General features: G+C 38.5%; 1 protein-coding gene and 3 pseudogenes across 1 annotated transcript; 3 read left to right on the top strand and 1 right to left on the bottom strand.

The window, feature by feature from the left end:
* The first annotated feature begins 2157 nt into the window (after positions 1 to 2157).
* LOC101436336 (olfactory receptor 51B2-like) lies at positions 2158 to 3066 on the top strand (annotated as a pseudogene).
* A 15057-nt stretch (positions 3067 to 18123) lies between these two features.
* LOC105746128 (protein PALS2 pseudogene) lies at positions 18124 to 19048 on the bottom strand (annotated as a pseudogene).
* Positions 19049 to 44027: 24979 nt separating this feature from the next.
* On the top strand, positions 44028 to 44782 carry LOC131280225 (olfactory receptor 51B6-like; annotated as a pseudogene).
* An 11968-nt stretch (positions 44783 to 56750) lies between these two features.
* LOC101435909 (olfactory receptor 51B2-like) lies at positions 56751 to 57689 on the top strand. The gene has a single exon (XM_004447530.1). It carries the CDS (start codon positions 56751 to 56753, stop codon positions 57687 to 57689), a length of 939 nt encoding a protein of 312 aa, XP_004447587.1.
* Positions 57690 to 72089: the final 14400 nt, after the last annotated feature.

Consider the following 72089-nt stretch of genomic DNA (forward strand, 5'->3'; position numbering starts at 1 on the left):
TCATTTAATTTCTTCTGCCATAGTTTGAAAAAACTCTCTGGTTTTAAGGACTTGTGTGATTATATTAGACACACCTGGATAATCTTCATTTTGATTAATTCCAAGTCAACAGACTGATTACATCTGTATAATCACAAGCATGATACTCATAGAACCAAGAATTAGAGCAAAAAATCTTGTGGGGAGGGAGTTTTTGAATTATGCCTACCATTCCTACAAAAAAGTACTGAATGAGAAAAGAGAATTTCTTTTCTAACATATGTGTTAATTTTACTGTATGTGTAACATGTTCACTTTTAACGTGTCCCTTGATGGCCCTAGATACTTAAATGGGCTATAAAAGGAGATGGAGTAAAAACCAAGATTCAAGTTGTCAAAATTGTTAGGAGAAACAAAAGACTGTTTACTGAGATGGAAGAAAAACTTCCATTTAAAAGAAAGATGTAAAAAGACACATTTTGCTCACCAATATTTACTTTGCAAAGACTATGATCTTGGTATTCTATACCTGTTGCCACTTTAATTTTCATGTAAGTCTACTAATGACAATCAAATATTTAATGTGCATCTACCCCATTAGATGGTAAGAATAAGATTTTAGAGACACTGTTTTCTTCATCACTACATTTATTACATTTAGTACAAATTCATGAAATTTTAAGAAGAGATAAAACTGAAAAAGGGACAAATATGGGTCTCCATGTGTCCCTAGGTTCTAAGGGATTCATAATGCATTTATTCATACAAAGTACTATAATATAGGTTTCAGTTTATCTAGAAAAAGTAAAATAGTACAGCATTAAGATAACATTTTTTTCATTATCAAGATTATGAATTTTACAAATTTAATAGTCTAGTTTTTCATTTGAGTAGGTGTTCAGTACAGACATACTGAATCAATAAATTCATGATGTAATGGTGGATCAAAAATGAAAGTATTACTCCTTTCCTTCATTATAAAACATGTTCACAATAGAAAGGAGAAGAAATTGGAGGGCTAGTTTTAAAGACAAATGTGAGAGAAATCAAGACCAGTGAGGATCATGGTCAAAGGGTTTCAAATTTTATGTGAGTTTGAGTGAGACATTTGGGGAAGCTTTAACAAAGGATACTCCCCATGGCAGTGAGAAATTAGAAAATACTGTATTTTGAGGAATTGCTTAAGAAATTCATCTATAATGAAGGGAACAGTAAATTGGGAACAATTCTATACAGTGACTCTGTGATTTCTTCATTTTAAAATGATGTGGCAAAACTAATTTTCACAGTCTAGTGCTGTGCAAGCTAATTCTGTAGACTCGGTAAGTTTAAATTGAGAAGCACTGTAACTGTAAACTACACACTAAATTTTGAAGAACTAACATGACAAAAAATATAAAATATATTGTAGCAGTTTGATATGGTTATAAATTCCAAAAATATAGATATTGGATTATGTTTGAAATCTGGTCTGTACCTGGGTGTGATTAAGTTATGATTAGGGCTTTGATTGGGCCATACCATTAGGGCATTGAGTCCCCACCCCTTGGTGGGGCATGGTAAAGGACAGAGTTCAGGGTTTTTGATGTTGGAGTTTTGATGTTGGTGTTTGATGCTGAAACCTTAAGTTGGAGCCCCGGGAAGTAAGCTCACAGAGTAAAGAGAAGCCAGCACCAGGAAGAGATGATACCCTGAGCCCAGGAAGAAGGAAGCACTGGAAAGAAATGAACTTTGAACCCAGAGAGAAGCAGGACCCAGGGAGGGAGGAACCCAGGAAGCCTGAACCCTCACAGACATCAGCAGCCATCTTGCTCCAACACGTGAAAATAGATTTTGGTGAGGGAAATAACATACTTTATGGCCTGGTATCTGTAATCTCCTACTCCAAATAAATCCCTTTTATAAAAACCAATCAATTTCCGGTATTTTGCACCAGCATCCTTTTGGCTGACTAATACATATATCATTAATAATTTTATACTGATTATTTTTAAAATAATATTTAGGATATGTGAGTTAAAGGAAACATATAATTAAAACTAGTTGCTTCCATTTGTGTTTACTTTTATTAATGTGGAAGCAAGAAAATTTTAAAATTACATATTTGGCAAAAATTATAAATCTACTCAATAGTGGTAATCTAAAGAGAGCTTTTTAATTTCCTCTCAGAAATCTGTCATGTGGTCCAATATCAGTGCTGTCCCATTTCTACTGACAGGCTTCCCAGGTCTGGAGATATTCCTTCCATGGATTTCCATCTCCTTCTTTGTCATTATGTCCCCATACTCTTTGGCAATGGCATCCTCCTCTTATCAGAGAAGACCACACGTTTCATGAACCCATATACTACTTTCTGGCTATATCGGCAGCCACAGACCTTGGAGTAACTTTGACAACAATGCCCACTGTACTTGGTGTCTTGTGGCTGGATCACAGGGCAATCACTTTTAGAGCCTCCTTCTTCCAGGCCTATATGATCCACTTACTCTCTGTTGTGGTATCTGCAGATCTGCTCATCATGGCCTATAACCATTTTATTTCCATCTGTGCTCCCTTAAGATATATTTCCATTCTTACCAATGTTAAGGTCATGGCCTGGGCATTATAAGAGGATTGATACTCATTGTGCCCATAGTCACCAAACTCTCTGCATTCCCTCACTGCAAATCCCATACCTTCTGCTTACACAAGGATCTGATCAAACTGGCTTGTGCTGACATCACCTTCAATAGATTCTATCCTGTAGCCCTGGCCTCTTTAACTGGTTTCTTGGACTCCAAGCTTATCCTTATCTGGTACATCACAATGCTTGAGACTGTTATGAGAATTGCCTCAGGTAAGGAACAGGCCAAGGCCCTAAATACCTGTGTCTCTCCTATTAGCTGTGTTCTGGTTTTTTATGTCACTGCGACTGGGCTGACTCTTATTCATCGATTTGGGAAATAAGTAGTTCATATTTTTATGAGCTATGTCTACTTCCTCTTTCACCTATTTATGAATCCAGTCATCCATAGTGTTAAGACCAAGAAATTCAAAAATGTTATCAACAATTTTCTTTCTTTCATAGAATTTGAGCCTGATCTATGACTCCAGGGTTTTCCCCAGTACAGAAAAAATTTCCTGGAAAGATGGACTTAGCAATTCGACGTGGCTCAAAAACACAAGAAATTACATTCATGCCATTCAAAAGACATAGATTCATTGTTCTTGTTCTCCGTTTCCCTACCCTCCATCCTCAAGCACATTGATCTTAGTTTTGTTGCTCTCTTTCCAGTAAAACATATACTTTATTCTGTCATTTTCTATCCTGGAAGAGTTACTTGTCTTTACATATACCTGAGGCCAATGATACACAAAATGTTTAGAGTTTATAGAAACAGAGGAGAAAGTGGTAGCTTGCCAGAGTTCCCAAGCACTGTTTAGAAAACAATTCAATAATTCCTGTGTGCCTGACAGTGTCTCAGTGCTACATAGCCCTAGAGTTGATGAGATGTAGGTAAGCATAAGATATTCAGACCAGAAGAGGCTTTGCCGCCAAAGCACCAAAGACCAAACCAGAACTAATATTAGAGTAGACACCAGCACACTAAATGCTCAGAAGTTTGTGAGAAGGCTCTGAGTTGATGAGCCCTGATGCCTGTCAAGATGGGGTAAGACATTCAAATTATCTATAATAAAAAAAATTCCATTTCTTGCATACCGAATTCATGTTCTTTGTCCTGTAATTCATCTTCTCAATACATGCTTCATGAAAAATCCTTCTATAATTTGTGTGGATTGGATATGGTGGTAGTAAAATAAACTGTCTTTAGGAAATACTATAATAGTACAATCTTGAAACAAAGAAGATATTTTAAGAATGTTCAGGTAAGGTCACCCATACATATTTTTTCCTTATAAGCACAGCATAACCAGAATATGCACATCAGCTATATAGAAAGACAGCATATATTATACTGTTTATCAAGATATAAGCAGGGTTTGGGTAATGATGCCTATAAAGCAAAATATTGAAAATATGTTGGCAAATGGATTGCCTACGTATTCAACCAAAAATTAGTCCATGATTTTATTGGAGGTGAGGTTGTGTTATCAGGCTCTCTGGAGGAGTTTCTTATAACTAAGAGATTCTCTTGAAAGAGAACTTACTCCTTCATTGAAAGTGATTATTTACAAAAATAATGTGGAAACCATTGATTTAGATACGTCATCATTATTTAGATTCATTCTTAGTTCAGCCAACTTTTTTTTCTCACTTTAATTTGTATTTATTATGTGTTTTGAAAGAGGGAAGAGAATTGAACATTGACATATGTAATCCACTCAATTTAGAAATAAAGCACACACTATAAAAAAGATACATTTAAAAATCAAAAAGCATCATGATGTAAGTCTACCATAAGTATTTCTAATAGAATTATATCTTCAAATTAAATGAAAGAAAAACAATAAATAATACTGTAATTGAAATAATTAAAAATATATAAAGTCAATGTAACAGGTATGGTCTTTCTATCATCAAAATATTAAAAAACAAAAATATAAAATAAAAATATAAAAAATCATAAAATGGGCAATTCTACAGGAAGAAATAACTTTTCTATTTATTTACATACCTAACCTCATTACCTGAAGTTATATGAGGAACACATTAGCAAAGCTGAAGGGAGAAATAAATAGCTCTAAAATAATAGTTGGAGACTTCAATTTACTACTCTCAGTATTGGATGAAAGAACCTAAATACAGAAACAGAGAACTTGAATAACGTGATAATTAAACTAGACCAAAAAGATATTTATGGAGAATTGTACCTCAAAACAGCAGGATATACATTCTTTTCAATTGCACATGGATCCTTCTGCAAGATAGGCCATATGTTCGATCACAAGACAAGTCAGAATAAATTTCAAAAGATTGAAATTATACAAAAACGCTTTCTCTGATCATAACAAAATATACCTGGAAAACAATAATGGATGGAAAAAGGGAAATTCATTAACATATGGGGATTAAACAATGCACTCCTAAGCAATTAGTAGGTCAAAGAAGAAATTGCAAGAGAATTCAGCAAATATACTGAAATGAATGAAAATGAGAACACAGCATAACAAAATCTATGGGACACCAAAAGGGCAGTGCTGAGGGGGAAATTTATAGCTTTCAATGCTTACATTAAAAAAGAAGAAAGAACTAAAATTGATCTATCTGTACACCTGGAAGAATTAGATAAAAAAGAGCAAACTAATTCCAAACCAAGGCAAAGGAAAGAAATAGTAAAAATAAGAGTAGAATTAAATGAAATCAAGAATGAAAAAAAAAATAGAATCAATAAAACCAAAAGTTGTTTGAGAGAATTAATAAAATTGACAAACTCTTAGCAAGAATGACAAAGGAAAAAAGAGAGAACACACACAAAAAAATAAAATCAGAAATGAGAGGGTTATTTCCACTGACCTGGTAGAAATAAGAGAGATCATAAAAGGATACTATGAACACATATATGCCAAACAAGTTTAAAATTAAGGCAAGCTGGGCAAATTCCTTGAAACACATGAACCAACTATACTGACTTTAGAAGAAATAGAAGAGATCAACAAACCAATCACAAGAGAAGAGACGGAGTCATCAAAAACCTCCCAAAAATGAAAAGCCCGGGACCAGATAGCTTCATTGTAAATTCTCCCAATTATTCAAAGATGAACTAATACCAATCTTGCTCAAGCTCTTCCAAAATATTGATAGTCCTTCACAAAATACTGCAAACAGAATACAAAAACACATTAAGATAATTATACACCATGAAAAAGTAGATTTTATCCCATATATGCAAGGGTGGTAGAACACATGAAAATCAATTAGTGCCATAAACCACATTGATAAATTGAAGAAGAAAAATCACATGATTCTCTTGATTGATTCGGAAAAGGCATTTGACAAAATACAGCACCCTTTATTGACAAAAACACTCCAAAAAATAGAAATAGGATTCTTTATCAATATGGTAAAATGCATATATGAAAAACAACAACGTGCATTGTACTCAATGGTAAAGACTGAAAGCTTTCCTGCTGAGATCAGGAGCAAGACAAGAATGCTCATTATCACCATTATTACTCAATATTGTCCTAGAAGTTCTAGATAGAGCAATTGGTCTAGACAAAGAAATAAAAGGTACCCAAATAAGAAAGGAAGAAGTAAAATTCTCACTATTTGCTAATGAAATGATCCTATATCTAGAAAATCCTGAAAAATCCACAACAAAACTACTGGAACTAATAGATGAGTTCAGCAAAGTGGAGGGATATAAGGTTAATATACAAAAATCAATAGCATTTCTATGAATTCCTAATGTGCAATCTGAAGAGGATATCAGAAAAAACTTCCATTTATAAGTGACTAAAAAACCGAATTTTTAGGAATAAACTTAACCAAGGACATAAAGGATCTGTGTTCAGAAAATTACAAAACATTGTTAAAAGAAACCAATAAAGGCTGAAATAAATGGAAGGACATTTCATGTTCATGGATTGGAAGACCAAGTATCATTAAGATGTCAATTCTACCCAAACTGATTTACAAATTCAATATAATCCCAATAAAAATCACACCAGCCTTTTCTGAAGAAATCAAAAAGTCAATGATCAAAATTATTTGGATGGGCAAGGGGCCCTAAATAGCCAAAAATATGTTTAAAAAGGAGCATGAAGTTGGAGGACTCTCACTTCCTGACCTTAAAGCATATTACTTAGCTACAGTGGTAAAAAAAAAAAAAAAAAAGCAGCATGGTATTGGCATTAGGATGGAGAGATTGACTAATGGAACTGAATCAAGAACTCAGAAACTGACCCTCACATCTACAGTCGAGTGGTTTTTGACAAGACTGTTAAGTCCATCCAGCAGGGCCTGACCAGTCTATTCAACAAATGGTACCTGGAAAACTGAATACACATATGAAAAATAAAGAAAGCAGACCTCTATCTCACATCTTACACAAAGGTTAACTCAAAATGGATCAAGAACTTAAATATAAAACATTAACTATAAATCACTTAGAAGAAAATGTAGTAAAACATCTTCAAGGCAATAGTTTCTTAAACCTTATGCTCAAAGCATGAGCAACAACAACAACAACAACAAGAAAAAAAAAGATAAATGGGACCTCCTCAAAATTCACCACTTCTGAACCTCAAAGGACTTTATCAAAGGGGTGAAAAAACAGTTGTCTCAATGGGAGAAAATATTTGGCAATCACATATCTGATAAGAGTTTAATATACATGATATAAGGTCACACAATTTATCAATAAAAAGGTAAAGTATCTGACTTAAAAATGGGCAGAAGACTTGAAAAGACAATTGTCCAAAAAAAGACATAAAAATGGCGAAGGAACATATGCGAAAATGTGCTCAACATCACTAACAATTAGGAAAGTGCAAATCAAAACTACAAAAAGATATCATTTCACACCTATTCGATAGGCCACTATTTAAAAGTCAGAAAGCTGTAAGTGTTAGAGGGGATGTGGAGAGATAGGAATGCTATCTCAGAATGGCAGAGCCCCTGTGCAGGACTGTTGGGCAGTTCTGAAGAAAGTTCAATATAGACTTGTTTTTCATCCCTGCAATACCATTGCTGGGTATATACCCAGCAGTGACACAAATAGATATCTGCACCTGATGTTCATAGCAGCGTTATTCACGATAGCCAAAAGTTGTAAAGAACCCAGGTGTCCATCAACTGATGAATGGATAAACAAATAGTGGAGTATACACATGATGGAATATTATGCAGCAGTGAGAAGAAATGAAGTTGTGAAGCATATGGCAACATGGATGAACCTGGAGGACATTATGTTGAGGGAAGCAAGCCAGATTCAAAAGGACAAATATTGTATGATTGCCCTATTAAGAAGTAAATACATTATGTGTTATATAAATATGTGAAATATGAGTAGAATTATATATATGAACATTTTTCTTTGAAGCTGAACAAATATAAGTTAATATTATAAAATGTTAATATCAGACAAAAAAACCCCACATTATACTAAGTGAAGGAGACCAGACACAGAGTAGTACATATTGTATGATTCCATTTATATGAAATGTAAATATAAATCATTTTATAAAGATAAAATGAGATTAGTGGTTATGTAGATCTGAGGACGGAATGTTAAAGGGCGTTGAGTCTTTTTCGTGTAATGAAATTGTTCTCAAATTTTTGAGATGATGAATGCATAACGTTGTGATTATATGAAAAGCCATTGATTATACACTTTGGATTGTTTCTGGCTATATACAGAGGGGAAGCATACAGAGATTGAGAGGTGAGAAATTTTCTTATTTGTTTGTCTGTTTTTTGTTTATTATTATTATTGAAATAATGAAATGCTCTAATAATGTTTGAAGTGATGAACATATAATTATGTGATTGTACCAACTACCACTGATGGTAAACTGCATGAAATGTATGTTTTATTAATATGTATCAATAAAATTGATTCATTAAAAAATGTATAAGGCAAAACAGTTGATGAATGTAAGGAGATAAAAATAGAAACATAGTTACCAATTAATGGTTATGAGCATATCATCTTATTTTATAAAAAATGACATTCAAACTTTTGCAATATAACCCTTTTTCAAAAACTTTCCTGGATACCATGGATAGATTAGATACTAGGACATAAAGAAGATCCTATTACATTTAGTTAATAAAGTTAGTTACCTTTTAGTTAAAAAGGTAAAGTTAGTTACCTTTTAGTTAAAATGATAATAATTTTCATACTTTTCATACAATAAATTTATTTATGCCAAGTTTTTCTTAGAAAATAAAGAAAATTTATTTTAAAAATAATTGGCATAATATGGTAAAAGGAATGTGAACTTTGAAGAAAGAAGCAGCTCTCCTTCTTCCTTGACCTATAACTTTTGTCATCTTAAAAAATCACTTAATTACTGAAACTCAGTTATATCACTATTAACTAGGAATAACAAAATGCCATTTGTAAGAATCTTGCAAGGATTTGAGAGTGAATGCATTGCTATTTGTACTGGTCTATTCTATTAATTATAATAATATTATCATCGACATAGATGAAGAACTCAATATTTAGACCTAATAACACTCAAAGATTTAAGATGGAAAAGTACTCAACACGTGGGGGATAGATAACTGTCTTATGATTTTTCCATATACTGAAATATACAACTGATAATTTTAAAGTGTTTTAAATAGCCTTTGGAAATTCTCATACTTCTTAGACTTTCTCACCCAGTTACTCCCAATATATCTTTTCCTACAACATTGGGACTTCCAGTCCTCTGACCACTTTATTATTTATTTATTTATTTATTTATTTATTATTGAAGTCTATCATTCATACATGAATACACATAAACAATAAGTGTATAGCAAAGATTGCAAACTTACAAAATAAACATACATAACATCACACAGGAGTCTCATACATCACCCCTTCACCAACTCTTTGCATTGGTATGAAATATTTGTTACTAACTATGCAAGAGCATCATCAAAATATTACTCCCAACTATATTTCTTATTTTACATTTGGTATATTTTTCCCCCAACCCATATTATTTTTAAATGTATTTTTGTTACAGATATTGTGAACTTGCAGAACAATCATACAGATGTGTAGATTTCCCATACAACTCCACACCTGGTGGAACATTTCTTATAGATTATGAGATAATATTATCAGACTATTACCACCAATTATGCTCCATAGCATACGTTTGGCATACTTTTTCTATACACCTCCATTATCGACACAGTATAGCTTGGCATTAATGCAAGAATATTATAGTACTGTTGTTAACCACAGTCTATAGGTCACACTTATTGTAGTTTTCCCATGTTTCTCCATATTCCCATCACCGTGCAATAGTGATGTACATCTGCTCTAGCTCACAGAATGCATTTGCACCCTTAAGGACAATTCTCAACCGCCTCTGGGTTCACTGTGATATTCAATCCCTAGATTATTCTTTAGCTTTCTTTCTATTGACATATACTTCACCAAACTACATTTTTCAGTCACAATCCCATTTATAAACCAGTTGTTACTCACTGTAATGTGTTACTATCAACTCTATCCATCTCCACACATTTACAGTCAAGTTAATTAAAACTTCTATGTACATTAAGCATCCATAGTTCTTCTCAACCCTCCTCAAAACTCCTTATAACATATACTCTGTGTTTTAATTCCATGTGTTTATTATTTGTATTTAATTCTTATTAATGAGACCATGCAATATTTGTCCTTTTGTGTCTAGTTTACTTCACTTAGTATAATGTCTTCAAGACTCATCCATGTTATCACATATGTCCCAATTTCACTTCTTATTGCAGCATAGTAGTTCATTGTACATATATACCACATTTTGTTTATCCATTCATTGGTGAGTGGACACTTGGGTTGTTTCCATCTTTTGGCAATTGTGAAGAATGCCGCTATGAACATTGGTGTGTAGATGTCTGTTTGTGTCATAGTTTTTAGTTCTTCTGGATATATTCCCAGTAGAAGAATTGCTGGATCATATGGCAGTTCTATATTTAGCTTCCTGAGGAACCGCCAAACTGTCATCCACAGAGGCTGCACCATTTTACACTCCCACCAACAGTGAAAGAGTGTTCCTATTTCTCCACATCCTCTCCAGCACTTATTGTCTTTTTTTTTAAATAATAACCATTTTATGTGGTGTTAGGTGATATCTCATTGTTGTTTTAATTTGCATTTCCCTAATAGCTGGTGATATGGAACATTTTTTTTTTTTCATGTACTTTTTGGCCATTTGTATTTTGTCTTTGGAGAAATGTCTATTTAAATCTTTTGCCCATTTTTAAATTGGATTGGTTGCTCTTTAATTGTTGAGTTGTATGACAAACTTAGTTTAATGATGAGCTGCATACCAGAACATGTTATAGGAAGAATTTATACCATGCAAGAATATTAAAGGAAGATACTAACGGAAATGATTGTGGAAGTGTGTATATTATCTTTATTTATCTCAGGGAGAGAAAATTTCTCTTTATCATTAAACCAAAAAGCACATGTCCTAACAGAAATATAAAAATATATAACACATTATTTTACACATATATTATATAGCGCATATATATCTTATATAGTGTATACATAATATGTGTACCTTTATCTAAAACAGCTGACAGTTCTTTCCAAATTTTGTAAATTATTCAGTGGATTTGGTTCTCTGTTGCCGCCTTTCTCCACCCCTCCTCCCCTTCCAGCTCCCGCCGTCCTTCCTGCCAGTCCTGCCCATATTGCCAACCCACAATCTGCCCTCTTCCCCAGTAACTGCTTACCTCAGGTCTATCCATCAGCTTCAGCCTGTCCACAGCCGCCCCTTAGCCAACCCTCCCTTCATCACGCCCCTCCCTCTACCCAACCCTATATAGCTAAGTGTACTTCCGTAATAAAGCAGACCTGTTCTTGCGCTCAAGCGGTCTCCGTGGTTTTTCCCCAACCACGCGTCCCCCACGCCTGGAGAACCGGTGCTCCCTCTTGGGGCACCCCCACCGGCTGCTTGGCAGGAGCAAGCCCCCCCGACTTTTGGGCCTGAGCGAGGACGAGACCCTCACACTCAGCTACAACTGGCGCCCAACTTGGCAGCTCCTCCCCTGGCCCCTCTCTGCTGCTGCTGCTGCTGCTGTGATCGTCCTCCTCTCCAGGTAGGGACCCCTCGCCCGGATGAGCCCCAAGGGACCCCTCACCGTCGTCCCGTCCCTATCCTGTCATGGGCGCCTCTTTGTCATTGTGTCAGGTGCCGCAAGTCAGAGCCCTCGCTGCCCTGCTCGATGCCAATGGAGTCCATGTCTCCTTGCGGCAGCTCCAAAAGTACTGGGATCTCTTGCTCCCTTTTAATCCGTGGCTCGCCACCTGCCAACTCTGGAGCCCGGACACATACTCGCGACTCATAGATCGAGTCACCTCCACCATGGAGCACGAGAAACGCACCTTCCCAGCAGGCCTCTTACCCGTTCTCGTTGCCATTCGCGCTTGTCTCCTCGGCGCTCTGACTGAGGCCGTTTATGAAGCTTCTCCCAAACGGCCTCTAGACTGTGATCCCGATGAGCCCGCCGACACTGACTCTCTGTCTGACCAACTTGCTGCTGCTGTCGAGCGCGAACCTCCCCGCCCGAGCTCCCCGCAGCAGACAGAAACCACTCCTGCCGCTCCCCAAGATGGCGGACTTCCGCCTTCTTCTCCGCCAGCGCCTTTGTCTTCTGCCCAAGATGGCGCCCATCCGGCTTCTTCTCCGCTGGTGTCCTCCTCCTGCCGCCTCTACCCGCCTCTTCCTGCCCACTCAGCATCCGGTTCGGGCACAGAAACTGCATGGTCGCCATCTTCCGCTAAACCGGAAGCGCCCCTCGTGCCATTTTGTCTGCTGCCAGATGTGGCTGCTCCGCCATCTTGGCCGGCGCCCGGAAGGGTCCTGCCGCCATTTTGTTGTCGCCCGGAAGCCGCTAAGCTGCCATTTTCTCACCCGTGTTCCGCTTATCCCTTGCCGCCGCCGTACGGCAATAGCCCTTCACCTGCCTTGGCTGCTCCATCGGCCCCCGGTGCCACGCCTCCTCAAACCCCTCAGCTGTATCCGCTAAATCCGCAGCCCACGCCGCAGCGACCCCAAACTTGGCTACCCTTTACAGCGGAAGAGGTCAGAACCCTCCTCAAAGCTGTAAAGGAAGACGGGATTGGCAGCCCTTATGCGCAGCAACTACTTGAGTAGTTAGGGACCCAACTCGTTCTCCCATATGACTGGATTGCACTAGCCCGTGCCATCCTGACGCCGGGTCAATTTATTGAATGGCGCGCCCATTATCAAGCGGCTGTTGACCGGCAAATCGTGGAGAATGCCCAGGCCGGCGTCCTCGATCCCTCCGATGCATACACGGGCACCAACAATTATGCAAACCCTCGTTCTTATTTCGAAATTGACCCAGGGTTTTGGCACCGGGTAAAGGTCCTCGTCCAGTGGTCATTCTCTCTAGTTTCCACCAAGCAGCCCACCAAGCTCGCGCAGCTGCTTCAAGACTCCAATGAGACCTTCCCAGCATTTGTCGCCCGCGTCCTGGAAGCTTGTCAGTGGAAAATTTCCAGCGAGGATGCCCAATTTGCGTTAGCCAAAGAGTTAGTCATTGACGGGTGCCTTGCGCCGTTCCGGGCCATAATCCTTCCCATACGCGACAAAGCTCTGCACGAATGGGTCCTTGCTTGCCGTGACGTCGACCCACAAGTCAAAACACTCACCGCTGCCTTTGCCTCTGCCATGGCTGTTTCATCCAGCCCCACTTCCGTCTGCTTTCGGTGTGGCCAGCCCGGCCACTTTGTCCGCGAGTGCTCCCAGCCAGGCCCAGCGCCTCGCTCAGACCCGCCAATGCGACAGCCAAGGGGCCCTTCTACGCCGTGTCCGCGTTGTGGGAAAGGTTATCACTGGGCCCGCGACTGCCGTTCCGCCCAAGGTTCCCAGCAGCCTTTAAACTTCCATCGGGGCAGGCCTCAGCCCCACCCCCACGAGGCCCTCAGGAAAATTCCCAAGCCATATTGTGGACAATGCCCATCACACGCCGCCAGAAACCTTCACTGGAGCTCAAAATCAATGGGCAATGGCTCGATGGACTTCTAGATTCTGGCGCTCCCTTCGAAGCCCTGCGTGTTCCCTTCGAAGTCCCTGCGTTCAATCACTGGCCCCTAGAGACCGGCCCTCAAGTCATCGGCGCCACGGGAGCTGCTACCTCCTGGAAAACATCCCAACCTCTGCATTGGAGCGACCGAGAAGGCCACGAAGGCCAAATTCGCCCACTCGTCCTTTCGTCTGTCCAAACCATCTTATGGGGGAGAGATGTCCTCAGCCAGCTAATGGCCTGAATCACCACAGAAGCCTTCTCAGCTGCACTGCCCCCCCCCCCTTCTAGGGGCCACTGCTCCCATCTCAAAACCTGACCCTATCCCTCTGGAATGGGACACAGAGGAGCCCATCTGGGTCGAGCAGTGGCCCTTGCCAGCTCACAAGCTGCAAGCTCTCTCTGCCCTCGTTGAAGAGCAGCTACAAGTAGGGCATATAGAGTCATCCACTAGTCCCTACAATTCACCAGTCTTTGTCATTAGCAAAAAGAACACCGGCAAATACCGCCTTCTCCACGACCTCCGTGAGATCAACAAACATATTAAGCCTATGGGATCACCTCAGCCAGGATGCCCGCATCCCACCGCAGTCCCCCAGCATTTTCACGCGGCAACCATTGACATTAAGGACTGCTTTTTCTCTATTCCTCTTCACCCCTGGGACTGTCCACGATTCGCGTTCACAGTTCCGCGCATCAACAACCAAGGCGCAGCTCAGCGATTTCAGTGGCGAGTATTGCCTCAAGGCATGTGCAACAGCCCGACTATGTGCCAACTGTATGTCAACCATGCTGTTGAGCCGCTGCGCTCCAAGTTCAATCCGGAGCACACATACATCCTCCACTACATGGACGATCTCCTTTTAGCAGCGAGCTCCAGTGCGCTCCTCAATGATCTGCTCTCGGCAATAATAACAAACCTCTCCAGTCTCGGGCTTACTGTGCAGTCTGACAAAATAAACCTCCAGCCTCCTTTCCAATTTTTAGGCTTTCATTTTCATCGGCTTATCCAGCCCACAAGCCCAAAAATCCACCTCTCTCCGAAGATGACATTAACTGAGCTCCAACAGCTCTGCGGGCAAATCAATTGGCTTCGCTCGGCTCTTCCCATCACAACAGCGCAAATGCAGCCTCTCTTCGAGCTTTTGCAGACAAGGGACAGTCCTCCAACGGCGACCACTCGCAGCATCATCATCACTCCAGAGGCTCGAGAAGCCGTCCAACAAGTCAGCGCCGCCCTGCAACAGTGTCGCCTGGAGCGGTTCTCCCCCACCCTTCCAATCTTGGCTTTAGTTCTGCCAACGCCAATCACTCCCACAGGTCTCTTGTGGCAAGATGGCCCTCTCCTTTTTCTGCATACGTCAAAGAGCAAACTCCCAAAAATCTGCCCTTTTATAAGGGCCTGGATCACGTTGGCCACTGACTTAGTACTTCTCTCCATACAAACGTATGGCATCCCGCCACACACTATTGTTTGGCCTTTAGATGCCAAGGAAGTTACCTCCCTCATCATGAACAATGCCCAAATGCAGAGCCTGGTAGAGCTCTTTCGTGGCTCCTTTGACAACCACTATCCTCATCACCGATTGCTGCAGGGAATGTCTCAATTGGCGTTTTCCAACCCGTTCCGTCCATTGCCCGCACGGAACCCGATCCCTTCTGCTATCACTGCCTTCACAGATGCCTCAAAAACGGCGTTTGCTGCCATCATATACACTCCTGAGAATCCTGAGCCACGGCAACTGCTGTTTGCAAATGACTCTTCTGTTCAAGTGGGCGAGCTTCTAGCTGTCGCTGCAGTCCTCAATCTCCACCCAGACCAGCCTCTCAACATCTTTACTGACAGCCTATACACTCTTCAGGTGTGTCGCAGCCTCCCGCTTGCTACTTTCCTACCAGGTGACTCAAACATCAATCGGGCGCTCGCCTTTGTACAGCGACTGCTTGAGGCGAGGCAGCAGCCCTGGTTCATTGCTCATATCAGAAGCCATTCTGGCCTACCAGGACCACTGGCTCAAGGGAATGACCTCGCTGATGCTTCTGTGTCAAGCCGCCAGGTAAACCCGGTCCTCCTACATGAAAACCCTGCCGACGGGCCGCGGCTTGGAGACTTTGTTAATCAAGCCAAGCTCCTGCATTCCCAATTCCACTTCTCCGCGTGGTCCATCCGGAAGCTCTTCCCAGACCTTCCCATTGAAACTTGCAAACACCTTGTGCGCGCGTGCCGGACTTGCGCGCCATTGTTGCCACTTGGGCCTTTGCAGCCTCAGGGTGTTAACCCCCGCGGCCTCCGCCCAAACTCAAGGTGGCAATTAGATGTCACTCATGTCAGCACCTTTGGCCACCTCAAATATCTTCATGTAGCAATTGACACCTTTTCGCATCTGTGCTATGCAGTCCCTCTTGCGGGAGAAAGTGCTAAACACTGCGTCCAGGCGCTTCGCCAAGCTATTTTGTTCATGGGAATTCCATGGGATCTCAAAACAGACAACGGACCAGCGTATCGCAGTGCCACCTTCGCCAGCTTTGTGCAGATGTATCACATCACGCATCGTTTTGGCATTCCATACAATCCACAGGGGCAAGGAATCGTTGAGCGCACTCACCAACAGCTCAAGCTACTTATTCATGCGGCGGCTTGCTCGGTCGGTAGAGGTGGGGTCTGGCTGCGGACGAGGGGTCGGTCCAGCTCTGGATGAGGGGTCGGTCCCGCTTGGGACGAGGGGTCGGTCCCACTTGGGACGAGGGGTCGGTCCGGCAGCAGACGAGGGATCGGTCTCACAAGGGGTTGCGCGGTTCGGCTGACGGGGTCGCCCGGCGAAGCCGGCGACGAAGGGGTCGCCCGGAGAAGCAGGCGACGAAGGGGTCGCCCGGAGAAGCAGGCGACGAACTGGGGACAAGGGAGGCCAGGCCCTTGTCGGGGGCTCTCAGGACTGGAGGGCGCACGGCAGAAGAACCACCGCGGAGACAAGGTAAACACGCAAGTCCACTTTACTGAGGGAGAGGCAACAGTTTTATAGGGGCTGGGGAAGGCTGATTGGTCGAAGCCACACCCTGTTCTGATTGGTTGCCGGCGAAAGGTCAGTGGGCGGTACTGGACGGGGGAGGGGTGGTGGTTAGGGATTGGCTGTCGCTGTTGCTGGGGGAAGGGGCAGGGTTTAGGGATTGGTGGCTGCTGTTGCTGGGGTGGAGGGCAGACTGGATTTTTCCGCCTACGCCTGGCTGTTGCTGCTGTCGGGGGAGGGGAAAAGGGCAGACTGGATTTTTCCGCCCACGCCTGGCTGTTGCTGCTGTCGGGGGAGGGGAAAAGGGCAGACTGGATTTTTCTGCCCACGCCTGGCTGTTGCTGCTGTCGGGGGAGGGGAAAAGGGCAGACTGGAATTTTCCGCCCTGCGCCTGCACAGGGAGAAAGAAGACATCGTGCGGCGCTACCCAGGAGGAGGGGCGGCCGCGGAAGCATGGCTGCCGAGAAGGGGAGACCCGAGGACACTCTGCGCCCATGCCGAGCTCCCTTCGGGGGTGGCGGTGAGTCCGACCAGCCACCCTATTATGGGGGCAGCGGCTTGGCCTGCCTCGGCTGCTCCCCCGCCAGACCAGCAAAGCACACTTCAGCCCGAGGGGTGACCGCATTTCCCCCTTCTTTTCAAATAAAGGCCAGGATGGCAGCAGTAGCAAATAGCCGAGGCCCAAGAGGCAGTAAGCAATGAGGGAAGCGGGGCTGAAGAGGGAGGTGAGTATGCTGGGGATATAAATGTACAATTTGGGGGCGGTATCTTGCCATTGCAAGCAAGGGTGGCCAATGTCCAATTCTTGTTGGTCTCGGCGGCTATAAGGTCTATCTGCTGTTAAAAGTCCAGGATGACAGCGCGTTGCAGGTAGTTGATCTCTTCTTGGTGGCGAAGAGCGGTAGAGGCAGACTGTATGATGGTCTGCAGGATCGCAGCGGTGAGGACAAGTTGCATCAGGGCACCAGTGATGGTGGTGGCAGCAGCGTCGGGAGTGGTGGAGACGTAGGCGAGGACAATAAGAAGGCCAAAGTCTCCACGAGCGCGAGAGAGGCCGATGTTAACGGGGCGGGCCGACATGGGGCGGCCCAATCTGCAATGCAATGGGGGTTCAAGCTATAAAAGGAGGGGGTCGGGGGACGAGAAGGGACGCTTTGGATGGCTGAGAAGACGAGTGAGGTCGAGACAGGAGGAAGCTCCACAGAAGTATGGGGAGGCAAAAGCAGAAACGTTATTAGATGTTAGAAAGCAGGCCGCGGGCTGGGGAAAGCGGGTTGCGGGCCGTTTAGCAGGGCTGGAGCTGCTTGAGAGCGATGGCGGCATGGGGGGCCGTGGTTACAATCTTCTGGGGTGGTAGCGGCTAGACAGATTGCGGAAAATATTATCAAGAAAGCAAAGGTTATGAGGAAGAAAAAGCACAATGATCTTTCACAAAACCCCCCAATTGCAAACTTAGAGGCATCTTTAAACATCACAGGAATCTGCAGAGGAATCATCTATTTTCTTCAGGTCAGAGTCTGTCAAAAGCTTGGTAGTGATTCCAGCATCCACCACAGCTTTGCACATGGCACATAATGTCTTTAGTTTCAGATGGTGATAAATAAAAACAGGGCATGAACTCTGCTGTCCTCATCACTTTCAGTACTTGTGGGTTGACATCCAAAATGCACATTCTTCCAGCTTGAACAACTTCAAGAATGGAATCCATCTTGGTTCCACAGAGATTTCGTTCATATTCCCCAGTTGCAAATACCTTCCAGCTTTAATAGCTGCTTCCATTTCAGATGGTGACAGAAATTTATACATCTGCGCATCTTTGGTTTCCATGAAATAAATGGCACTGTAGTTCCAAGTCTGTGAAATTCAGTGCTCTCAACCTGTTTTTCAAGCCCACACCTTAGGCTCCTATCAATACTAATGTCTTTCCCGGGAAGGAGAGCATTTTGGCTACCTCTTCATATATCTGCATTTCATGATGATCAAATTCTGTACCTCTGGCACTTCTGATGGTGAAATACATCTCTTTCTTTCTTGTTCTTTTTTTCTTTTCTTTCTTTTCTTTTTTTTTTTTTAACTTAGGGTTCCACAGAACTGTTTTGAGTTATCCCAGTCTCTTCTAACAAATGCCTTTCTCTTCTCTTCCAGGAACTGCCTTGGAATGAGTCTAGTGCTTCCTCACTTCCTCCCTCTTTTACTTGGCTAGCCTGCCAACAATTTGAATCTTCTCCTTTTATATTAGAAGAAATTCTCCTTTTGAAAACTTCAATCCTGCTTCTTTGCAGGGTATCTGTTTATCGTTGTATGGATTATAATCAAAATGACATTTTACAAATAGCTGTAATTGAGACTCTGGATACACTAGCCAGTTTTGCCACTTTTTCATCGACATTTATTAGAGGAGTGATACCTTCAAGAATTTCATTGACTAACTGGAAGTTATTGTTACTGGCATCTACTAGTTTTTAATCTTTTAGCTTTGCAAAAGTCTTAACAACTGATTTCACAATAAAATTCTCCATAATCCCCTTGAGGAAAATTAGATTTATTCAGCTCTGGTGGATGAGGGAAGCTCCATAAGGTAATCCACACTTGTTGTATTGAGGCTAACAGTTGTTCTAGTCCTTCAGAGGCAGGCACCTCAAAGCAGCCCCATCTACAAATTCAGGGTTCCTGGTTGGGAATTGGAAATGGTTACCTCTGCCCCCTTCCATGCTTCCTACTGAAGTCCTAGCTGTCCAGCCACTCCCTCAGCCGGCAGTCTCTATTGAATTTTTTGTTTTTATTTATTTTTTAAATATTACATTAAAAAAATATGAGGTCCCCATATACCTCCCACCCCCTTCACCCCACTACTCCCCCCCTAGCAACAATCTCCTCCATCATCATGAGACATTCATTGCATTTGGTGAATAAATCTCTGAGCACCGCTGCACCTCATGGTCAATGGTCCACATCATAGCCCCACTCTCCCACATTTCATCTAGTGGGCCATGGGAGGACATACAATGTCTGGTAACTGTCCCTGCAGCATCACACAGGACAACTCCAATCCCAAAAATGCCTCCACATATCATCTCTTCCTCCCACTCCCCACACTCAGCAGCCACCATGGCCACTTTCTCCACACCAATGCCACATTTTCTTCAATTACTAATCATAATAGTTCATGAATAGAATTCAGTTAGTCCGCTCTAATCCATATCTAATGAATTTTTAATCTAAAATTTTCTTTCCCTGGCCCTAATCTAGGCTTTTTTTGTTTCTCTAGGCTATGTTTTCACTGTTTTTTTCAGCTCTCCAGAGTGCAAGAATCTCATTAGCTGTATTATTCTAATCAGGATCCACGGCATGTTGCCCTTTCATTGACCTTTTCTGAACTTGAGGTCGAAGCACCTAGTTTGGAGCTCTAATGTCACTTTTTACTTGTTAATGTGTGTGTATTCCTGAACCACAATGTCCTTATCTTAGAGATGAGAATAATGGTGGATGCTTCAAATGGAAAAAAAAAAGAAAGAAAAGAAATCTAATAAGAAAACTTAATTAGAAATAGTATAAAAATCTGTAGGAACTCAAAATAATTGATTACACTATAACATAAGAAGAATCCTGCTTCCAAAGAAATCATTCTTACAGTTTCTTTAAGAATCAGCCATTGACCTTCCTTAACTCTCTTCTTTCTCTTACTTTTCTCTCTGGAACCTACCATTGCTCTATGGTCTTGGTTCTGTGCTGGCTCTTCTAGTGATCTGCTTGAGATCTAGTCCTACCCTCATTCTCCATAGAAGGTCGTCTTGCCCAGCCTCCCCTGAGGTACCTCTCCATACCCAGATAGGTCTTTCTGGCCATAGTTGCCAGGCTGAGTCCTTCATTTTCAGCTACTCAGCATCTCCTGACTTCTGGAATCTTCACCAAATTACTGTCAGTTGAGTTGTGTGAATCACTCATCTAGTAACAGTATCCTTGATCATTTCATATTTTTTAGGGCTCTTGAGTAGGTTGCCAGAAGAAATAATAGCCATAGATTCCCCCTACATCTGCAATCATATTCATTTAGGTGAGGGAAGCCTAATACTTCCCATTGCACTTAAGACTCTGATTTATGATCCTTTGTTCCTCAAATGTGAAAAAGTGATGAGTAACCAGCCATATTGTGCCAAGGAAGACTGTTAACAAATGCTGAGAAAAGACTGATTTTATATGCTCAGCTCTTGTGTTTACTTAAGTCATTTAGATTTGAGGTTTCTTGTTCCTTGTCATAGTGACCTCACCTCTGAATCCCCCCCCCTCAAGAATTTTATTCTAGTTTCCATGAAATTAAGTAGGGATTAAGAGATCTCTATTTAATAATAGTTTATATGTGTACAGCATTTACAATGTTCTAGCATAATTTAGAGTCCTGTTTTGAATTTCTTCTCTTTCTTTATGTAACTATAACTATCTGTCAATCAAGAATAAAGCATGTGTCTTGTAACAAGGGGAAGTTAATAGAGAATAAATATATCATGGATTAAAGACTAGAATAGAAGTTATTTTATTTCTCTGCTTGTTTTCTGATATCACATTTCAGGGTCCTGGCTAAAGGCAACCATTGCTATTCCTATAGTCTTGACAGAGCTTATTTATGTAAATAGTGACAGTTCTTAGAATACTGGGCAACTCTCACGAAGTTGTTATATATGTTAGGGCCACTTTCTTCTTTAATTCCTATGTCCTTATGAGGAATGTACCATCCATTATCATTTTATAAGTCTCAGAGCAGATAAGCAAATTAATACCATTGTGTCTCAATCTCACAATGGTAAAAAAATCACAATTAAACTATTAATTTTTATTATGGTTATTGCATTGATTATATTTTGAAATAACAAATGGTAGCAATTCACTTTATTGAATTTTGTGATTCTAATTTCTCTTTAAATCAATTTCTATTGAGTCCTTTGTTTCTCAGTATAGGGTAAATCCTGTTTCTTTTCATGTCATATTTTTTTTTTTGAAAACTGAATATTTTAGATGATATTGTAGCACTTCTGCATCTTGACTTTTTTCTGAAGTGTTGTTGCTATTGCTTTTTTTTAAAAGGTTTATTTTGTTTATTGTTTTTCTTCTAGCCCTGGTTGTTTTACATGTACTGTGTCTGTTCATCCCCCTTATTACTTTAGGAGACACCTGGAGCTGAACCCAGGGCCTCTGAAATGGGATGGAGGTGACTAGACCCTTGAGCCACCTCCACTTGTTTTTTTGAGTCACTCATTCTGTTTTTCCTCACCGGGTCTCTTGTTGCATCATCTTATTGTGTCAGCTCACTGCACCTGGCCGTTGTACCAGCTCACTATTTTATTTAGGAGGCACCAGGATCTGAAGCAGCAACCTCACATGTGATAGGTGGGAGCCCAGCCTCCTGAGCCACATCCACTTCCTGCTGTTGCTTTTTAGTAACTTTCAAGGACCATGGAATTTGTCTCCCTTGTGGTGTGTGGTTGTCAGTGTCACTGCTCTGATTATTCCTTTTTTAAATTTTGTAGCATATGTTCCTAAGGTGTCAGCCCTGTGTCTGCACAGTTTAGAGATCAGCAAATTATGTTAGCCTAGTTTGTGCTCAGTCACTTTGATCCAGTAATATTTCCATGCTCTGCCAGTGGAGCTGTGTGTGAGTTGGGGATTGTATTCAAAGACCAGCCAGTTCTCAAATTTACCATGACTTTTACTTTCCAGTGGACCCTCTTAGATTTCTCTGACACATGCACATAGTTTTCCAGACAGCCACAGATAAGTGGAGAATAGCTCTTTTCTGGCTCTCTCAATGCCAGAATTCCTTTAAGTTTCTGTATGGCTTGCTGCTTGTCCCAACCTGGACCATGAACAATGGCTAGCATGTTGTGGATTTTCTTATTTTTCCTGAGAATACTGCTGCAGATTTTTACCCTCACCCAAACACATATTTGCTCCCTCTTACAGAAAGACTTCTGGTTTTCATGCCCAGTCCCATGCTGGTAACACTACAGTTCTCAAAGACCATTCTGAGGGATGGAGGTATGGAAGCAGCTGCAGACAAGAAAGTCACAGTCTCCCATTCTTTTGAACAATAGTCCTAGCAGGTTTTTCTTGAAAAACACTTTCATTTTGTTGTTTAACTTGGTCAATTTTCAGTCCCCTGAAATGGTTGTTTTTGACAATTTTATCCAGTTTTATTTTTGTATTTTGGAATAGATTTGCTGGCTTCTTTACTCTGCTGTAGCTGGAAGTCTCATGTTTATCTCATATTTTGATGCAATAGTATAAATAATACGGACCATTTAAAATTCATACAAACCATTGCATTTCTAGTATTTTTCATTGATGGTATATATTTTCATTTTGGCCAAGCTTCTATCACTCACAAAATGTCAACAGTAACATTTTGGAAACAGATTTAGAAAAAAAAAACGACCTCATTTCAGACTAACTTCTTAGCCTTTTTCTAACTCTGATGGTAAAATATACAATTCATTCAAAATTCAATTACGACATAGTTAAGGCATTGTTATATATGAAAAGGTTAATGATCACTAAGGAATTAGAAGAACACATAAGATCCAGAACGAAGTATTAAGTTCTGTTTTTTTAAGAATAGTGCCCTTGCTGGGCCTTAGGAAATCCATTAAGTTCTGTTTCAGTGAATAAAAAGTAGGTCAGGAATGAGTAGCTGGAAGATTAAAGTGTATGAATAGATTTAGAGACTGAGATAATTAATCAGATAAGTAACTAGGAAATCAACTTTATTTCATATTTGATTATAGGAATTGAGGGAATGCATAAATCTTAAGGAAAAAGCTTGGACACAAATCAGATAATAGAAAAATCTACAAAATAGAAAACAAAGAAAGAAATAAGAAAACAAAAACCATTTCAGAAGTCCTAGAGACCAAAATCTGAGCCAGGAAGATGTTAAACCAAGAGGTGCTTAATATAGCCTCCCTGAACTACAAGATTCTAAAACTTACCTAATTTCCAAACCTAATTATACAGAATTTAATCTTTTTTGTCCATACTTGAGATTCATTTCATAGCTGAAAAAAGGGAATAAACACTTCGGTAGGAGTAGACAGAAGTCAAAGAGGAGTTATATTTTCAACTTCATAATCCCAGATTTAGTCCCTAAAACCAGAAGAAAGCAACAAAGATCTTCATCTCAGAATCAGGCTGTAACATGTGTGTTAGTCATGATTCATGTGTTTCTTGCCTATTTCTTCCATCAGTATACTAACTTCTCAGTGCTGGGAAAAGGTGTCTTCTCTCTCTCTCTGCCATGATCCCTGTATAGAACCTGGAACAGGGTAAATACTGCTATATTTTTTGTTGTTGAATATCTGAGAACTGGAGACAGAGTACCTAACAGATAAGACATCTGGTGTAAACTATCATTACATCTAAGTAATATATGTCAGGCCTTTTGTTTTCTATACTAAGAAGATTTTAATTTTTGTTATTTTTATTTTTCCTCAATTTTTGTGCTGCCACTTATCACTGCACACCTAAATGTGGAAGGGAAAGAGTCATTCGGTTATCAATGAACTGTTTGCCAAAGGTGATTGTTCCTGATATTTTTAATATATCATTTTTTTGATGATTATAACCAAGATCAAAACAATGAATAAAAGTCACTCTTTACCTCACTGTGATACTTATATTTCTAAAGGTAAAATTAGGCAATCTGCCTTGTGGAGCTCCTATATTGCTGAGCCATCTTGGGATCATTAGCATTAATGCTCACAATCATGTCAAAATGGCAGCTTTATTAGACCACCAGAGATACTTCACCAATGATTCTTAATGGTGAAGTACCCACCTTAGTTAGTTAGAGGAGAATGATCGAGATCATTGGGATGTATTGCACATGAGGAAACAATCCACCATGTTTACTTTTCTTGGAAATGATTTATTATTAACCTCTAGGTAACAATATCATCTTTGGGATTAAGAGGCTAGGGATTCACTTTCTCCAAGTTCATCGTGGACACCTGAGATTGGAAAAGCTGATATCCTAAGCAGGGATAGGTCCTTGACATTTTAGGCTCAGGAATGTTAGTCCAGCTTCATGGACCTACTGTTAATATGGTTTCTTTGGGCTTGCAAGTCAGGGTCATTCAAAGGAAGTGCAACATAGCAAGACTCCCCAGGATCAGTCTTTAATATTTTCTTATTTGTTGGGTGGCTCTCCACCCACTAATATAACACACTATGACAATATGAACACTTTTATATTCCAAAGAGGCATGCCCCAGGTGTGCCCTGTCCCATATACCCCCTACACCCAACACCCTATACAAGTAACCCTCCCCTGCCATATTTGTCAAAAAAAAAAATCCCAAAATTTTAGTCTTAACCACAGACCTGCAAATCCTGAGTTCACCTGTTCTTTCTCCCATCCTTCACCCAGTTCCGTGTATACTCCAATCCAACCCTTGCAGCCTACTCCCCCTCATAGACCAGCTCCACTGAACTCAATCACATCACTGCACCACTCTCATACTCATCTACCACCCAACCACACCCTTCCATTTTATCATACAATTTGCCCATTTGGGAATAAGCTCATTGCCGTCTACACTCTTTCTGTCTCCTGTAAACCTATCTATCAGACTTTATTTCTGCGAGTCTGCTCAATTTACTTGATACCAGAAAAATCATGTAATATTTGTCCTTCAGTGCCTGACTTACTTCATTCAACATAAGGTCTTCAAGATTCATCCATGTTAACCCATGTCATAATACTTCAAATGCACTACTTCCCCCCATTGTGACATGACTCATAGGGATGAGCTTCCCTGGCACTGAGGAGTTATTACCAAGTGTCAACTAGCAATGAATCTGGAAAAAGACCTTGACTAAAAGGGGGAAATGATAAAATATGAATGAGTTTTTATAACTAAGAGATTTCAAAGTGAATTGGGAAGTCATTCCAGAGATTACACTTATGCATGTATCAATAGGATCTCATTGACTGTCACAGTAAACAGTACCTCAAATAGGGAAACTCTTGAAGGCTCTAGAGGCATCCAGACACTATATGCATGACAGGCAGGCTCAGGAATTGGCATCCTGTCGGTGGACCTTACTTGAAATTTATGGTCCCGTGCGTGACTTATTTATAGGTTCTCTACAAATGGCTTTTCTGAGCCTTTCACTTGAACCCATAATTAGCACTATACATGTTAAATATATGTCCCAGGCTCTTAAATCTTTGATCAGTCCATGGGCCAGTTGAACCGTGAATCTCAGGAGAGTTGCAAATCCTATACTTCATTTCATTGGACACTCCCAAGACAACTAGAAAGCAGACAATAATGGACAATGCACATCACAAAGAACAGCATGTGTCTGCAAGTGCAAACAACATACTTCAATCAATCAGCCCCATGGGATCTAAGCCCCTTCTCAATTAGAAACAGAGTGGACATCACTATCCCCAAATCCTCAAGACTGGGGAATGAACAATGGGCTAAAGTAGACTTATCATTATTCTACTTTAGATATATTGTTAGTCTAGCAATGGAAGACATTTTATCATTGATGTGGATTCAGTGGCCACCAGAAGGATGGGATAGGGAAAAATAGGTGTAATATGGAGGCATTTTCAGGATATTGGAATTGTCCTGCATGACATTGCATTGAAATAGAGGCCATTATATATTTTGCCATAACTTACATAACTACATGAGACAGAGTACAAACTCTAATGTAAACTATAATCCACAGTTAGTGGCAATGCTTAAATGTGAGTTTCTATGTGTCTTCTCTTTTTCATCCTTTTGAATAGGAATGTTTATTGTAGTTACTGTCTGTTCAATTAATTTATGTTGGAAGTGTTGGGTACAGAAAATTTGTTTAAGCTTGTAGGTCCCTGCATCATGAGGAGCCACATTCAAACCTGATGTAGAAACTGTAAGATTCTTGACTCTAAGTCTAATATTGTAATTTAAAGGAACATTGGATATCTTCCTTGAGGATGATGAGTTTTCTTTTTCTTTTTCAAGTAAAAGATAAGGAAGCAAGTATTTTATGAACAAGAGAGGAGTCTGGTAAATTGTCTTACTTCTTCCAATTATTTGCTGCCTATATAGTAGGCAGTCCCACTTTTTACAATATAAAATATTTATCCTTAGCAATTCCACTGCCATCAGGCTTAACCATGTGATTTGTTTTGTTAAATGATGTGAGGAGGAGTGACAAGTGAATTTCTGAGTAGAAACCTGAAAAGCAACTCTGTGGTTTCTATCATTCTTTTCTCTCTGCTAGTAGCTGTATATACCTTTAGTCATGAATACTACCTGTAGAAGTTTGATATTGTTATGAATTCCAAAAGTAGATATTGGATTATGTTTGTAATCTGGTCTGTACCTGGGCATGATTAAGTTATGATTAGGACTTTGATTGGGCCACATCATTAGGGCATTGAGGTGTTGACTCCCCACCCCTTGTGGGTAGGGACTCACAGATAAAAGGCATGGCAAATGACAGAGTTGAGGGTTTTTGATGTTGGAGTTTTGGTGCTGGAGTTTGATGCTGAAGCCTTAAGCTGGAGCCTGGGAAGTAGGCTAACAGAAGAAAGAGAAGCCAACCCCAGGAAGAGAGGAAACCTGAACCCAGGAAGAAGCAAGTCCTGGGAAGAAAGGAACCTTGAACCCAGAGAGAAGCAAGACCTTGGAAGGGAGGAATCCAGGAAGACTGAACCCTCACAGCCATCAGCAGCCATCTTGCTCCAACACATGATAATAGACTTTTGGGAGGGAAATAACTTATGCCTTGTGGCCTGGTATCTCTAAGTTCCTACCCCAAATAAACACCCTTTAAAAAAGCCAACCAATTTCTGGAATTTTGCATCAGTACCCTTTCACTGACTAATACATAATTCGGTACCAAGGAGTGGAGAAGTGCTTTTATAATTACCATAATGCTGGAATGGTTTTATAAATGGGTAAGGGGTATTTTGGGAGGAATTGTGAGATGCTTGGTGAAAAAGGTCTAAATAGCTTTGCAGAGACAGTTGGTAGCAATATAGAACCTAAAGTTATTTTTGATAAGGGCTTATAAGGAAATAATTGTGAGATGGATGTGAAAGAGACTTTTTGTGATGCCTTAGAAGTTAATGATGAAACTATCATTGGAAACTGGAGAAAAGGCAATCCATGCTTTAAAGTTGCAGACAACTTAGAAAGATTAATTCCTGGTGTTTTATGGAAAGCAGAATTTGAAAATGGCAAGCCTGAAGAAATTTCCAATGTAAACACAGAGAATGTGGCTTGGCTTCTATTTGCAGCTTATAACAAAATCCTAGATGAGAGAGATGTGCTGAGGACTCAACTGTTGGGCACACAGAAAACAGAAACTGATTCTGGAAATCCCAAGATTCTTGAAATCTAGATCCCAGATGAAAGTGCCCCATTTGGTGGACTTAACTAAGCTTGGAACTGATAAATCAAGATAGAAGATGCAGTTATGTTGGGAAGACTTGTGGAAAGTCTTATTGTCTGATGGTTTGGATCCCCACTTCCTGCATGCAAACCAACAAGGTTTTTGAGAAACCTGTATGAACAAAACCACCATCAGCTTGGACTAACAGGGACATGGAAGGGAGAGATTGAAGGAGAAAGAGCTTTAAGAGGAAAACCATGGAAGCTGAGATCTGGAATTAAGACATCGCCTTGGGCCAAGAGAGGAACCCCACTCATGTGTACAGAGAGAGTGAGTTTGCAGCCCCTGTAGTTGAAGAGAGTGGATGTTCCTGCCCAATGTTTTGGGAGAGTTTTGTCACCTCAAGGTACAGAGATGGAGGAGCACATTCCCCAAGGATTAGGGCAGTTGAGATCAGTACCCCACAGTTCTGAGAGGGGTGACCCTGTCCCCAAAAGTTAGGGAAGAAATGAGTGGTCAACTCATTGCTCTGGGAGGGTTGAGCCTGTATGCTAAAGGTTATGGAAGGCCAGGTGGTCAAGTCGTTCATCTGTGAGGGTTGAGCCTCTGTGCCAAAAGTTAGGGAAGACCAGGTGGTCAACTCATTGCTCTGAGAGGGTTGAGTCTGTATGCCAAAGGTTAGAGAAGGCAAGGTGGTCAACTCATTGCGCTGAAAGGGTTGAGCCTGTATGCAAAGTTTAGGGGGAATGTTGTCTTCATACCACTGAATGAGGAGGGTTAAGACTCTAACCCAAAGACTGGGAAGATGTGGCAATCACCCCAATACTCTTGGATGGAGAGGTCTGGAGCTTGGGTGACAGCCAGATGCTTGATGAGGATGGAACCAAGAAAATGGCTGTTGGGCAAGCCTGTGGAAAGGGTTGGTTCCCATATGGTCCCAAGGAGAAGAAACCATCTTCTTCAGAATGATTCTCAGACTTTGAAATCAAATAGAGGATGCCCTGCAGGTTTACTGAACTGTAGAGGACCTATTACTCATGTTTCCCTCCCAATTTCTCCTTATTGTAATGAAACTGTTTATCCTTTGTCTGTCCATTTGTGTATTGAAAACATACAAATTGTTTTGTAGGTTTAGGAAGTCTATAGCAGACAGAACTTTCCCCAAGACAAACTTTATTTCTTTAAATTGATTGTCATATGATTTAGTACTTGCATTGTTACTGATTTAAAGTTTTTTTTGAATATTGTAATGTCTTTTTAGAATTCAGAGGGTGGAGTGTAGCAGTTTGATATGGTTATGAATTACAAAAATAGATATTAGATTATGTTTGTAATCTGGTCTGTACCTGAGCATGATTAAGTTACGGTTAGAGCTTTGACTGGGCCACATTATTAGAGCATTGAATACCCTCAGTGGGTGGGGACTCATAGATAAAAGGCATGGCAAAGGAGGGATTTAAGGGTTTTTGATGTTGGAATTTGATGCTGAAGCCTTAAGCTGGAGCCAGGGAAGTAAGCTAACAGAAGAAAGAGAAGCCAACCCCAGGAAGAGAGGAAATCTGAGCCCAGGAAGAAGCAAATCTTGGGAAGAAAGGAACCTTGAACCCAGAGAGAAGCAAGACCCTGGAAGGGAGGAATCCTGGAAGCCTGAACCCTTGTAGCCGTCAGCAGCCATCTTGCTCTAATACATGAAAATAGACTTTGGTGAGGGAAGTAACTTATGCCTTATGGCCTGGTATCTGTAATCTCCTACCCAAATAAATACCATTTATAAAAATCAACCAATTTCTGGTATTTTGCACCAGCACCCTTTTGGCTGACTAATACTCTACCTCACCTTGGATTTCAGAAGGAAGAAAATGCAACAGAACTAGCATCACCTGGTCAATATTAAGTAACAGGAACAAGAAGTAAAATATAGGAATTGAGATGCTGTGCTTGTTTGTCATCACCTCACAACTCAGTAAAAGTGACTAATATACAATACACAGAAATATTTTTTCATTCATTAAAAATTTTATGTTAGCATTCTTTTAAAAACTTGAATTGACACCTGTATATGATAATAATCAAATCACTTAGAAGTTTATAATATGTAAGAATCTATACTTATCAAACCCCAACTTCCATTTACCAAATATAGTGAGAAACCCCATTTTCATCATTTATATTCAGTTCTCAGAAGTATCAATGAGTTTATCACTTCTTCCTTTTTAAAAATACTCTCCTCTAGTAGGTAAGAAGATTCTTTATTCTTAAGTCCTTCCTTATATTTCATTAATTCTTCCCTCCATTCTGATTTGCTAGGTCCTTCAAAGTGAACCATAAATGCTAGGTTTTTTTAGGGTTCCATTCAGGCCTGTCTTGCCTCTGTCTTCACTCCTTTCCCCTAATGCTAAGTCCATCTTCATAAGCTCAAATGTTATCTGTATGCTGATGACTCACAAAATTACATTTCTAAATGTCAAACTCAATAATCCAAATGAAAGTTGACTTCATCCTTTGATGTCTTAGAGACATTTCAAGCCAAATGTGTTCATAACACTGTTTAATTTTTATTGTATCATAATTGTAGTTTTAATTTATTTTATTTTGAAAGAAGCTTTAGATTACAAAAATTTTACATATAAAATATAGAGGAATTCCCATATACCCTACCTCCTCTCTTCCCATACTTTTCCATATTAACAACATCTTTCATTACTGTGGTATATTTCTTAAAATTTTTTAAAGATTTATTTATTATTTATTTCTCTCCCCTTCCACCCCCCACCCCAGTTGTCTGTTTTCTTTGTCTATTTGTTGTGTCTTCTTCTTTGACCACTTCTGTTGTTGTCAGCGGCACGGGTATCTGTGTTTCTTTTTGCATCATCTTGTTGTGTCAGCTCTCCGTGTGTGCGGTGCGCAGTCTGCACTTTCTTTCGCACTGGGCAGCTCTCCTTACAGTGCGCACCCCTTGTGCATGGGACTCCCCTACGCAGGGACGCCCCTGTGGGGCTCCCCTATGTGGGGACACCCCTGTGTGGCATGGCACTCCTTGCGCGCATCAGCACTGCGCATGGGCCAGCTGCACACAGGTCAAGGAGGCCTGGGGTTTGAACCGCAGACCTCCCATGTGGTAGACGGATGCCCTAACCACTGGGCCAAGTCTGCCGCCCATTTCTTAAAATTGATGAACATATATTGAAGCATTGCTGCTAAGCCTGTTCTATAGTTCACATTATAGTTTAAACTTTGCATGCACAATTTTATAGGTTTTGACAAAATGAATAATGGCCTGTATCCGTCATTGCATTGTCACGTAGGACAGTTCCAATTCTCCAAAATGCCACATATTATACCTATTCTTCCTTTTCCTTCCCCTTAGGCTCTGGTTGCCACTGCCTTTTTTTTTTTAATTTTATTTTTTTAAAGTCATTTTTTAAAAATATTACGTTCAAAAAGTATGAAGTCCCCATTCACCCCCACCACCCCACCCCACCACTCCCCCCACAGCAACACTCTCCCCCATCATCATGACACATCCATTGCATCTGGTGAGTACATCTCTGGGCATCGCTGCACCTCATGGTCAATGGTCCACATCATAGCCCATACTCTCCCATGTTCCATCCAGTGGGCCATGGGAGGATCTACAATGTCCAGTAATTGTCCCTGCAGCACCACCCAGGACAATTCCAAGTCCCAAAAATGCCTCCACATCTCATCTCTTCCTCCCATTCCCTGCATCCAGCAGCAACCATGGCCACTTTTTCTACACCAATGCCACATTCTCTCGATTACTAGCCACAATAGTTCATGAATAGAATATCAGTAAGTCCACTCTAATCCTTACTGTATTCCTCCATCCTGTGGACCTTGGATTGGTTGTGTCCAGTCCACATCTATGTCAAGAGGGGGCTTAGATTCCACATGGATACTGGATGAAATCCTCCTGCTTTCAGTTGTAGGCACTCTTGGCTCCATGGTGTGGTGGTTGACATTCTTCAGCTCCATGTTAGCTGAGTGGGGTAAGTCCAATAAATCAGAGTGTAGGAGCTGAAGTCTGTTGAGGCTCAGGGCCTGACTATCATATTGTCAGTCCAGAGATTCAGATCCCCTAGATATATCTTAAACCCCAGCACCAACTACAATTCTGGTAAAGTAACAGGGAAGGATTGTGAAAAGAGATCACATCTGAGTCCAGCTCCATCACGCAGAAACACCAACTCCAAAGTAGGGCCAACTGACATGGCAGTGAACTCCCTCTGCCATGACCATAAAACCTGTGGGTCTCTTTAGCCCTCAAAAGAACCAATACCTGGGGTTGTATCTACTTTGTCTCTGAGACTCTGCTCAGGTGTGCATAAGGGCAATCCTTCTGATAACTTCCAGACTCTTTTTTAGAGACTCATAGCCATATAAACTCATTTGTCCTTTCCATTTCCACCTTAATTTAGGTCAAAAAGCATTTTTAACTCCTGTTATTATATGTAGACAGGGATATTCTGCTGGTCCAAGTTGAACCTTTTATTCAAGGTCATTTTCTAGTTACATCATCAGCTGGTACTTGGTAGTGATCTCTCAGCGCCAGGGAGGCTGCCACAGCCTTTATATCAGTGATACAAGTTGTTCCACTGCTAGAATAATAATAAAACTACTTTAGTTCATTGTTGCATTCTGCCTTTATGTTTGTTAATTATTCAGTCTTGAGGATTCTCAGATGGTGATGCCCACTCTTTTTATTTTTTTTGTTTAAGGGCTACCTCATATGTGGAAAACTGGTACTCACCACTGAGCCATGTCAGCTTCCCTGGGATTTTTCATTTGTTTTACTTGTTTGTTTTCATTTTTTTCAGACGGCACCAGGAATAGAATCTGAGACCTCCCATGTGGGAGGTGGGTGCTCAAATGTTTGAGCTACATTGGCTCCCTATATTTTTTAATTGAACAATATATTTGAAATTTTTCTTTTAATTTAAATAGATTATTTCACTTTATACAACCTTTTATCTGTTTCTTATTTTATTTTGTGAGTACCAATTTTTAAATTATTTTTTCACTTAATGAAGACTTTATTTACATAAATGTTACATAAGAAATGTAGAGGATATGATATCCACTCTTTTTTTTTCAATTTCTTTTTTTGTCTTTATTTAATTTTTAATGTTACCTTCAAAACATATGAGGTCCCCATATGAGGGGATGAGGTCCCCATCCCCCTCACCCCACTCCTCCCCCATAACAACAACCTCTTCTATCATCATGAGACATTCAATGCACTTGGGGAATACATCTCTGAGCATCACTGCACCTCATGGTCAATGGTCCACACCATAGCCCATACTCTCCCACAGTCTGGTGGGCAATGGGAGGACATTAAAAATGTCTGGTAACTGTCCCTGCAGCTCGACCCAGGATAACTCCAAGCCCCAAAAATGCCCCCACATCACATCTCTTCCTCCCACTCCCTACCCCCAGCAGCCACCATGGCCACTGTCTCCACACCAATGCCACATTTTCTTTGATTACTAATCACAATAGTTCATGAATAGAATATCAGTAAGTCTATTCTAATCCATACATTACTCCTCCATCCTGTGGACCCTGGAATGGTTGTGTCCACTCCACATCTACATCAAGAGGGGGCTTAGATTCCACATGGATGCTGGATGCAATTCTCCTGCTTGCAGTTGTAGGCACACTTGGCTCCCTGGTGTGGTGGTTGACATTCTTCACTTCCATGTTAGCTGAGTGAGGTAAGTCCAATAAACCAGAGTGTAAGAGTTGCAAGTCTGTTGAAGCTCAGGGCCTGGCTATCACATGGTCAGTCCAGAGATTTAGGTCCCCTGGGTATAAACTAAACCCCAGTGACAACTAAAGATCCAGTAAAAGTAACAGGAGAGGCTTGTGAACAAAGATCACATCTGAGTTCAGCTCCATCAACATAGAGACACAAAGTCCAAAGTACGGCCAACTGACATGGCACTGAACTCCATCTGCCATGACCATAGAACCTGTGGGTCTCTGTAGTCCTCAGAAGAACCAATACCTGAGGTTGTATCTACTTTATCTGTCTTTGGGACCCTGCTGAGATGTGCATAAGGTGAACCCTCTGATAACCTCCTGGCTCTTTTTGGACACTCATAGCCATATAAACTCATTGGTCCTTTCCATTTCCCCCTTTTACTCAGGTCAAGAAACATTTTTAACTCCTGGTATTATATGTAGACTGATTATTCTGCTAGTGCAAGTTGACCCTTTTATTCAAGGTCATTTTCTAGGTACATCATCAGCTGGTACTTGGGAGTAATCCCTCGGTGCCAGGGAGGCTCATCCCTAGAAGTCATGTCCCATGCTTGGGGGAAGGCAATGCATTTACATGCTGAGTTTGGCTTTGAGACTGGCCACATTTGAGCAACATGGAGGCTCTCAGGAGGTAACTCTTAGGCACACTGCAGCTCTAGGCCTTGTTCTTATTTCAGGTACACAGGCTCACAAGCATAGTCATTAGTGTCAAGGGCTCTTTGTTGGACCTTCCTTCTTTTTTGGTCTTTGCCATTGCACTTGGGGGATTGTTGCTGTTCTTTTAGGGACTGTGATAGAGCTCCCCTGGCTAGGAACTCAACACTCCCTCAGTTGTTGTTTTTAATTGTAACCACTATGAAAATATCCGAACATTTTTATGTACCATTGATATATGCCCTGGAGAACTCCCTGCCAACCATGTGTACCCTGTCAATAATATCCCACACCAGTATTCCTCCCCTGCCATTGTTGAACCACTCTGTGATCCAAAACTTCCTCAAAAATGAAGCCCAATATATTGCCAGGTTCCATTAATAGTAAAATGGAATATAGTGATGAGTTTAAAGGTTAGATATACAATACATATTAATTTTGAAAAATTAAGGTAAAATAAATTGGGGTATCAAAAAATTTAAAAATGCAAAAACTTTGTTTTTGATGTTTACCTTCCATCACTGCAATAAGTGTTGCCCTGTATGCAAATTGGCAAGTCATATTCTTTTGTCTTTTCCTCAGTGTCTATGCCCCTTTTTTCCTGTTTTCCTAATTATTAAGCTTATCTTCACAAAAGTTTTAGATCACAGTAATTCATATATTTAATACATAGTACTCCCACATATCTAACATAAAACCCTTTTCCCTTCCACAGCAATAGTCTTTTTACATATTCATGCTCTATTTTCTGAAACTGATGTACAGATATTGAGACATAGCGTTCAAACAAGGTAACATTTGGGTTTACATTGTGTTTTATATTTTAGACTATACAATGTTCTAAATTTTTAGTTATGTTTTATATTATGATTTACATTTTAGCCTATAGGCCCCTATCTATTTTTGGTATAATTTAACATGTCTTATATACATCCTTGTGTAATCTTGTGGAACACTTCTAATGCTCACACAGTTACATTGAATCCATCTCTTCAATACCTCTTTCCCCCTCCCCTTAGGAACCACAGTGACAGTCAGTCTTCATTGCTAGAAGGGCCATGTTCAGAGATACTTGCAACAGTGTTGAGTGGTTGACATGCTCAACTGCCCCAATACATTGGGAGCCACCATTTCTCTTGAGAGATACAACTCCCTGTATTTGAGAACATCAGTCCTCCTCAGGATGTGGATATATCTTCACTCTCATTATATGGGTCTTTATCCAATGATATAACCCACTATGACAAAATGAGCACTCACACACACCCTAGAAGCCTGGCCTGCATCAGATTATCCCCTTTAAGCATCTTAAACAGGTAACCTTCTTTATTATATTTTTTAAAAAGTTTTCTCAGCTTTATACTCTCAACCAAATACCTGACAATCTCCTATGTTCATATGTTGCCCCACACTCCCCCTAATTTCTTGGGCAATATTACCCTTCCTCCCATCCCTAGCCCCCCTCAAGCCTACAAAGCCCCACCTAAAGATATCCCTATGCTCCCATTTTATCCCTTCCTTGAACAAATACCTTGAACAAATCCTTACCTCCAGCTTTTCATAGATTTCACCCATGTAGGTGTCAGCTTACATCCTTCCTCTACCCCTCAATTTTCTTTAAGCCTATCATCCAGTTTCTAACTCTCTGAGGCAGCTTGGTTTCCTTATTTCATATCATTGAGGTCATGTAGTACTTGTCTTTCAAACACTGGGTTGCTTCACTCAACATAAAGTTCTCAAGATTCATCCATGTTATCACGTGTGTTTGTAGTGTGTTCTTAAAGCTGAGTAGTATTCCATTTTATGTATATACCACATTTTATTTATCCATTCATCTGTTGATGAGCATTTGGGTTGATTCCAACTTTTGGTGATAGTGAACAATGCTGCTATGAACATTGGTGTGCATATATCGGTTTGTGTCCTTGTTTTCAGTTCTGCTGGGTATATTCCCAGCAGTGGAATTGCTGGCTCATATGGCAAATCTATGGTTAGCTTTTTGAGAAACTGCCAAACTGTTCTCCAGAGTGGTTGGATCCTTCTGCATTCCCACCAGCAGTGGATGAGTGTTCCCATTCCTCCACATCCTCTCCAGCATTTGTAGTCTTCTGTTTTTTTTCATAGCTGCCAATCTTATGGGAGTACGATGGCATCTCATTGTAGTTTTGATCTGCATTTCCCTAATAGCTAGAGATTTGGAGCATTTTTTCATGTGCTTTTTAGCTATTTGTGTTTCTTCTTTGGAGAAGTGTCCATTTAAATCTTTTTCCCATTTTTTAAATGGGTTGTTTGTCTTTTTATTTTCGAGATAAAGGTGTTCTTTTATATGCAGGATATAAGTCTCCTATCAGTTATATGGTTATCAAATATCTTCTCCCATTGTGTAGGCTCTCTTTTCACTTTTGTGACAAACTCCTTTGAGGTGCAGAAGACTTTAATTTTGAGGAAGTCCCATTTATCTATTTGTTCTTTTGCTGTTCGTGCTGTTGGTGTGAAGTTCATGAAGCCATTTCCTATTACAAGGTCCTGTAGATGTTTCTATACTTTGCTTTCCAAAGTCTTTATGGTCTTGGGTCTCATATTTAGGTCTTTGATCCAACTTGAGTTGATTTTTTTATAAGGTGTGAGATAGTAATACTCTTTCATTCTTTTACATATGGATATCCAGTTTTCCAGGCACCATTTTTTGAATAGGTCATTCTCTCCCAGTTGAGAGGGTTTGGTGGCTTTATCGAATATTATGTGACTATATATATGAGGATCTATATCAGAACTCTCAATTCATTTCCATTAGTCAGTGTGTCTCTCCTTGTGCCAATAATATGCTGTTTTCACTACTGTAGCTTTGTATTATGTTTTGCAGTCAGGTGGTGTGATTCCTCCAATTTCGTTTTGCTTTTTCAATATGTCTTTGGCTATTCGGGGCCTCTTTCCTTTCTAAATAAATTTCATAGCTAGTTTTTCTAGTTCATTAAAGAATGCTGTGCTGATTTTTGTTGGGATTGCATTGAAAGTGTAGATCGGTTTTGGTAGGATAGACATCTTAGTAATATTTAGTCTTCCTATCCATGAACAGGGAATATTCTTCCATTTATTTAGGTCTTCTTTGATTACCTTGAACAATGTTGTGTAGTTCTCTGTGTATAAGGTTTTTACATCATTAGTTAAATTTATTCTGAGGTATTTGATTTTTTAAAATTTACTATTGTAAATGGTATTTGTTTCTTGATTTCCTCTTGAGCTTGCTCAGTACTGGTGTATAGAAATGCTACTGATTTTTGTGCATTTATCTTACTAAACTCATTTATGAGTTCTAGGAACTTTCCTGTAGACTTCTCAGGGTTTTCTATCTATAGGATCATGTCATCTGCAAATAATGAAATTTTGACTTCTTCCTTTCCAATTTGAATGCCTTTTATATCTGGTTCTTGCCTCAGAGCTTGAGCAAGTACTCCTAAGACAATGTTAAATAGAAGAGGTGATAGTGGGCAATCTTGACATGTTCCTGATCTTAGAGGGAAAGATTTTAGGATTTCACCTTTGTAAATGATGTTGGCTGTGGGTTTTTCATATATACTCTTTATAATGTTCAGAAAATTTCCTTGTATTCCAGTCTTTTGCAGTGTTTTTCTCAAGAAAGGGTGCCGTATCTTGTCAAATGCTTCTTCTGCATCTATAGATATAATCATGTGATTTTTTCCCTTCGATCTGTTTATATGGTATATTACCTTGATTGATTTTCTTATGTTGAACCATTCTTGCATACCCAGAATGAATCCCACTTGGTCGTGGTGTATAATTTGTTTAATGTGTTGTAGAATACGGTTAGCAAGTATTTTCTTGAGGATTTTTGCATTGATGTTCACTAGAGAAATTGGTCAGTAATTTTCCTTTCTTGTGGTCTCTTTGGCTTTGGTACTAGGGTAATGTTGGCATCATAGAATGAGTTAGGTAATGTTCCTTCTGTTTTGATATTTTGGAAGAGTTTCAGCAGGATTGGTGTTAGTTCTTTCTGGAATATTTTGTAGAATTCACCTGTTAGGCCATCTGGCCCTGGGCTCTTCTTAGTTGGGAGGTTTTTAATGACTGATTCTATCTCTGTACTTGTAGTTGATTTGTTGAGATCATCAATTTCTTCTTTCATCAATACAAGCTGCTTATGTGTTTCTAGGAATTTTTCCATTTCCTCTGAATTGTCATTTTTATTGGAATATAGTTTTTCAAAGTATCCTCTTATGATAGCCTTTATTTCTGTGGGATCAGTGTTGCTATCTCCTTTCTCATTTCTCATGTTGTGTATTTGCATCTTCTCTATTTTTTTCTTTATTAGTCTAGCTAAGAGTTTGTCAATTTTATTGATCTTCTCAAAGAACCAGCTCTTGGTTTTGCTTATCTTTTCAAGTGCTTTCTTATTTTCTATTTCATTTAGCTCTGCTCTTATCTTTGTTCTTTCTTTCTTTCTTCTTCCTGTGGGGTTACTTTGTTGTTTTTTTGCTAAATTCCTCCAAATGTGCGGTTAGTTCTTCAATCTTTGTTCTTTCTTCTTTTCTGATGTGTGAATTTATGGCTATAAATTTCCCTCTCAGTACTGCTTTTGCTGCATCCCATAAGTTGTGGTATTTTGTGTTATCATTTTCATTAGTTTCAAGGTAGTTATTAATTTCTTCTGAGATTTCCTCTTTGACCCATTGTTTTTCTAAGAGTGTGCTGCTTAATTTCCATATCTTGGTGTGAAATCTGGGCCTCTGGCCCTTGCAGATTTCCAGCTTTACTCCGCTGTGGTCAGAGATATTATTTTGTGTGATCTCAATCTTTCTGAATTCATTGAGCCTTTCATTGTGGCCTAGCATATGGTCTATCTTGGAGAATGATCCATGTGCACTTGAGAAAAATGTGTATCTTGCTGTATTTGGGTGTAATGATCTGTAGATGTCTATTAGGTCCAGCTCTTCTAACATACTGTTCAAAGTTTTTGTTTCTTTAGTGATTCTCTTTTGAGATGTTCTGTCCAAAGTTGATAGCAGTGTATTAAAGTCCCCCACTATAACTGTAGAGGCATCTATTCTTTCACTTTGTTTTTCCAGTGTTTCCTTCATGTATTTGGGGGCACCCTTGTTAGGAGCAGAAATATTTATGATTGTTCATTCTTCTTGAAAGATTATCCCTCTCACTAATACGTAGTATCCATCTTTGTCTCTCACAATTGTTTCACATTTAAAGTCTATTTTGTCTGATATTAATATAGCTACTTCTGCCTTTTTTTGGTTATTGTTTGCTTGTAAGATTGTTTTCCAGCCATTCACTTTCAACCTCCTTGAATCCCTGGGTCTAAGAAGTGTTTCTTGTAGACAGCATTTAGATGGGTCATATTTCCTTATCCAATCTTCCCGTCTGAATCTTTTGATAGGTGAGTTTAATGAATTGACTTTCAGTGTTTTTACTTTCAAGGAATTATTTATGTTAGCCATATTTTGTTTGGACCTGTGTTTGTCATATTTTGTTTGTTTGTTTTTTTCCCTTCCCTTTTTGTCTTTTTTGTTTCTCTTACACTCTCCTCCAACTCTGCCTTTCCTGTTTTTTTTTTTTCTTTCTTCCTGCAGAACTCTCTTTAGTATTTCTTGAAGGGCAGGGTTCTTGTTGGCATACTCTTTTAGTTTCTGTTTATCTGTGAATATTTTGAACTCTCCATTATTTTTGAATGCTAGCTTAGCTGGGTAGAGTATTCTTGGTTGGAAAATTATTCTTGTAGTACCTTGACTATATCATACCACTGCCTTCTTGCCTCCATGGTTTCAGATGAGAAATCAGCATTGAATCTTATGTAGACTCCCTTGTATATGATGGTTCTCTTTTCTCTTACTGCTTTTAGAATTTTCTCTTTCTCTTGAGTATTGGATAATTTGACAAGTATATGTCTTGGGGTAGGCCTGTTGGTATTTGTGGGGTGTGTTGTGCTTCCTGGACATGTACACCCATCTCCCTCAGTAGACTTGGGAAGTTTTCAGCCATTATTTCCTCCAACACCTCTTCTGTCCCCTTTCCCTTCTCTTCTCCTTCTGGGATGCCTATAATATGTATGTTTGTGCATTTTGCATAGTCTTTCAGACCCCTATATCCCTGCTGGATTTTTTCTATCTTTTTGTCAGTCAGCTCTACTATCTGTTTGATTTCAGATGTACTGTCTTCCATGTCACTAATTCTCTCCTCTGCATCTTCTAATCTGCTGCTATTTGCTGAGAGTGTATTTTTGATTTCTTGGTTTATGGTGTCATCACCATCATATCTATTATCTTTTTGTGTATGTCTCCAATTTCATCTGTATTCTTTCCAAGTGTTTTCTTCATATTGTTAATTTCTTCCTTTACTTCTTTAAGTTGGTATCTAATATATGTTTTGAGATCTTTAATTACTTGTCTGATGTTCTGCTCCTCTCCCTGGTTTTTAGTTTGTTCATTGGTTTCAGCCATGTTTTCCTGATCATTAGTTTGGTTTGTAGTTTTTTGTTGCTGTCTGGTCATCGTTTTATCTTGACGGGTTTAATCAATTCCTTAGCTTCTTTGTTGAGTCTTGGGGATTAAGTAGTTGTTGTTTGCGCATAAAGTTATGTCTTCTCTTTGTCACTTTGTTCTTTTTACTCTGTTTTCTTGTTGCTGGCTAAGTTCACTTTGAAGGAAAATATTAGTGCCAGGGAAAGCAAAATGAGTAAGAAAAGAAAATATATAAAGTAGTATTGGTAATAAATGTTAATAGAGCAACAATGTGAAATCTAGGAGATTGGATATTAGACTTCTGTAAGTTGTGTAGAGTATAGTTGTAAGTAGAGTACCTATAATGAGATAGCCATCTGAATATGGGGAGGAATATAGTATGAATTAAAAGGCCAGTGTTTTCATGAGAGAGGGAAAGAGATTAGAAAGACAATAATATCAAGAGTGGATAAAAGACAGAAAACAGAACAAAGGTATTAGAAATAAAAAGTCAGACAATTTGGGGGCCAAAGAAAGGGAGGTGAAATGTAAAACAAACAGTAGATGATGGAGGGTAGAAAGATGTAGGGGAAAGAGGATCATGTAGGTGCCCAAAATCAATATACACAGAAAAGAGGAAATGGAGGATGAGGAAACACAACAAATGTGAAGTGCTCCCTTCAGCACCTATTATATAAAGAAAATAAAATAAAATAAGAAGCAATAGAGAGAAAAGAAAAAAAAAGAGAGAGAAGAGAAAAATGGGGGGACAAAGAAAAGGGAGGGAAACAAGCAAGAAAAGAGAAAAAAAGTAAATAAATGAAAAAGGATCTTGGGGGAGAAAAGACCAGGAGATAATGCAATATTAGCAACCATGACCAAAAAAAAAAAAAAAAAAAAAAAAAGAACCAACGTTTCAAGCTAGGAATCCTCTTTACAGTTAAATAAAATGCTTAGGGATCTGATCTTCCCCCTTTCTCCCTTCCTCACTTCTTTCTTTCCCAGGGCAGCAGGAAAGCTGCCTGAGAGGTCCAGTAGGAGATTCAAATGGGTCCTTGTTGAACCAACTCAACACAGAAGACTATGACTTTTTATTTCCAGCATGAGAGCTCCTACACCTCACCAGAAACCCCAAATATGCTATTGGAAGCTTGGATAGCACCTCCTACAGTTCCTCCCCCTTAGGTGTGCTAGGAGAGGTCTAATTGATTTTCTGACTCCACCTTCTCCCAGACCAAGTTTCCTATTCCAGGACATTTAGATAAATTGGGCTTCCTCAGCAGATTTGCCTCTCCTTTCTTCCCAGACTCTCCCCAAGTCAGCTGGTATATTCCTCCAAGCTCAAGGAGAAAAAAATAAACAACACAAAACACAGAGGGCTAGGGTAATCAAGGACATCGGACAGATTTCAGGACATTGTGGATTCGGGAATGGGAAGCCCGTGATATTGCAGACTCAAGGTGTGTAAGTCTCTGGAGCATGGGCTACTAGAGTTTAGGAGATACAGACCTGGGAACCACACATCTGGTTAACACGGGTTTGGGAACACTGCAGCACAACAAAGTTTTTAGGGATTGCCACAGCTGGGCCGCCAGCCCTAGGGGGAAGGGTCCTGCCCACAACTTCTGACTTCCGTGTCAGAAACCCAAAATTCTACCTCTCACAAGAATTTCTTCTGTCACTGTCTCACCAAATTGACATCCAGACACCTCCTGCCCTGCAAGCCCCCAAAACAGCCTGCTCAGTGTTTGGGAACATCACAGCACAACAAAGATTTCAGGGATCACTGTGGCCAGTTCACCAGCCCTAGGGGAAGAGGTCCTGCCTATGACTTCTGACCTCCATGTCAGAAACCCAAAATTCCACCTCTTGGAAGAATCTCTTCTGACACTGTCTCACCAAATAGACATCCAGACACCTCCTGCCCTGCAAGCCCCCGAAACAGCCCACTCAGTGTTTGGGAACACCACAACACAACCAATTCAGAAGAATTTAAAAAGAGATGTAAAGGCACAAAAGAGATGAATAAAGCACAAAATGGGGCTCCATGAGTCCCTAGGCTCTAGGGAATTCATAATGCATTTGTTCATACAAAGTATTATAATTTGGGTTTCAATTTAATTAGAGATAATAAAATAGTACAGCACAAAGATTACTTATTTCTTTTCTTTTTCACTCACAACCTTACAAGATTTGCATCTTTAATGCTCAGCTCAGTTTTTCATTTAAGTAGGTGTTCAGTATATATATATTGAATCTCTGAATTCATGATATGAATGGGGTATTCAAAATGAAAGCACTGTCTCCTTTCATTCATCATAAAATATATTCACAGTAGGGAGGAGAAGAAACTAGAGGGCTAGTGCTGAAGAAAAATGGGAGAGAAATCAAGACCAATGAGGAACAAGGTCAAGGAGTTTTAGATTTTATGTGAATTTGAGTGACATATTTGGGAAAGCTTTAGTAAAGAATTCTGCCCATGGCAATAAAAAATTAGAAAAATTCATATTTAGAGAACTGCATTGAGAAACTCACCTATAATGAGGGGAGAAGTAAATTGGGAACAATTCTGTACAGAGGCTCTGTGATTTCTCTTTTAAATTATGTGGGAAAACTAATTTTCATAGTCTATGCTGTGCAAGCTAATTCTGTAGCCTCTGGTTAGTTTGAGTTGAGGAGCACTGTAAGTATAAACTGCACACTAAATTTTGAAGAACGTGTGTGACAAAAAAAGTAAAATATATTATTAATAATTTTATACTGATTACATTTTAAATAAAATTTAGCATCTAGTGAAGAAGAAAAAATATATTTTTAAAATTTGTTGTTTCCTTTCTGTGCTTACTTTTATTAATCTGGATACTAGAAAATTTTAAGTTACATATTTGGCTCAAATTATAATTTTAGACAGTGCAAATCTGTAGAGTTAGTGCAAAACTAGAGAGTTTTTTGTTCCTTCTCAGAAATCCACCACGTGGTCCAATATCAGTGCTGCCCCATTTCTAATAACCAGCTTCCCAAGTCTGAAGATATTCCATCCTCGGATTTCCATTTCATTCTTTGTCATTTATGTTTCCAGACTCTTCACTTTTTAAGAATGGCATCTTACTGCTCTTGTACTACTTTCTGGCTATATTGGCAGCCACAGATCTTGGAATGACTTTGACAATGATGCCCACTGTACTTGGTGTCCTTTGTCTGGATCACAGGTAGTTCAGCCATGGAGCCTGATTCTTCCAGGCCTATCTGATCTACTCACTCTGGGGTCTGGAGTCCTGCTCATCATGGCCTATGACTGTTTTATTGCCATCTGTGATCCCTTAAGATATAATTCCATTCTTACCAATGTTAAGGTGGTAAAGATAGGCCTTGGGGTTATAATGAGAGGATTTATACTCATGCCCATAATCATCAAACTCTCTGAGTTCCCTTACTGCAAATCACCATATCCTTCCCCAAGCCATCTGCTTGTACCAGGATGTGATCAAACTGGCCTGTGTTGACATCACTTTCAATACATTCTATCCTATAGCTCTGGTGTCTTTAATTGGTTTCTTCAACTTTATGCTTATCCTTATCTTTTACATCATAATCCTTAAGACTGTTACAGGTTTTGACTCAGGTCAGGAGCAGGTCAAGGCCCTAAATACCTGTGTCTCTCATATTATCTGTTTTCTGTTTTTGTTGTTGTTGTTGTTGTTAGTGTGACAGGGCTGACTCTTTTTCATTGATCTTGGAAGTATGTGCCACATATAGTTTATAATATTATGAGCTATGCCTACTTCCTCTTCCCCCCATCTCTGATAGTGTGTAGACCAAGATAATCCAAAATGATATCAACCATTTTCTTTCTTTTCATAGAATTTGAGCCTGACCTGTGACTCCAGGGGTCTCTCCATTACAGAATATGTTTCCTGGCAAGATGCACTTTGCAATGTTGATGTGGCTCAGACTCAAAAGAAATTATACTCATGTCATTTAAAGACATATCTCTTGTTCTCAGCTTCCCAACCCTCCATCCTCAAGCATATTGATCTTAGTTCTTTTGCTCTGTTTCCAGTAAAATATGTACTTAATTCTGTCATTTTCCAAACTGGAAGAGTCACTTATCTTTACAGATATCTCAGGCCTATGATACAGGAAATGGTTCAAGAGTCTATAGAAAGAGAGGAGGAAAAAATAGCTTGCAAGAGTTCACAAGCACAGTTTGGAAAACAATTCGATAATTCCTGTTTGCCTGATAGTGTCTCAGATGGGATGAAGGGTCTTAGAGCACTACACATACAATGCCCCACAGCCTTAGAGTAGCTAAAAAGTAGTTAAGCATAAGATATTCAGACCAGAAGAGTCTTTGCTGCCAAAGCAACCAAAGACCAAACCAGAATTCATATTAGAGCATGCTAGATGCTCACCAAAGTTTGGTGAGAAGGCTCTAAGTGGATGATTTCTGATGTCTGTTTTGTTAGAGGGAAGAGAATGAATAGAACATTGACACATGTAATATTCAGTTTAGAAATGAAGCACAGACTATAGAACAAGAACTTAAAAGCAGGGAAAAAAGATACATTTAAAAATCATAAAGCATCAATAAATATTTTAAATATTTTAAAAATATATTAAGTCAATGTAGCAGTATGGCCTTTACGTTTATCATTAAAATATTAAAAACAAAAATATATAATATAAAATAAAGTATAAAATTGCCATAAAAAGGGCACTTGAACAAGAAGAAATCATTATCCTAAATATTTACATACCTAATCTCATTACCTCAAGGTATATAAGATATACATTAGCAAAGATGTTGTACACAGCAATAGACCACTCTTGGTATTTGATAGACTATCTAGAGAGAGGCTAAATAAAGAAAGAGAGAACTTGAATAATATAAGTAAACTAGACTAACAGATATTATAGAGAGTTGTACTCCAAAATAGGAGGATATACATTCAGCAAATATCTTGAAATGAATGCAAATGAGAACACAACATATCAAAACCTATGAGAAACCAAAACAGCAGTGATTAGGGAGAAATTTATAGGCCTCAATGCTAACATTAAAAAAGAAGAAAGAGCTAAAATTAATGATCTAATTGTATACCTTGAAGAACTAGAAAAAGTACAGCAAACCAGTCCCAAACAAGCTGAAGGAAAGAAAAAGTAAAGAGAAGAGCAGAAATAAATGAAATCAAGAACAACAACAACAACAAAAAACAATAGAGAGAATCAACAAAACCAAAAGTTGTTTCTTTGAGAAAATTAACAAAATTGACAAAGCCTTAGCTAAATTGATGAAGAAAAAAAGAGATAAGATGCAAATAAATAAAACCAGAAATGAGAAGGGTAACATTCCACTGATTCTGTAGAAATATAGAGATCAAAAGAGGCTATGAACAAATGAATCCCAGAAAACTATAAATTGTAGATTAGCTGAGAAAAATTCCTAGAAACATATGAACCACCTACACTGACTTTAGAAGAAAAAGATCAAAATACCAATCACAAGTGAAGAGATTGAAACAGTCATCAAAAACCTCCCAAAGATGTAAAGCCAAGGACCAGATGGCTGTATTAGTAAATTCTACCATTATTCAAAGGTGAAATAATACCAATTCTTGCTCAAGCTCTTCCAAAAAATTGAACAGGAAAGACTGTTACCAAACCGATTCCATGAAGCCAACATCATTCTAATACAAAAGCCAGATAAAGATACTACCAAAAAAATTGCTGACCAATATCTCTAATGAAAATAGATGCAAAAGTCCTCCACAAAACATTGCAAAGAGAATCCAAACGTACATTAAGAGAATTATATGCCATGAACAATCTAGATTTCATCCCAGATATGCAAGGGTGGAAGAACACACGAAAATCAAATAGTGTCATAAACCACATTGATGAATTGAAGAAGAAAAATACATGATCCTCTTAATTGATGCAGAAAAGGTATTTGACAAAATACACACACTTTCTTGATAAAAACACTCCAAAAAATAGGAATAGAAGGAAGCTTCCTCAATATAATAAAGTACATAAATGAAAAACCTCAGTTAGCATTGTACTCAATGGTAAAGACTGAAAGCTTTCCTGCTGAGATCAGGAACAAGACAAATGCCCAATGTCACCATTATTATTCAATATTTTTTTATAAGTTCTAGCTAGAGCAATTAGTCTAGACAAAGAAATAAAAAGCACTCAAATGGGAAAGAAAGAAGTAAAACTTTCACTCTTCGCTGATGAAATGATTCTATATCTAGAATATCCTGAAAAATCCATGACAAAACTGCTAGAATTAATGGATAAGTTGAGCAAAGTGGAGAGATACTAGGTTAATATGGAAAAATCAATAGTGTTTTTATGCACTACTAACATGCAACTAAGGAGGAAATCAGAAAAAAGTTCCATTTATAATAGTGACTAAAACTATCAAATATTTAGGAATGAACTCAAACAAGGACATAAAGGATCTGTAATCAGAATAATACAAAGCACTACTAAAAGAAAGCAATAAATAAACAAATAAATAAATAATTGGAAGAACATTCCATGTTCATGGATTGGAAGACTAAATTTCGTTAAGATGTCAGTTCCACCCAAACTGATTTACTGATCAACACAATTCCAAAAAAAATCACCACAGACTTATTTGAAGAAATCAAAAAGCCAATAATCAAAATTATTTGGATGGGCAAGGGGCCCCAAATAGTAAAACATATCTTTAAAAAGAAGCACAAAGTTGGAGGACTCTCACTTCCTGACTTTAAAGCATATTACTTAGCTACAGTGTTAAAAACAGTATAGTACTGGCATTAGAACAGACAGATTGACTAATGGAACTCAATGAAGAACTCAGAAATTGACCCTCACACCTACAGTCAAGGTGTTTTTGACAAGGCTGTTAAGTCCATCCAGCAGGGCTAGACCAGTCTATTCAAGAAATGGTACCTGGAAAATTGAATATTCATTTCAAAAATAAAGAAAGCAAACCTCTATCTCACATCTTACACAAAAGTGAACTCAAAATGGATAAAGGACTTAAATAGAAAAACAATAACTGTAAATCTCTTAGAAGAAAATGTAGCAACATATCCTCAAGATCTTTTGGTAAGCAATAGTTTCTTAAACCTTACATCCAAAGCATGAGCAACAACGACAACAACAGAAACAGATAAATGAGACCTCCTCAAAGGAATTAGTCAAAAGGGTGAAAAGGCAGCTGCCTCAATGGGAGAAAATATTTGGCAATCACATGTCTGATAAGGGTTTAATATACATGATAAATACAGAGGTCATACAACTCATCAATAAAAAGGCAAAATACCTGATTAAAAAATGGGCAGAAGACTTGAAAAGACAACTGTGCAAAGAAGAAATAAAAGTGGTGAAGAAAGACATGAAAAAAATGTTCAACATCACTAGCAATTAGGGGAATGCAAATCAAAATTACAAGAAGATATCATTTCACACATATTAGATTGGCCACAATTAAAAAGTCAGAAAAAAATGTAAATGTTAGAGAGGTTATGGAGAGATAGGAACACTTATTCACTCTTCTTGGGAAAGTAGAATGGTACAACTACCGTGGAGGACTATTCGTCAGTCTGAAGAAAGTTGTATATAGATTTCTATGGGACCCAGCAATACCATTGCTAGTTATATACCCAGAAAAACTGAGAGCAGTGACAGAAATTCATATCTGCACACCAATGCTCATAGCAGTATTAGTCATGATAACCAAAAGTTGGAAACAAGCCAGGTGTCCATCAACCGATGAGTGGATAAAAAATTGTGGAGTATGCTCATGATGGAATATTATGCAGCAGTAAGAAGAAATGAACTTGTGAAGCATATGGCAACAAGGATGAACCTGGAGGACATTATGTTGACTGAAGCAAGCCAGATACAAAGGACAAATACTGTATGATTGCCCTATTATTAACTAAACATATTATATGAAATATGAATAGAATTGCAAATATAAGACCGTTTTTCTCTGAAGCTTAACAAATAAAAGTTAATACAATAAAATTTTAATATCAGACAAAAATACATTATAAGTGAAGGAGATCACAGTAGTACATCTTGTATGATTCCATTTATATAAAATGTAAACATAAGTAAATTTATAAAGATGAAATGAGATTAGTAGTTACATAGATTTGAGGAAGGAATGCTATGGAGTGTGGAGTCTTTTTCATGTAAAATAGTAATCCTCAAATTTTGGGGACGATGAATGCATAACATTGGGATTATGCTAAAAGCCATTGATTATACACTTTGAATCAAATAGTCAGAAACACCACCTATATACAGAGGGGGAAGCATACAGAGATTGAGAGGTGAGGAATTTTCATATTTGTCTGTTTTTTGTTTATTATTATTATTCAAATAATGAAAATGCTGTAATAATGATTGAAGTGATGAACACACAGTTATGTGACTATACCAAATACCATTGATTGTTCATTTTGGATGAATTGTATGCTTTATTAATATGTATCAACAAAATAGATTTGTTTAAAAAATATATAAGGCAAAACAGTTGATAAATGTAAGGAGATAATAATAGAAATATAGTTACCAATTAGTACTTTTAAGCATATCATCTTATTTTATAAAAAATGACATTCTAACTTTTGCAATATAAACTCTTTTCAGAAATCTTCCTGGATACCATGGATAGAGTAGATACTATTATATAAAGAAAATCCTATTACGTTTTAAAAGGCCATAATAATAATCATTTTCATACTTTTCATACAAGAAATTTTTTATGCCAAGTTTTTCTTAGAAAATAAAGGAAATTTATTTTAAAAAATGAATTGGAATAGTATAGTAAAAGGAATGCAAACTTTGAAGAAAAATGCAGTTTCACTCCTTCCTCCCTAACATAACTTTTGTGATCTTGAATGAGTCACTTAATCACTGAAACTCAGTTATATCATCTATCAATAGCAATTACAAAATGCCTTTTCTAAGAATCTTGCAAGAATTTGAGAATGAATATATTACTATTTGTATTTGTATATTCTATTAATTATATTAATATTATCATCATTGACAAAGATGAAGACCTCAATATTTTGACATGACAACACTCAAAGAGTTAAAAAGGAAAAGTACTCACCATGTGGGGGATTGATAACTGTCTTACAATTTTTTCATATAGTGAAATATACAGGTGATAATTATAAAGTGTTTTAAATAGGCTTTGGAAATTCTCATATTCCTTAGGTTTTCTCACTCAGTTACCCCCAATATATCTTTCCTACAACATTGGGACCTCCAGTCCACTGACCTTTTTATTTTGATTCCCTCCTCTTCATTTACCTTCAAATCCCAGATGAATTCTTCAGATATCTAGAGACTCTCAAACCATAATCCTATCTATGTTCCTTTGCTCATGTCAATCCAACCTAGACATTTCATTCTTCTATACCTTTCTGAAAATACAACACAAAACAAAACTTTCAATAGACGTTTAGATCAATTAACTCATTAATCCTAACCATAATTCTTACTTGTTTAATCCCAACAATCCTTTAGCACTGCCTATCACACCCATTTTCTAGATGTAGGAGTTCTGAGTAATGACACAGAATCTGTAAGATGCAGAGTTAAGATTTACAATCAGGCATACTGGCTCCAGAGCCTATGCTCTTAGTTAATTTTACTAATACACTATAAATTTTCTAATCCTATTGAATTCAGTTGGATTAAATCCTGATTACTAATCATTTCCAAGTCTGTTCTACTCATACTTGTTTTCCAAATTTAAGGTAAACATACATAATTCTCTCTGAGATATCCCTTCCTGAATATTCAGACTTGTAAAGTGCAAAGCTGAACAGATATGCCTCTCTCTTTTCTAAATCCAGCATGTAAAACAATGCTAATGGCAAAACAATTAATTAACAAATAACTGTTGTTAAATGAAAAAGTCATTCTGCATGTGATTTCTATGTTAGTAGAATGGAACTATTCTCCACTCCGCTAAAATCAGAAATATAGATGTCTGTGTATTGAGTCTACCGCATTCAGTCAATTGCAAAGTTCTGTTCTTTCTAAATCATAGACTTTCTTGTCCAGTCACTTTTAGTCAACTTTACTGACAACACCTAATCACAGCCCCATCAGATCACAGTGTCCTCACACTTTCTTCACTCACTGGTCCCCCTTTCAAATGTCTTTCTCATATTACAGCTAAGTAAACTGTACCAATGATTATCTGACAATTAACTGTTTCTCAATATTTCACACACATGATTTGTAAGACCCTTCATGGTAACAAGCTGTTTTCCCTCATGTTTTGTTGTCTTAGCAATGTCAATGTTCTGTTCTGTTTGAATTCACCATATTTTCCTTTGTCTCATAACCTGTGCATGTTTTTCCCTCTCTCTGGGACTTCTATCCTAACCCACCTACAGCTTCGATATCCCTACCTTTCTCATTGTTCAATTCCCAGCTTAAATGTCACTTTCTCTGGGAAGTTTTTCCTGATCCTAGAAACTCCATCTATGTGTTCCCCCGAGCACACAACTATTCATGCTTTAATGACAGTGCTACAGATTTTCTTGGTAAATATTGTCTTTCTAGTTTCTACTACATTTTTTTCATTCTGTGCATAAACAGACCACATCTGACTCCCTAACTTGGCACAAAATGAAAATACAGTAATTTTAGACAAAAGATGAAATGTCATGGTTCACATGGTTATTAAAAGATTAATTGAAGTTCCTTTGGATTGGAACTAATTTTCCCTGTGAAACAAAAAGACGAAAATGCAATTGGAATTCATAAGCATATAAAACCCCCAAAATCACCTGATCTACTCTCGATACTGGGAAGGACATGCAAGAATTTCTTAAATCCTGATATCAAGGATTTTGAGAGTCACCTAATCAAACCCTGGCATCTTCACTCCTGTTGGCATTTGAGTTCTCAGTTTTCCTGTCCCATCATTGAGTAAACTTCTGAAAGGCCTGAAATATTGCCGGTGTGTCCCTGCTCTGCCCAGAGAAAAGAGAGAGATTGGAGAGTAAAGGAGTCTCCTGGGAGGCTGGAAAGGTGAAACTCTGGGGAGGTGATTTCCACATATATAAGCTCTCTACTGGGGCCTGTTCAGAAGCTTTGAGAAGGAAGCATATTCACTAAGTCATCAAATATTCCAGCAATGAGCCTGTGGATTGGGTGAGTTTCTATTCTGAAACCCATGAATAGGCCTAAGGATAAGTGTGAGTGCTTTGCACTAAATGTGACATTTAGTCCTCTTGTCCATTTTACTGGCAAGATATATGTGATTTTGGGAACTTAAATAGATTTTTTAAACTGTATATGTATATATTACATATATATTTTATCTCTCATAACTTTTCTCTTTGAAAGGACATGGGTTATTGGCAATAGTACACACTAAGATAAAAAATCTAAAACCAGGGCCTAGGCGCCTCTGTTCTACATCTCTTTCAGAGGAAAGGAATGTATGTAGAAGAGCAAATGAGGAAGACATGTAACTCTGTATTCTCCATGCATTTATTTCTCCATGATGGATTTAGTATTTTCTCTTGAGGCCCAAATATCTTCTATCCTGTCTTTCCTTACTCATCCAAGTTTCATCTGTTCCTTTCTTCTTGCATGGGTGTTAGGAGACATGTTAAGCCCCAGACAATGTACACTGGGAAGTTTTCATGGACTGGTATATGTGCAGGAGGGTGGGAGGAGGGTTTTTTAATGGCTAGTAATCCATTAACCTGAAAATCAGGTTATTAGGATGCCTAGAATGAGTCATCATTAAGTTCAGTTATTAACTGCTAGTATACATTGTGAGCTTCTTCAGTACAAGGACTGTAATTAATAAATGATATCCGTGAAAAAGCATACTGATGGTCATATGGCATGTTCTCAGTAATATCTGTGCTTGTTCAAAAGTATAATCTTTCCCACAGTCCCAGATGACACTGAGAAATGGTATTTCAGGAGGCTGTTTATACATTTGTGTACAAGCATCCTTTAAAGGAATTCATCAGATATTGGTAAGTCAGGATTCCCCAATGTTTAGGAAGTCATTAAAAAATGATGTACTCTGAGTTGGAACCTGCTTATCAATTTCAAGATATTCACTGCCCCACATTTATCCATATTCATTCAGTCAAATTGCTCCTCGTGCTCCTGAAGTAACTTTATGAGTACTTGTCAATAAATAAACCCATACATAACATTGTCCATTTATGGAATTTTTGCTGTGTAATTTAGGCTAGGCAAGTATAAGTGCAGTATGCTCCTAGCCCTGAGGAAATGATAAAGATCTCCATTTGATGACAATATATTTTATTGCCTAACACATCTGTTTCTGAATAAATATTGGAGTCTTCTCAGTCTTGGACAAGTCTTTGCTTGCATTTAGCCTTTATTCCAAAAGATGCAGGATATGACTTGCTCTTCATATACTTAGAGATTCCATAGCCTTTGCATTTTCTTATTGTTCTGACACAAACCAGGCTGTGGAGGAAAATGTGGCCTTCCTATTTCTCAAACATTACTCTGATCATAAAACCTGTAAAAGCACGTTTCTTGGCTCGAAGTTTCTATTATCAAGCTCTGAAAGAATCTAATTAATTTTCAAGGACAATTTGATGAATGATCTGGATTTTACAGTCTTTATAGCTTAGATTTCTAGTTTATTATTCTGAATTTCATTGCTTAATGGATCATAAGCCTATGTCTTTCTGCTATTTTTGCCTTTCAGACTACATACCACTTTTTATGTACCTCCTCAAACTGCCTTTCTCTTCCTCTTACAGGTTGCTTCCCTATGATTTTAAGCCTAAAGAAATAGAACATTTGTGAAATAATCAGAATCGTTTAAATGTACCCATTAGATTTCAAAGTCCTTTATTTTTTTTAAAGATTTATTTTTTATTTATTTCTCTCCCCTTCCCTGCCCTAGTTGTCTGTTCTCTGTGTCCATTTGCCTGCTTCTGTTGTTGTCAGCGGCACGGGAATCTGTGTCTCTTTTTGTTGTGTCATCTTGCTGTGTCAGCTCTCTGTGTGTGGGGGGCCATTCTTGGGCAGGCTGAATTTTCCTTCTCACTGGACAGCTCTCCTTACAGGGCGCACTCCTTGTATGTGGTCTCCCCTACATGGGGGCACTCCTGCGTGGCAGGGCACTCCTTGCGCATTATCAGCACTGCACATGGGCCAGTTCCACACGGGTCAAAGAGGCCGGGGGTTTGAACCGTGGACCTCCCATGTGGTAAATGACGCCCTATCCACTGGGCCAAGTCTGCTCCTCTTCAATGTCCTTTAATATTAAGGGGGGTCCTCATCTCAGTGTTTTGTGTCTCAATGAACATAATACTCATAGAGATGTAACCTCAGAGCACTTCCTCACACTAGAGTTTTATTTGTAGTTTATTCTGATTCTGGTCTATTTGCAATATTTAGGCCATTTTAGGAAGGAGAGTTGCATCAGTGCTGTGAGCTGCATTCAACTTCTGAATTCACATTTAAATCAACTGCAGCAGAACAGGTAAAGAGATTTTAAATTTCAGAGTGGAGTACCCAAGGAAATGGAAATAATGGAGGTGACTGATATCATTAACCTGAGGGAGCATTGGAATTTGGCCAGTCCCATAGTGGAACAGCTCCTCAGGAGTTAAGTGTTAGAGAAACAGGAGGGTAGGTGGAGAAACAGAAAAGTACGACAATTCAGTTCTGTCAAATCATTTTTTAAAAGATTTTATTTATTTATTTCTCCCCCATTCCCATCTATTTTCTTTAAGAAGCACTGGGTTGTTGTGAGAACTTTGTTACAAATTATAAAAGAATATTGTCAAAATCTTACTGCTACTCATAGTCCTTATCTTACTTACATTTGGTGTGTTTTTCCCCCAACCACCCTATTATTATTTTTAAAATATATTTTTTATGACAGCAGTTGTATACTTATAAAACAATCATGCACATGTGTAGAATTCCCAAACAATACCCTTCTATCAACATACCACACTGTGGTGGAATTTTCGTTACAGATTAGATAATATCATCTAATTGTTATCATGTCCATAGTATACATTTGGCTCACCTTTTCCCGGCCCCATTATCAGCACAGTACATCTTTGGCATAGATGCAAGAATATTATATTATTACTGCTAACCACCATCCATACATCACTCCAGTTATATTTTTCCCATGATTCTCCACATTCCCAACTCCCAGCAGTAGTGATTTACATTTGCTCTCGCTCACAAAGGACACTCTTGCACCTGTACCATCACTAGGTCAGTCACTATGACCCCTAAAACATAAAAGTATCTACCAAATCTCAGTGTAGATTGTGCATTTTTAGAAATTTGTCCATTTCATCTAGATTATCTACTTCGTTAGCGTATGGTTTCTCATAATATCCCCTTATGATCTATTTCATTTTTGGTGGGTTAGTTTTACCTCCCCACTTTCATTTCATTGCTATACCACGTAAGAGTTTTTTTTTGTTGTTGTTGTTGTTTTCACTTTATTTTGTACATTTAATAATTGAAAATATAAACAATTAAAAACTAAAAAGAAAATACAGTTGAATAAAAACATAGATTTCTCAATTAATCCCTGAAACCAGGGCCTCCAATGCGGGAGGGAGTTGCCTAGTCATTGAGTTACCTCTGCTCCCTGTCAAATCATTTTGAAAGGGACAAGAGGCAAGAAAGATGACCAGTAAATGGCAAAGGTATAATGAACAAAATACAAAATAATATTTTTAAGGAGATTTGTAGGAAATGAGGAAACCATGTGTAAGAATTAAAAACCTTCTCTCTCCAAAAAAGGAATAGATATGAAATCCTTAAAACAGTGCTTCTCAAATGCCACTGTGTTCATGAGTCACCTGTGGATTGTGTTAAAATACAGATTTTCACTTAGCAGGACAGAAGTGGAGTCTAAGGCTACACACTGACCTGTCCCCATGTTTGCTCCTTGAGGCTGGTCTTTGGGCCATACTTCCATAGCCAGGCTTTAGAAAATTGTTAACTATTGAAGTGTAAAGCAGTTGGAAATGGTGATAATATTTGTTGAATCCCATGAAAGACCAAAATTCAATTGTCACAAGGAATCAAAAAAAGATTTTGAAATAAAAATGTCTTTATCGTGATTGTGAAATACAAAATCAAAATTAAATGTGTCCACATCATGGGTCATTATTTAAGTCTCCCTCCTTCTTTACCAATATATGTACTTTCGAAAAACATATTTATTGAGGTATTATTTATATATGATAAATTACATATATTTAAATGTTCAATTCATTAAGTACCAACATATATGAACACCCAGGCAACCAGCACTGCAATCAATAAAATGCACATATCCAGCAACAACAAAAAAATTAAATGTGTTCAAACAAATCAGCCATTACAAGAAAGCAGCTGAGCAAGGTTATTATCCACTTATACCTATTGATCCTTACATTGTTGTTATCACTCGCTATAAATATTTTTTGTATACACACAGTAGCAGGGCCTGATGCATTAAAAAATGGAGATTTTTTTTTAAATTTGAAGAGCTTTTAATTATTTTCTTCTAATTAGGAAAAGACTACCATCCATCATCCCTAGTGTAGCTTACAAATCTCTACTCTTCTTCTGCAGGTAAATAGTTGCAGATTCAAAGCTTATCATACCTAATAATTATCCCCAAATACAAAGATTGCGATTGAGGCTACTATGGAATCTCTGCATTGAAAAAGCTGGATTCTTAGGCTCATAGATTCCAGGAAACTTCTCTCCATCTGTGGGTCCATTATGTGGCCCAATATGAGTGCTGCCCCCTTTCTGCTGACTGGTTTCCCAAGCCTGGAGGCAGCTCACCACTGGATCTCCATCCCTTTCTTTGCAGTCTACATCTCTCTGCTTCTTGGCAATGGCACCCTCCTCTACCTCATCAAGCATGACTACAGTCTCCATGAGCCCATGTATTATTTCTTGGCCATGCTAGCAGGCACAGACCTCATGGTGACCCTGACCACGATGCCTACTGTAATGGGTGTCTTACTGTTGAATCACAGAGAAATAAACCACGCAGCCTGCTTCATGCAGGCGTACTTCATCCACTCTCTTTCCACTGTAGAATCAGGTATTTTGCTTGCCATGGCCTATGACCGTTTTAATGCTATCTGCAATCCCTTGAGATACACTACCATTCTCACCAGTACTCGAGTGTTAGCATTAGGGGTGGGGGCATTTATGAGGGGTTTTATATTCATCATGCCTGTAATCGTGCGTCTTTTTTCATTTCCATATTGCCACTCCCATATACTCTCCCATGCTTTCTGTCTTCACCAAGAAGTCATGAAACTGGCCTGTGCTGATATAACTTTCAATAAAATGTACCCTGTATTTATAATTTCTTTAACTTTCTTCCTAGACTCTCTGATCATCCTGTTCTCCTATATCCTAATTTTTCACACTGTCATGGGCATTGCTTCTGGTGAAGAGAGAGCCAAGGCCCTCAATACCTGCATCTCCCACATAAGTTGTGTATTGATCTTCTATGTCACTGTGATTGGTCTTTCATTCATCCACCGGTTTGGGAAGAATGTGCCACAGGTGGTCCAAATTATCATGAGCTATGTCTGCTTCCTCTTCCCTCCTTTAATGAATCCTATCATTTATAGCATCAAGACCAAACAAATCCAGGATAGCTTCTTCCGTCTTGTTTCTTCGCACAAATATGGAAATTAAACTTAGGTATGCATGATTACCCATCGACGATGGTGCAAGCATGTGATTTTTCTGAATGGAATTTCAATATATATCAAAATTTCCTGCAGCAGCCTCTGTTTTTCTAAATTATGCAATGCCATTTAGGAATTCTTATAGAAAACATTCCTTGAATTCATAGGTTTTCCATGATTTGGTTCATGGGTTGATTTGATTCTTTTCATCCTGTATCCTCTTTCTGAGTGCTGATATGCCTAAAAGATGAAATGCAGTCTCATATTGCAGTTTTTGTATATTCAGTGTATTTTTTTATTGCTACATAAAACAAACTTTTTTCAGTTTGTAGTAGTCATTTGCTTATGTCCGTTTTGACATGTTAGATATATCTAATGCTCATTTTCCTATCAACCTGTCATATTTCATAGGATATCATTATATGTGAAAACTAGAATGTAATTTATTTTACAAATAATTCACAATTTTTATTGGTCTTTTTAATTCAGAATTTAAAAATGTATATATCAATAATTTCACCTATTATTTACTTTATTTATTGATTTATTGGGACCATACCAATAAAAACATCCCCAACCAGGTTTATTTCTATATTTCCTTATTTTTTGAATAGATTATTTTATAAATCTTATGTTGTAATAGGTTATTATCAGAAAGAAGTTAAGGAATTTAAATCAGTCTGTGCCTGGTTTCATATGAATGGAAGTTTTATTTACTCAATTATTTGACTGAATTTTTAAGGCATTACTAGAAGACAGACTCTATGCTAAGCAAACCTCATGGTAACACAAGCAGGCAGACATAAACCAGTCCCTTGTGTAGACTACAATTCGTTGGGAATCAAAAATTTCAATAAACTCAAATTTTAAATAACTTCTATTATTAATGATAAATTGGGGGGAAAAAATAACAACTGCTTAGAGATTGGGCATCCCAAAAGAGCACATCCTGGTTGGAGTAAGCAAAAGTCTCTTTGAGAAAGTGTCACTTCACCTGCGATCTGAGAATGGATTAGGAAGTAACTAGTAAAATAAAGCTAAGAATATTCTAAGCAGAAAGTGATATGTATGGAGGTCTCATTTGGGATTGACCATGGAACCTTCCAGGAAAAGTGATGAAAAGAAGAGGGATTGTTCTAAGGAGAAGCTAGAGTAGGAAGAGGAATCCAGATCACACCACATCCTGTTCACCATGGAAAGGGTTTGAGTATCTATCCAAAGCATCATGGGGAAATATTGAACAGTTTTAGAAAAGGTAGTGTCATGATTTCATTGATGTGTACAATTATAGTTTCAGTTTTCATATATAAAATACATATAAGTGACTCAAGAAAGAAACAATAAAACTAGAAAGTAATATTGGTATAGTTCCAGAATGAAACACTAGCGTCTAAAATAAGAAAACAAAGATGAACATAATAGATATATATGAAACACATTTTGGATTGAAAATTACCAGGATTTGCAGATAGTTTAGAAAACTATATGAAAAAAAAGTTTGGGAACAACAAAGATAATCTTAAATTTTAGGATTATGTTATTTTAAAGAATATTAGTGCTATCAACCAAAATATGATTATTGACTGTGTGTTGTTGCTACTGATAAAAAGATTCAAATTTTTTTGGAAAACTTTTCTAGAAAGTTGAGGATAGTTAAAACTCCCAATGATGAAGTGTGACATTAAAATCTCCTAAGGAAATATTCTATGCTGTAACATTGAACAATCAAGAAAATACATTAATATATTCATCAGTTATGCATTGAAATAATTTTCAGTATGTCTTTCTTTTTTGCCTGATTATGCAGAATCATAGCAAAAAGTCATAGGCTAGTATGTGCTAAAAGGTTAGGAAATACCAGACAAAGTAAATAAACTGAAGCTGTTGACTCAAATTAAAGCCCGTAGAACACACTCATGGAAGAGACATTTATGGTTAGTTTTCTGTATCAACTTGGCTTGGTTAGAGTCCATAGTAATTCACTTGTACACTAATCTAGGTGTTGTGTTACTATGAAGGTATTTTGTAGATGTGGTTAAAAGAACAGTAGTTGACATTAAATTAGGAGATTATCCTTATCTTTGATAATCTGGATGGACCTCATTCAATCAGTTGAAAATCCTTAAAATTAAAATAGAGGTTTTCAAGAGGAAGATGAAATTCTAGAATTTCTGCCTCAATACTGCAACATCTGCTCCTGAATCATATTCCAGTCTGCAACTCTGCCCTATGGAATTCCATCTTGCTAGTGCCTACAAGGAGAACTCCGTTAAACTGACCAAGGCCTTTCAAGTTAAAATTCTCTTAGTTCCTTCATGATAAGACAAAAATATTCAAGCTACCATGTGTGGACTTTCACGTTATACTTTATTTGATCAGCTGTAGCTATGTTTGACAGGAGAATCAACCTGTGGGGACCAGCACTACTAGCACTTGTTGGGCAAACAGGAGGATGGGAACATGACAATATTTGAGGGTCCCTGAAGAGCTTTAACAGGGCTGATCAAGTAAGAAAAAATAGGATTTTGTCCAACATGAATGAAACAGACTACAGATATTGCATATTTAGATATCCACAAAGCATTTTCAAAGCATCTTTTTTTCTCTTTCTTCTCTCAGTTCAGGTGCTTTCCATTGTTTTGGTAAGAAGGGAAGAAATGAATTGACCTATTTATGTGTTTAAGTAAATCAGTTCAGCGAAGGAAAAAAAAATCTATGTAACAAGAATCTGAAGAGTAAGGGGGAAATTTACTTAAAAATAAGAGTATGACATAACTAAAATTAATGTAATAAATATAATAGAGTTCACATTTTCCTTTTAAAATGGTCTCTTTCTAATTGGCTTTAAAGAGATAATGAACATTTACAAATATAAGATACCTCAAAGAGATACAACCAAACTGATATACAATCTATATGTAAAGCAAGAATGCCAGGTTTTCAAAAGAGATCATTGAATAAAGAGAAAAGCTTCAGAGACTAATTGGATTCTTAAAACATAGAGCCAAAAAAAATCATTTATAGAATATATTAAGAACTGCTAAAAATAAATTGAAAAGACAGTTTGAACAAGTACTTCATGTAAATGGAGTTTAAATGGGCAATAAATATATGAAGAGTATTCAATTTCATTAAGCATCAAGAAGATGGAACTTAAAATCACAATGCAGTACCATTATCCACCAACCAGAATGGTTAAAATGAAAAAAATAAGACTGCCAATATTATGTGCTGGTAATGAGGTAAAACAAATGGAAGTCTCATTCACTAGTGAGGGAGCTTAAACTGGTACAACACTTCAAAAACTATATATATATCAGCAATATCTACAAATGCTGACTATAAGCAGATCTCACAGACCAGTAATCCAGTCTTTGGTATACACACTACAGAAATAAATATTTATGTTCATCAAAAGGCGTGTACTAGAATGTTCATGTCAGCTAACATTATCTGCAATCTCCAAAACCAAATCACTCAAATTCCTACCAACAGAACCGGGAAACAAATTATAGTATGTTTATATGATGAATATTATACAACAATTAGGATGAATGAGTATATATAAACCCAACAAAAACATGGGTGAATCTAACAAACTTGGTGTTGAATACAAAAACAGGCAAAATTAATCTATCCTGTTACCATTCAGGAAGGGAGTTAATCTGGGTGAGGATAGTCACTAGAAGGGGCTATAAGGGGTGTTACTTCAGGATCTGGAGGCTGGACACATGGTAGTTCAGTTTGTGAAAATTCATAGAATTGTACAGTTACGCTGTATGCAGAATATGTTTAAAATTTTTAAAAATGAAAAGCAGTTAAAGAAACTCAAATTGAAGCAAAAATAGGCACACATGCACATAAATCAGGAATTATACTATTAATATCTGGAAGTAAATTCAAAGGGAAAGATTAAATTGAAAATGCAATTTGATGTTTCTAAAATATATAAATTAAACATAATAGGCATAAACATCATTACCTTATAATATTCTAGAATATATAAGACAAAACCTCTCAGAAATGAAAAAAGTTGAAATGTAGTTGTAGTTATCAATTCTGATTGTTACATCACCTTATAATACATGAAATAATTTTCTGACTATTAGAGTATATACCTTTTGTCCAAGCCTTCCTAAAGAACATGGAGACAGTATGTGTTCTGACATAAAGAAGACTAATGAATTTAAAAAGGCTAAAACTTTAATCATTATCATTTCCTTTGATACTGTAAGTTCATTTGCATCAAATTATCCTGAGCTAAAGCAGAATACTTTTTATTTAAAATGCAAAACATTATTACAGGAATACTTGTTTCCTTGTGCTTTGCTTTATTATGCTTCACAGACATTGTGTTTTTCACCAATTGAAGGTTTGTGGCAATCCTGCATCGAGCAAGTCTATCGGTGACAATTTTCAAACAGCATGTGATTACTCCATGTCCCTGTGTCATAGTTTGGTAATTCACATAATATTTCATACTTTTTCATTATTTATTGTTATATCCATTATGATGATCTGCTCTCAGTGATCTTTCATGTTACTACTGTATTTGTGTGGGGTGCCATGAAACTTGCCTGTATAAAATGGCAAACAATCTATATGTGTTGTGTGTATTTTGACTACTTTATCGTCTGTTCCATCTTCTCCTCACCTCAGGCCTCTGTATTTCCCGAGACACAATAATCCTAAAATAACTTCTAAGTGTTCAAGAGTCACAAGTCGCTCAGTTTAAATCAAAAGCTAGAGGCAGCGGACTTGGCCCAGTGGTTGGGGAGTCTGTCTGCCACATGGGAGGTCTGCGGTTCAGGCCCTGGGCCTCCTTGACCCGTGTGGAGCTGGCCCATGCGCAGTGCTGATGCACGTGGTGAGTGCCAGGCCACGCAGGGGGGGGGGGGGGCACCCCAGCGCAAAGGAAGGTGCAGCCTGCCCAGGAATGGTGACCCACACGCACAGAGCTGACACAGCAGGATGACGCAACAAAGGGAAACACAGATTCCCGTGCCTTGGGGACAACGGAAGTGGACAAAGAAGATGCAGCAAAATGGACACAACGGCAGACAACCAGGGTGGGGGGGGGGAGGGGAGAGAAATAAATAAATAAATAAATAAATAAATAAATAAATAAATAAATAAATAAAAAGCTAGACCTCTTGTGCAAAACAATTAGCCAAGTTGTGAATGTAAAGGAAAAGTTCCTGAAGGAAATTAAAAGTGCTACCCCAGTGAACACACAAATGATAGAAAATGAAAGAGCCTCATTGCTGCTCAGCCAGCAGCCATCCACATTGAGGCCAGGCCCTCCACCAACACAAAGATTGAGAGCCACCGAAGCTTCACGTGCTGGTTAGCACTCCTCAACAATAAAATACGTTCAAATTAAGGTAAGTGGTGTTGTTTTTTTTCAGATATAAGGTTACTGCTCACTTAAGAGAATATACTATAGTGAAAATATAACTTTTACATGAACTAGGAAACCAAAAAGTTTGTGAGTCACTTTATTGTGATTCTCGATTTATTGCAATAATCTGGAACTGAACCAGTAATATTTTCGAGGTATAACTGTACTTAGTTTTCTTTCACCTGAACTTCTGGAATGAACCATCTTAGTCAATGAAGAAGAACACAATCAAAAAATCATCTTAAGCAGCTGAAAGACTTTGTACAGGTGTGTGTATGTGTGCGAATGAATGATAAATCTTTCAATCTTTTAAACTATAAATAACTGTCTCAAAATCTCCTTTTTAGCTCTCAAAACAATTGTAATGCAGTAGAATGAGTGTACTGAATTATTTTTTTTATCAGGGTGTCCATATATTCTTTTAAGTAAATCCCTGGCCTGAGCTAAGTGACTCTGTGAATATGGGATTTATGAAGTTTCCTTACTGAAGTCATAAATCCCTCATAAAGAATTTAACAAAAATTACTTGATGTCCTCACCCTAATATGCCCAGATCCTACCAAAATATGTCTCTCCACTGATCCTGTCTCCACCAGAAATATTCTCTTGCCCAAACTGACCTCATGAAGGAGAAAACTAGATATCCTTCCTGGAAGAAGAAAGCTATATAGTTCAGATAACTTTAATATGGAAACATGACTTTAGGACTGAGGCTGGCGTATCAGAATTAAATGGAGAAAAGAAAATGTACTTACCACAGAACTAAAAATATAAGGCATATAATTTCATACACATCTCTCAATGGAGAAAAATTAGAACTGGGATTTTCTATGCACTAATTGTTCTTTCCTCTGTACAAAATTATACAATGAGAAGACTGAAATATATGGAGAGAAATGCTTAAGAAATAGGAGTTAGAGGAGGTTTCCACATAACCATGTACTAAAAATTTCAGACTTATTTAATTGGGAAACTAGTATATTTCCTCACCAATTTTATATGGATAACAATGTGCCCAGATTACACTGCTTAAGACGTGGATGCTGAATTTATAAGCCAAAATCCTTAAATCTTGTTAACCACCAAAAGGCTTCCTCTGTCCCCTCATAATGTGCCTAGGATACCTCTAATTCTAATAAGCGTTTTAACAGAAAAGCCTAGTTCAGATAATTCCCATCTTGTTTTGCTGAGTTTGGTGTAGGAAAACATGCTTTGCAAGCTATGTTTGAAGAATAGGGGCTGTGAAAAATCTGAGTCTCCTTGTCACAAATTATTGTGACATATTATTCTCTCTCTTCTTGCTGGTTTTTAGGAGCAGTCTGCCTCTTTTATTGTACTAGATTAGGTGGAAAGGGCCCTTCAAGTTAAACCTCTATTAGTTCCCTCATGTTAAGTGAAAAATCCATGAGCTACCTGGAATTGACCTTAAAATTAAAGTCTATTTAATCATTTATATGAAAAAGGAAAGGGACATGCAAACTATGGCTGATCAGCATTAATGGCATGCTTGTTAGTCAGTCATGTAGTGGGTAGGGAGCATGACAATATTTGAGTTTCCTTAAGGAGGTATAAGAGGGCTGCTTCCTATAAGGCAAAGGTTCTTATCAAGGGGTATGTGAGCTTGAAATGAAATTAAAAAAAACATTCTTCTTGTGATGAAGTGTTGGCTCAATTGTCTCATCTAAGTTATGTAAATAGTATGCTATACATTTTCTTACATCCCTATCTTCATTTTCTCATTTATTCCCACTTCATCTCATAACTATTAGGTTTCTACTCCCCCAAATTTATTGAAATTATCAAGATCTACTAATTGCCAGAAACAATAGATGTTTTCCATTTTTATATTGCTTGCCTGTTTGATATTTTTCACTATTAAACTACAGCACAATTTATTTCTGTAATCTTTCTTTTCCACTAGCTTTTGTAATTCTAGATCCCCTTTGTCATTCTCCTATATCTCTTCCTAATTATTTTTCAAATCTTCTGAGAGCTTCTTTCTCTTCATATTAAAATGGGCTTCTTTCCCCCTGTGTTACCTTCACTCTGCATACATTCTCCCACCTTAACTCACAACTAAGGTAAGATTTAAACAATCACTTAAGAGCAGATATTTTTCAGATCACTAGGTCCAGTGCATATTTTCCCATGGTTCATTGACTTTTTTCATTATTACTGATTTCTTCTAAAGGAGCAGTTTCTTATATAATAGGTGAGGGTGTAGGAAATGGTATCTAGGTATATTGATTATATATGTTGCTTTTGGATTATCCATAATCAAAGTTAATTCATTTCCACATAATCAACATGATCATAATATGTTCTATTTTCTTCTCTATTAAACATCTTGTATCTTTTATAACTGAATTCTGAAATAGTTTTCTAGCTTCTATCAAGCATGGCAGGTTGCAGGAACTCTGAATGAGATATCTGTGTGATTCTCAGATACTGTGAGAACACAGAGCCAGCTGCTGATGGAGAATCAGCCCAAAGAAGATCCTCAGAATGGGATGAAGGTATATAGTTCAAGGTCACTCCTGCAATCCCTAGGGAGCCTGTAAGCTTGCCTGATTGTGATGAGAAATTCCACCAAAGTTACCCCTGTCAATGATGCCATATAACACATATTAAGAAACTCCCCTACTCTTAGTCGCAAACCTCCTGTCATATTTGAGGTGGACATATTTTGGAATCACCAAATTTGCCACTAGATGCCAGTGTGGCATTTTCTATAGAAAATGAACAGGCCATTCTTCTAACATGGGTCAATCAAAATGTTGATATATTTAAAAAATGTAATAGACATTTTCTAAAGGGATTGCCACAAAGTTTTTGTACATAAACTTTGCTCAGTCCAAAATCCAAAATCCATGGTTCAGGCTTTTACAACGTCATGTAGTTTTAGCATGTTCAGGTCTACTTTTGCTTACTCTTTCTATGCTACTCTCTGAATGACAATAGGTCAAAATAGTAGGCTCTCCATTTTTTAATCTCCTCTTTCCTTTTAGATTATTAGTAAACAAATGTTATAATGCTGAGGTGATCATACAGATAAGAATTATGATTTGTGATGATATATATATCACCCCTAGGTAGGGATGAATGAGTGTTGCTGAACTGACCACCTCGGTCATAGTTTATTGGAACAAGTCGCTTGGCAATTTTATCAGTACTCACATCAAAAATGTGCCTGTTACTTCAGTGCCATTTTTGCCATAGTCAATGGCTCCTGTAATGGTAGTCATTTCCATTTATCCTCACTCTGCTCATCTCCCCCACCCCCCACCAAACACTGCTTATTATTAGAGGAGCTAACATGCCAAAATTCTCAAAATATTGTTTGTTGTTGTTCTCACTAATCCCTATATAACGAAAGTGGAACAAAGTTTGGCAGCACGTCATTCTTCCTGAATTCTACTTCAGAGAATTTAGTAGTAATGTTTATAATAGAAAATAATGTTTAAAAATATATTGGGCACATATACATTTAGTTAAATTTGAGAGAAACTAATATTTCCATTATAGTTCTCTTTAATTGTTACTGTGATCGATCTGCTGCCACTTCTTTTGGATATATACAAACAAAACTAACTTGATTTTATGACAATGTACTTATAAATAAGCCATATTAAAAATCATCTTTATAATTTCATTCTTAATTTTTCTGGGCATGGACTTTCTAGATTCATAAAGCTTAGCAGTGTATATGCTTGTCTGTATCAGCAATGTAGTCTTTCCCTCTATGGATTCCTATCTATTACCTGAAACTCTGTCCATAAAGTTTTAATCACCATTTTCTGATATTACTTCTACCACTTAGATAAATATCTTTTTTAATTTTAAGTTTCCGTATAAGTATTAGGTTTCTGTAGAGATGTTCATTGCAGGCATCTGTGCTCTTTGGGATGTTTTATCTAGGAGCTCTCAACACATTTCTTTTTATGTTTTAAAGATTATCTTTGGTAATGCAGGATTCAGATCTTTTTCGGCACTGAAAATTTCTTGAGTCCAAAGTTCCCTGTGTAATCACACATTATAAGACTAGCTTTCTGCTTCTAAAGATTATTCTAGTTACTCATAGGAGTTCTATCATGATTCTGAGTCCAAGTGAAATAGCAATATTGATAAAGCTATTACTCCAACATTACCTTGTGATGGACTTAATTATATACAGCATTTCCCTTAGTGATTATTCAGTGAGACAATAATTCAATTAATGTCAAGAGAGAAAATCTTGAGGAGGAGACAAGATGGTCACTGAGTGAACTTGCCTTTGTGGTCTGTCCCGGAAAGAGACGGCTGGGCGCGGCGGCAGGTTCTCCAAGGCGAGGCTTTTTCGGGATTTTTGCAGAAGTGCTGGGACATCGATTGGGTGGAAAGGTAACGGAGAGGATTGGTCTAGTAGATATAATTTGGGTTCTATTGCCCGCAGGTGAGACCCGCGCATGGGCTCCTCCCTGTTGGGGGTGGGGGGAACTGCGGTCCTGTCCTGGGGTTCCGCTTTTGGATGGCTCTGAAGGGCTAAGGAGTTTGCGAGCTCTGGGCAAACTGTTGACAGATTGATGTGACAGATCGCCTTTGTGGATCAATTTGGGAAGATAGACGGTGTTTTGTTGTGAAGCGGGAGAAACTTTTGAGTGAGAATATAAACAATAGCGCTTCCGCCTGAAGCCCCACCCCCAAAAGCCCCGCAACCGTTCTCCAACCCAAATAGGCTGTAGGCAATAAAGAGAAGTAATTGGAAAATTGTTCTAGGCTGCAGCAAGGGGGGGGGGGGGGACACGTCTGGAAGCCGATTAGGGAATATTCTGCGAAGCTTGAGAATTCCGGTTTTCGAATCTGTTTTCAGCGTCACAGGCCGGGCTTCCGATCTGTACTAGTAAAGTGGCTTCGGTGTAGAGGCGCCCTCTAGTGGTAGTGGTTTGGAATCACAGGACGGGAGCTGTCCAAAAGCTGAAGTGAAAGATAACGTACTAATGAGTCCAGCAAAGTAAGTGAATTGCAGGGTTCAGTCACAATATAGAGTTTGCGGATCTGACTTACCCTTTAGGGTTGGCACCCAGCTGTGGGGATCCCTGAGGGCTGTGTTACACTGCGGGGCTCCCAGGCTTCCTGTTGACCAGATTGGAGGCTGCCAGGTCTGAATTCCCTAAATTCTGGTGGCCCACACTACAGAGACTCACACCTCTTGATTCCTCAATATCTCAGACTTTCCATCCCTGAATCCATCACGCACTGAGGTCCATCTGAGGTCCTTAAATGCCCTAGCCTTCAACGTTGGTGTTTTTTCTTTATCGTTTCATTTTGTTTTGTTTTAATTTTCATTGTGACTTATTCTTTAATTTTTTCAATTTCCTGATTGCTAACACCACATTATCCCCTAGTCTTCTCTCACAGCGTATCCTCCAAAGTCTTTTTTTACTCAGTTATTTAAGTTTTTTTTTTGTGTGGTAGGTGCTGTGTAGTGGGTGTTTTAATTCTGGTTCGTGTATATCTGTTTTGTTTTTTTTTTTCTTTCCCCTACCTGTTCCCCACCCCTTGCCCACCCTCTTTTCCTTTCTTCCTCTCGTCCCTTCCTCCCCCCCCTTTTATTTCTCCCTTTTTTTCTGTTGTCTCTCTCCCTCTTGTCCCTCATATTCTACTTAGTTTATTTTAACTCAATTATACAATAGGTGCGGCAGGAAACACCTCACATTCACTGGGTTTTCTCATCCTTCACTGCCTCATTTCTGTGTGAACTGATTTAGGCTACCTACACTATCCTCTTTCCCCTACATCTTGATATCCATCACCATCTACTGGCTCTCCTATATATATTCCACCTCCCACCTCCCTTTCTTCGATCCATGAAGGGTCTAAGTCTTAATTTCTAATACCTATGTTTTGTTTTCTGTCTGTTATCCACTCTGGAAACTATTACCTTTCTATTCTCTTTCCCTCTCTCACGAAATCAATAGCTTTTTAGATCATACCATATTCCTCCCATATTCAATCATCTACCTCATATTAGGTACTCTACCTACTGCTATAACTCTACACAATTTACATGAATCTAACCTCCATCCTCCCAGATCTCATATTCTTGCTTTGTTAACATATATCACCAATACTACTTTACACTTTTCCCTAGCTTACACAATTGCCTTTCCCCAACACTAATACTTTCCTTTAAAGTGAACTTAACCAACAACAAGAAACTAGAATAAGAAGAAAAAAGGGACAAAGAGAAGATATAACACCGATGCAAAAATAACAGCTAATTAACCTCCAAGAGCAGACAAAGAAGCTAAGGAACTGATTAAATCCGTCAAGATAAAGAGATGACCAGAAAGCAACAAAAATCTACAAACCAAACCAGTAATCAGGAAAACATGACTGAATCCAATCAACAAACCAATAATCACGAAGGGGAGCAAAACTTGGCACAAGGAATGAAATATCTCAGAACATTTATCACCGACAAATTTGACGAAGTAATGAAAGAGGTTAACAACATGAAGACATCACTTGGAGGGGAAATTGCAGACATACGAAAAAACATAACAGATATGATGGGAATGAACACCACAGTTCAAGAAATCAAAAATACACTTGCAGCAAATATCAGCAGACTAGAAGAGACAGAGCAGAGAATTAGTGATGTGGAAGACAGTACATCAGAAATCAAACAGATAGTAGAAGGGGTCAATAAGAAGATAGAAAAAATCCAATTAGGACTTAGGGACCTGAATGACAATGCAAAACGCTCAAACATATGTATTATAGGCATTCCAGAAGGTGAAGAGAAGGGAAAGGGGTCAGAAAGAGTGTTGCAGGAAATAATGGCTGAAAACTTCCCAAATCAACTGAAAGAGACAGATGTACATATCTAAGAAGCACAACGCACCCCAATCATCATAAACCCCAACAGGCCCACCCCAAGACATGTACTTGTCAAATTATCCAACGCTCAAGACAAAGAGAAAATTCTAAAAGCAGCAAGAGAAAAGAAAACCATCACATACAAGGGAAGCTCAATTAGATTAAGTGCTGATTTCTCTTCTGAAACCATGGAGGCAAGAAGGCAGTGGTATGATATAGTCAAGGTACTAAAGGAAAAAAATTTCCAACCAAGAATACTCTATCCAGCTAAACTAGCATTCAAACATGATGGAGAGTTCAAAATATTCGCAGACAAACAGAAACTGAAAGAGTATACCAACAAGAAACCTCCCCTTCAAGAAATTCTAAAGGGAGTTCTGCAGGAAGAAAGGAAAAAACAGGAAAGGCAGAGTTGGAGGAGAGTATAAGACCAACAACAACAACAAAAAAGACAAAAAAAATATATACAAACAAAATATGACAAACACAAATCCAATCAAAATATGGCTAACACAAATAATTCCTTGATAGTAATAACACTGAATGTCAATGGATTAAACTCACCTATCAAAAGATTCAGACTGGGACATTGGATAAGGAAATATGACCCATCCGTATGCTGTCTACAAGAGACACATCTTAGACCCAGAGACGCATGGAGATTGAAAGTGAATGGCTGGAAAACAATCATACAAGCTAACAATAACCAAAAAAAGGCAGGAGTAGCTATATTAATATCAGACAAAATAGACTTTAAATGTGAAACAATTGTGAGAGACAAAGAAGGATACTACATTTTAGTGAAAGGGAAAATCTGTCAAGAAGATCGAACAATCATAAATATTTATGCCCCTAACAAGGGTGCCTCTAAATACGTCAGGCAAACGCTGGAAAAACTAAGTGAAAGAATAGATACATCTACAATTATAGTGGGGGATTTTAATACACCACTATCAACTTTGGACAGAACATCTCAAAAGGGAATCACCAAAGAAACAAAACATCTGAATAGTATATTAGAGGAGCTGGATCTAATAGACATATATAGATCGCTACACCCAAACACAGCAGGATATACATTTTTCTCAAGCGCACATGGATCATTCTCCAAGATAGATCATATGCTAGGCCACAAGGAAAGGCTGAATGAATTCAGAAAGATTGAAATCATACAAAACATTATCTCTGACCACAGTGGAGTCAAGCTGGAGATTCGCAAGGGACAGAAGCCCAGATTTCACACCACGATTTGGAAATTAAACAGCACACTTTTAGAAAAACAGTGGGTCAAAGAGGAAATGTCAAAAGAAATCAATGACTACCTTGAAACAAATGATAATGATAACACAACATACCAAAATTTATGGGATGCAGCAAAAGCAGTACTGAGAGGGAAGTTTATAGACAGAACGGACTTTGGCCCGGTGGTTAGGGCGTCCGTCTACCATTTGGGAGGTCCGCGGTTCAAACCCCGGGCCTCCTCGACCCGTGTGGAGCTGGCCATGCGCAGCGCTGATGCGCTCAAGGAGTGCCGTGCCACGCAAGGGTGTCCCCTGCGTGGGGGAGCCCCACGCGCAAGGAGTGCGCCCGTGAGGAAAGCTGCCCAGCGTGAAAAGAAAGAGCAGCCTGCCCAGGAATGGCGCCGCCCACACTTCCCGTGCCGCTGACGACAACAGAAGCGGACAAAGAAACAAGACGCAGCAAATAGACACCAAGAACAGACAACCAGGGGAGGGGGGGAAATTAAAAAAATAAATAAATCTTTAAAAAAAAAAAAAAAGAAGAAGAAAGAGCAAAAATTGAAGAACTAACTGCACATTTGAAGGAATTAGAAAAACAACAACAAAGTAACCCAACAGGAAGAAGAAGGAAGGAAATAACAAAGATAAGAGCAGAACTAAATGAAATAGAAAATAAGAAAGCACTTGAACAGATAAACAAGACCAAGAGCTGGTTTTTTGAGAAGATTAACAAAATTGACAAACCTTTAGCAACACTAACAAAGAAAAAAAGAGAGAAGATGCAAATACACAAAATAAGAAATGAGAAAGGCAATATCACCACTGACCCTACAGAAATAAAGACTATCATAAGAGGATATTTTGAAAAACTATATTCCAACAAAAATGACAATCTAGAGGAAAT

The sequence above is a fragment of the Dasypus novemcinctus genome, chromosome 10, assembly GCF_030445035.2.
Source record: "Dasypus novemcinctus isolate mDasNov1 chromosome 10, mDasNov1.1.hap2, whole genome shotgun sequence".
Taxonomy (NCBI): domain Eukaryota; kingdom Metazoa; phylum Chordata; class Mammalia; order Cingulata; family Dasypodidae; genus Dasypus; species Dasypus novemcinctus.

Excerpts from the sequence above, each read along its gene's own strand:
- LOC101435909 (XM_004447530.1), top strand. The coding sequence starts at position 56,751 with ATGTGGCCCAATATGAGTGCTGCCCCCTTTCTGCTGACTGGTTTCCCA.